General features: G+C 35.1%; 6 protein-coding genes across 6 annotated transcripts in view; all 6 read left to right on the top strand.

Moving 5' to 3' along the window:
- Positions 1–12,412: 12,412 nt before the first annotated feature.
- On the top strand, positions 12,413–13,342 carry OR4A47 (olfactory receptor family 4 subfamily A member 47). The gene is given in 1 exon segment (NM_001388952.1): positions 12,413–13,342. A coding segment is annotated over 1 exon segment (930 nt).
- An 11,752-nt stretch (positions 13,343–25,094) lies between these two features.
- On the top strand, positions 25,095–26,012 carry OR4A2 (olfactory receptor family 4 subfamily A member 2). Its single transcript, NM_001388635.1, has one exon. It carries the CDS (start codon positions 25,095–25,097, stop codon positions 26,010–26,012), a length of 918 nt encoding a protein of 305 aa, NP_001375564.1.
- Positions 26,013–39,223: 13,211 nt separating this feature from the next.
- Positions 39,224–40,168, top strand: OR4A39 (olfactory receptor family 4 subfamily A member 39). Its single transcript, NM_001388950.1, has one exon. It carries the CDS (start codon positions 39,224–39,226, stop codon positions 40,166–40,168), a length of 945 nt encoding a protein of 314 aa, NP_001375879.1.
- A 14,494-nt stretch (positions 40,169–54,662) lies between these two features.
- OR4A15 (olfactory receptor family 4 subfamily A member 15) lies at positions 54,663–55,616 on the top strand. Its single transcript, NM_001388634.1, is given in 1 exon segment — positions 54,663–55,616. A coding segment is annotated over 1 exon segment (954 nt).
- Positions 55,617–64,853: 9,237 nt separating this feature from the next.
- Positions 64,854–65,786, top strand: OR4C136 (olfactory receptor family 4 subfamily C member 136). Its single transcript, NM_001388910.1, has one exon. It carries the CDS (start codon positions 64,854–64,856, stop codon positions 65,784–65,786), a length of 933 nt encoding a protein of 310 aa, NP_001375839.1.
- Positions 65,787–71,920: 6,134 nt separating this feature from the next.
- Positions 71,921–72,089, top strand: part of OR4C1 (olfactory receptor family 4 subfamily C member 1) — a 924-nt gene continuing 755 nt past the window's right edge. The window contains 1 exon segment of the mRNA NM_001388909.1: positions 71,921–72,089. This exon segment is cut by the window's right edge and continues 755 nt beyond it. Within this exon segment, the coding sequence (NP_001375838.1) occupies positions 71,921–72,089 (169 nt within the window).

Here is a 72,089-nt window from a genome sequence, read left to right as displayed (position 1 = left end):
ATGCTCTTGGCTGCATGTTCTTCTCATTTAGGACCCTGAATATATCCTGCCAGCCCTTTTTGGCCTGCCAGGTCTCTGTGGAGAGGTCTGCTGTTAATCCAATATTTCTCTTCATATAAGTTAGGTATTCCTTGTCTCTTGATGCTTTAAGTATTTTCTCTTTATCTTTGGAATTTGCAAGTTTCACTATTAAATGTCGAGATATTGAATGGTTTTTATTGATTTTAGGGGGGAATCTCTCCATCTCCTGGATCTGAATGCCTGTTTCCCTCTCAAAATTAGGGAATTTCTCAGCTATTATTTGTTCAAATATGCTTTCTGTCCTTCTGTCCTTCTCGGTGCTCTCTGGAACCCCAATTATACATAAATTTTTCCTTCTGAGGCTGTTATTTATTTCCCTTAACCTTTCCTCATGGTTTTTTAATTGTTTGTCTCTTTTTTCCTCAGCTTCCTTTCTTGCCGTCAACTTTTCTTCTATGTTGTTCATTCTTTCTTCCACCTCATTAACCCTCGTCATTAGGGCCTCCAGTTTGGATTGCATCTCATTTAATTGACTTCTAATTTTGGCCTGATTAAATCTAAATTCTGCAGTCATGAAGTCTCTTAAATCCTTTATGCTTTTTTCTAGAGTCACCAGTACCTTTATAATTGTGCTTCTGAAATGGCTTTCTGACATCGAATTGTAATCCAAATTCTGTAACTCTGTGGTAGAGAGTACTGTTTCTGGTTCTATCTTTTGTGGTGAGTTGTTCCTTCTAGTAATTTTGCTCAGTCATCCAGCCAGCTGCATCAAGAATATCAATGAGGAACCAAGTAAATTTCACCCTAAATGATTCTGACAAAGTCCAAGACCAGAATTTGAAAACAAAGATCAGAATGAAATAAAACAAAAGGACCACTAAAGTGAAAAGCAAATTTTAAAACAAAGTAGAAAAAAAAAAGGCCAAGAATCCCGAAGAAGAAAGAAAAAGAAAAGAGAAAAAAAGAAGAGAAAAAAGCAAAGTAAAGCAGAAAAAGGAAAGAAAAGTAGTGGAAGAAAAAAGCGGGGGACTGTGAGATGGTGGTGGTGAAAAAATGTAGTGGAGGGAGAATGTAGTCTACTTCAGGGGTCTTAGAGGGTGATCCTCTTGGACACACTGGCAGTGGCCAGGTCTCCAGCTCTGGAGTCAGCTCCGTAGTAACTACTGCAGCTCCCAGTCCTCACTGGCCTAGGTGCTCCCTGGAGGGTGGGGGTGTGGGTGGAAGCGCTGACCTGAACAACTTGGGTGCACCTGGCGGCAGGAGAGTCCTCGCTGTCCTGTGCCCTTCCCGTCTCTGCCCATCCCAGGTGGAGCGCAGGATCCTGGGCTGTGTCCCCTGGCGCCTGGGATCTGGGGCCTATGCTGCCAGAATTGCGCTCCCAGGGCCATGGCTCCCGAAGGCAGCGGGGCGGAGTCCCCTCTGCTCCAAGCCGCACCTGAGTTTTTCCCGAGTCCCCACCGGGCCTGCTCCAGTCCTTTACCAGGATCAGCCCATAGTTTGTGGTATGCTCTCCCCTGGGGCACACTTCCTCTCTTAGTGACTACAGGAGACTGGAGGCATCTCTGTCCTTCCTGCGATCCTGCCCGATTTCCCTGCTAAACGCCTTTCCATCCAGGAAGAATATGGCATGGGTTTTTTAAAGTTCCTGCTTCTTGGGGGCTGGGCTTTCCTGTTCCCGAGGCTTTAGCCTCCCAGCCTTAGCCTGGCTCCTCGCGGGGCCCCTTCCCCACTTGATTCTTTTTTATTTTATTTTTTCCCCCGCCTTCCTACCTTGCTAGAAGCGAAAACCCTTCTCTCTAGCATTCTGGCTGTTTTCTCTTTAAATCTCAGGTCAGATTTATAGGTTTTCAGGATGGTTTGAAATTTATCTAGGTAAGTTGGTGGGGCCAGATGAATTGAGGACCCCTACTTCTCCGTCATCTTGTCCCAACTCTCTACACATTTCTTTTTGAGTGTACATGGGACATTCTCCAAAGTAGATCACATACTGGGTCACAAATCAGGCCTCAACAGGCACAAAATTATTGAGATCATATGATGCATACTTTTTAATCACAACCCTATGAAACTTGAAGTCAACCACAAGAAAAGATTTGGAAAGACCACAAATACCTGGAGATTAACGTATACCCTATTAAAAGAATGAATCAGCTAACCAGGAGATTAAAGATGAAATAAAAAATAAATGGAAACAAATGAAAGTAAAAGCATGTTTTAAACCTTTGGGATGAAGCAAAGGCTGTCATAGGAGGGAAGTATATAGCAATACAGTCCTACCCCAATAGGGAAGAAATATCTCAAAAACACAACCAATCATTACACCTAAAGGAAATAAAATACAAACAGTAAATAAAGCCTAAATCCAGCAGAAGTAGGGAAATAAGAATGTGTATAGGAGAAATAAATGTTACAGAAACAACAACAACAGCAAAATCATTAAAACAGGAGAATGAAACTAGGAGATGGTTCTTTGAAAGAATGAATAAGATTGGTAAGCCCCTAACCAGACTTATCAAAACAAAAGACAGTGGATAGTCTTTCTTCCTTTGTCGAATATTAGTTGACCATAAAGTTGAGGGTCCACTTCTGTATTCTGTATTCTGTTCCATTGATCTATGTGTCTGTTTTTGTGCCAGTACCACACTGTCTTGATGACCAAAGCTTTGTGGTACAACCTGAAATCTGGCATTATGATACCCCCAGCTATGGTTTTCTTTTTTTAAAATCCCCCTGGCTATTTGGGGTCTTTTCTGATTCCACACAAATCTTAAAATAATTTGTTCTAGCTCTCTGAGGAAAGTCCATGATATTTTGATAGGGATTGCATTAAACGTGTAAATTGCCCTGGGTAACATTGACATTTTCACAATATTAATTCTTCCAATCCATGAGCATGGAATATTTTTCCATCTCTTTGTGTCTTCCTCAATTTCTTTCAGAAGTGTCCTGTAGTTTGGGACACTAACCACTTTGGTTAGGTTTATTCCTAGGTATTTTATGCTTTTGGGTGCAATTGTAAATGGGATTGACTATCCACTAGAAAAAAGACAGTCTCTTCAATAAATGGTGCTGGGAAAATTGGACATCCACATGCAGAAGAATGAAACTAGACCACTCTCTCGCACCATACACGAAGATAAACTCAAAATGGATGAAAGATCTAAATGTGAGACAAGATTCCATCAAAATCCTAGAGGAGAACACAGGCAACACCCTTTTTGAACTCGGCCACAGTAACTTCTTGCAAAATACATCCACGAAGGCAAAAGAAACAAAAGCAAAAATGAACTATTGGGACTTCATCAAGATAAGAAGCTTTTGCACAACAAAGGATACAGTCAACAAACTAAAAGACAACCTACAGAATGGGAGAAGATATTTGCAAATGAAGTATCAGATAAAGGGTTAGTTTCCAAGATCTATAAAGAACTTATTAAACTCACCAGCAAAGAAACAAAAATCCAATCATGAAATGGACAAAAGACATGAACAGAAATCTCACAGAGGAAGACATAGACATGGCCAACAACCCCATGAGAAAATGCTCTGCATCACTGGCCATCAGGGAAATACAAATCAAAACCACAATGAGATACCACCTCACACCGGTGAGAATGGGGAAAATTAACAAGATGGGAAGCAACAAATGTTGGAGAGGATGTGGAGAAAAGAGAACCCTCTTGTACTTTTGGTGCGAATGTGAACTGGTGCAGCCACTCTGGGAAACTGTGTGGAGGCTCCTCAAAGATTTAAAAATAGATCTGCCCTACGACCCAGCAATTGCACTGCTGGAGATTTACCCCAAAGATACAGATGCAGTGAAACACCGGGACACCTGCACCCCGATGTTTATAGCAGCAATGTCCACAATAGCCAAACTGTGGAAGGAGCCTCAGTGTCCATCAAAAGATGAATGTATAAAGAAGATGTGGTCTATGTATACAATGGAATATTACTCAGCCATTAGAAATGACAAATACCCACCATTTGCTTCAACGTGGATGGAACTGGAGGGTATTATGGTGAGTGAAATAAGTCAATCAGAGAAGGACAGACATTATATGGTCTCATTCATTTGGGGAATATAAGAAATAGTGAAAGGGAATAAAGGGGAAAGGAGGAAAAATGAGTGGGAAATATCAGAAAGGGAGACAGAACATGAGAGACTCCTAAGTCTGGGAAAAGAACTAGGGGTGGTGGAAGGGAGGTGGGCGGGGGGTGGGGTGACTGGGTGATGGGCACTGAGGGGGGCACTTGATTGGATGAGCATTGGGTGTTATTCCATATGTTGGCAAATTGAACACCAATAAAAATAAATTTATAAATAAAAAAAAACAGAAAAAAAAACGAAACAAAAGATAAAAGATCCAAATAAATAAAATCATGCATGAAATGCAGGGATCACAACCAACACCACATAAATACAAACAATCATAAGAGAGTATCATGAAAAATTATATGCCAACAAATTAGGGAATCTGGAAGAAATGGAAAAATTCCTAGAAACAGGGCAACTACCAAAACTGAAACAGGAAGAAATAGATAATTTGAACAGACCCATACATAGCAAAGAAGTTGAATCAGTAATGAAACATCTCCCAATAAACAAGAGTCCAGGGCCAGATGGCTGCTCAGGGGAATTCCACCAAACATTTAAAGAAGAGTTAATATCCATTCTCTTAAACTGTTTCAAAAAGTAGAAATAAAATGAAAACTTCCGAGCTCATTCTATGGAGGCCAGCATTGCCTTGAATCCAAACCCAGAAAAAGACCCCACTTAAAAGGGGAATTACAGCCAATATGCCTCATGAGCATGGATGCAAAAATTCTCAACAAGATACTAGCAAATTGAATACAACAATACATTATTAGAATTATTCACCATGATCAAGTGGGGTTTATTCCTGGCCTGTAAGGGTGGTTTGACATTCACAAATCAATCAACATAATTTACTACTTTAATAAAAGAAGAATGAGAACCATATGATCTCTCAATAGATTCAGAAAAAGCATTTGACAAAATACAGCATCTGTTCTTAATATAAACCCTCAGTGAACTAGGAATGGGGGAACATACTTCAACATCATAAAGGCAATATATGAAAGAACCACAGCTAATATCATCTTCAATGGGGAAAAACTGCAAATTTTTCCTCCACATTTAGGAACAAGACAGGGATTCCACTCTCATTATTACTATTTAATGCAGTACTGGAAGTCTTAGTCTCAGCAATAGACAACAAAAAGACATAAAAGGCATCCAAAGCCTTCCAACAGGAAGAAGTGATACTTTCACTGTTCACAGATGGCATGATACTCTGTGTTGAAAACCTGAAAGACTCCACCAACGTGAATCAATGTGTAGAAATATGTTGCATTTCTATACATCAGTAATGAAGAAGCAGAAAGAGAAATCAAGAATTGATCTTATTTGCAACTGCACCAAAAACTAAAAGATACTTAGGAATAGGCTCAAGCAAAGGTGTGATAGATATATATATTTTGTAAATATAGAACACTGATGAAAGACATTGAAGATGACAGATGAAATGGAAAGACATTCCATGCTCATGGATTGGAAGAATAAATTTGTTAAAATATCTGTAATATCCATACCAATCTACACATTTGATGCAGTCTCTATGATAATACCACCAACAGTTTTCACAGAGTTAGTAGAAACAATCCTAAAATTTGTATGGAACCCCAAAAGACCCCAAATATACAAAGCAATCTTGAGAAAGAAAAGCAGACCTGGAGGCATTACAATTCTGGACTTCAAGCTTTATTACAAAGCTATTGTCATCAGGACAGTATGATACTGTCACCATATTCAAAAATAAATTCAAAATGGATGAAGGACCTAAATTTGAGACAAGAAATCATCAAAATCCTAGAGGAGAATAGGAAGCAACCTCTTTGACATTGGCCATAGCAGCCTGTTACTACACACATCACCACAGGCAAGGGAAATAAAAACAAAAATGAATTATTGGATCTTCATCAAGGTAACAAGCTTTTACACAGAAAAGGAAACAGTTAACAAAACTAAAAGGTAGCCTACACAATGGGATAAGATATTTTATATGACATATCTGATAAAGGATTAGTATCCAAAATCTATAAAGAACTTATCAAACTAACACTTCAAAGTCAAATAATCCAGGGAAGAAATGGGTAGAAGGCATGAATAGGCCTTTTTCCAAAGAAGACATCCAGATGGCTAACAGACACATGAAAAGATGCTCTACCTCCTTCATCATCAGGGAAATACAAATCAAAATCACAATGAGATACGATCTGACTCTAGTCAGAATGGCTAAGATTAATAAGTCAGGAAATAACAGGTGTTGTTGAGGATTCAGAGAAAAGGGAACCCTGTTACACTGTTGAGAATGCAAACTGGTGCAGCCACTCTGGAAAATTTCCAGTATGTTTGGATGTACTATAGTATTGAAGTCTTCAAAAAGGTAAAAATAGAACTTTCCTAAGACCCAGCAATTGAAATACTAGCTATTTATCCAAATGATACAAAAATACTGATATGAAGGGACACATGCACCCTGATGTTTGTAGCAGCCTCGTCAATAATAGACAAATTATGGAAATTTCTCAAATGTTCATTGAATGATGAATGGATGAATTGTTTTATACACACACACACACAGTGGAATATTAGTCATCAAAATGAATGAAACCTTGCCTTTGCAATGACGTGGATAATGCTCGAATGTATTATGCTAAATGAAACAAGTCAGTCTGAGAATAATAAATACCATATGATTTCACTCATACATATAATTTAAGAAACAAAACAGGTGAACATAGGGAAAGGAGGGAAAATTGAGGGAGGCAAACCAGAAGAGCCTTTTAACTATAAAGAACAAATTGAGGGTTGATGGAATGGTGTGGATAGGTGGGTGGGGATGGGCTAAGTGGATGAAGAGTATTAAGGAGGGTACTTTCATAAGCAATAGGTGTTAAGTGTGAGTCATGAATCATCAAATTCTACTCCTGAAACCAGCATTTACAGTATATGTTAACTCACTGGAATTGAAATAAAAACTTGAAAGAAACGAAAATAAATAAAAATATCTCATTGGCACAAAAATAACTAAAACAAAATTTAGTTTTGTAAATATTTGTAATTATCCATGGAAGGATGTTGCTCATACTTTTCTAAGTTTTTTGTTTTCAGATACTAATGTAAAAGGTGTTTAACTTTTTGTAATTTTTCAATTGTTATGAATACTAGTACATAAAAATGCAATCGTAGATTTCTTTGGACCTTGTGTCCTGAAATCTTGCTAAATTCAATTAGCATTTCTGGTAATCTCTTTAGATTCTTTAGAGTTTTCTATGATACATTCTTGTTGTTTACAAAAAAGGATAGTTCATTTCTTGGAGAGATATAGGAGTACTTTGCTTTTCAAATTATTTTACCCATTTTATGTAAGGTATCATTTTATTACAATGTTTTTCAAAAGAACCACTTGATATCCTTTTAAAGTATGAAATATCAGTTGATTTTATCTATTTTCTAATTACTAATATTGTTAATTTTCTCTTGATCACTCTTTCTAGAAATTTATCAGTTATAGTAAAATAATATTAACTTTTGGCTGTAGTAATTTACTCTATTTTATGTTTTCTATTGGGTTGATTTTTTGATGTGTTTATTAAATCCTTTGTTTTACTTTGGCCTTACTTTAATTATCTTTGTCTAGCTTAAGATAATGCTTAGGTGTTTTTAGAGTTTTTATTTATTTTATTTTTTAATAGATTTTATTTATTTATTCATGAGAGACAATGAGAGAGAGTCAGAGACACAGGCAGAGGGAGAAGTAGACTCCATGCAGGTAGCCCCATGCAGGACTCGATCCAGGGAATCCAGGATCATGCCCTGAGCGGAAGGCAGATGCTCAATGGATGAGCCACCCAGGCGTCTCTAGGGTTTTATTTTTAACAAAAGTATAAACCCATGCATACATTTAGATAAGCTGAAAACAAGTAATTCTTTGTGTAGTTTAGCACATAAAAAAGATCTTCAGCTGGTTCACTCAGGTATTGAATGATTCTATGATCCTTATGACCTAGAAAATGCAACGTACAAACACATGCAGATGAAGATGCTCAGTGGAGCCCATCCTGAGCAATGGGAAAATGATAAGAGTGGAAGCCCTCAGAGATTTGATGTAGAAGCAGGCTCTTGTTGGAAAATAATTTGTTTCCTGTAGAAACAGTTACTCAATTTACACTGGACTGAAATTAAGGGATTGAATTAATGAACTGAAAATCATTATGATGTCAGGTGACATAGGTTTAGGCCTTGGTCAACGGCATCCACTCCAACACAAAACTACATAACTGTGACTTGTTATCTTTTTATGAATTGCAACTTCAACCTCAGTAACTTCCCTCATCCTAAGGCCTCTGCCTCTGAGCCTCAGGGCCTCTTGAGTAGGGATGCTAACAGATAGAGATAGGACCTTCTTTGCTGAGGACATGATTGGATAAGTGAACCTGAGACTGGTTCTTCTTTCACTTTGGCTTAAATAGAATTCGTCTTACTTAAATATTTTCTGATGTGAAACTCACAATTTATTTATTTATTTTTCTGTTTAAATTAGAAAACCAAATACGGCTGTTTGCTACTCTTTCTTGGCAAAAATCTAGTCTTTTTTCTCTAGGGATTGTTCTAGGGGAAAACACTGTCCAGAAGAGGTTACTTTATTTGAATTTGTTCCAAATATTCTAATAAACTAATGTGTAGTGGCCTTACATTCTCTTTCATTGAATACAGTAATGATGTGGAAAGCCATAGGCTATGTCTGCACATATAAATAGAAGGATTATTTTTCTGATACAAAGGCCCAAGAGATTTCTGAGAATTCAAATATCTGCGCAGGCTGGAGTTTCTCTTCATCACCTAGATGCTTTCTTGTATATTTTCCTTTGCATATATATCCTTAGTTGCTTGTCCAAACATGTGGGAAGAACCAATTCTCTGGAATGAAGCTGAGAGAAGGTGGAAACATGCATTCTATTAGGGAAGAAGTGACTTTAGGAATACATTTTGAATGACTGAACAGGTAAATGGTTCTCCTATTACCTGAGAGATTGCTCAGTCACTTATTTTTTCCCAGAAGTTAAATTCCAACTTTTGTCTTATTAGACAAGAGACAGACTCATGTCCAGGGACATGAATGCTATCCTAATGATTTAAGTAAAGGATTTTTTGGTTGCCTAACTGTACTGGCCAAGAAGAGATATATTCAAATAACTAATTTTAGATTTAAAAAATTAGGACAAAGAACAGTTTTGGCCAAGTTAATTTCTACTAACTAGGCTAGTTTTTACATAGTCAAGTAAAGAGGGCTATAGTTACTTTATACAATTGTCCTCATATTTTCTGTGGGACTCTATGAGAAATAAAGTCCATATGAGAAGGATCCCTGATATGACTTTTTCCCCCATTTTCTTAATTGTTGTGTCCTCACTCAGCATGGTTCCTGGCATTAAATAGGTGCCCTACTATAAAACCATAATTAACAATTGAAGTTATTATATCTACATTGGTAAATAAATATTTAACACATCTATTCACACTTTAAAGCAGATAAGAAGATGAGTGTTAAAAGAAATGAACAGAAAACTTGCTATGAATGGTGGGGAAATACATGATAAAAGAATCTTCACTGGAAAAAAATTCCCTGTTACTTATTTTATTCTTGACTGGCAATCATCTCCTAATTGTTCTAAAGCTATTTTTTCCCTTACGTGTTACATCATTTAGACCTTAATTATGTGATTTGGTTTCATAGTACTTTTACATATAAATATTTAACCAAATTTTTGTGAACAATCCCAGTGAATTTAATTAAGCAAGAATCAGTCTTGAACACTTAAAAATTCTGATTTAATGACATACAGTATTTAGAAGTCATGAAATGTCTTGTGATCTTGTTCCCATATTTGGAAGAAGATGATATCTTCTTAAGACCTGAAGAATTTTTAGGAGGCCTTTACTAGGATGAAAGCAACGCCCCCACCCAAATCATGAGAATGTCTCTCTCAAAGTCTAATTGACTGGTGTGGTCATACCAACATGATAGAATGAGAAGGACTAACCAAGTGAATGTTATTTTTCTATTTTGAAGTTAGTAGGAAAGAAGTTCATTGAGCATAATCTCTCCAGGAAATGGCTGGCTGCTGTCTTCTTATATAAAATTGGGTTGCTTATCTTTCAGATAAATTATCCTAAGGTACTAAAGCTTTATTTTCAGTGTAGACCATATAATTCATTTTACATAATCTATAGTGCAATTTCTTTTTTAATTAATTAGTTGATTAATTAATTAAGATAGACACACAGAGAGAGGCAGAGACATAAGTAGAGGTATAAATAGACTCCTCACAGGGAGCCCAGTGTGGGACTTGGTCCCAGAACCCTGGACCATGCTCTGAGGTGAAGGCAGATGCTCAACCACTGAGCCACCCAGGCGTCTCTACAGTGCAATTTCTGAGGCAATTTGTGAATAATCAGAAGACCACATGAAAAAAATGTCCTGATAACTATGAAATAAATATACCCTCAGCAGCATTTTGCTTTCTCCTGTCATACTGTATGAAAGAAAAACTTCAGTCCCAGGAATGAATAAAAAGTCTTCCTTCAGCTTGTGGACAAACTGTCACAAGGTAAGACTAACAGTAAATGTTGGGAACCAGGCTTCAGAGTTGTGTGACTTTTTTTATGTAAAAAGTCAAATTACTTTGAAATAAAGCAGATTCCCATTCCAATTTAATAACTTAAAAATGGGTGGCCTTGGGAAAATGAATATTATGTTCTGAGTCTCAGTTTGTTCAATTATAAAATGGGATTACAGTTCTTCTTATTGTTAATATGAAATGTGATTCATTATGTTGTGAGTGTGTGATTTGAATCCACCAAATGTGTTGTGAACTTTGGGGTCATTAGATCAGAATCAGATTTTATAAACATATCATTTGGGCTGCCTCAGGAGAACAGATTGATGGAGGCCAGAATGAAAGGGGAGAGATGTGGCAGCAAGTTGGTGTAGTGGGCTGGAGAAGTGGTGGTGGGAGGGCAATGATCACATTTGTGATATATTTTATTTTTTATTTTTTTTTAAAGATTTTATTTATTTATTCATGAGAGACACAGAGAGAGACAGAGAGAGGCAGAGACACAGGCAGAGGCAGAAGCAGGCTCCATGCAGGGAGCCTGACTTGGGACTCGATCCCGGGTTTCCAGGATCATGCTCTGGGCTGAAGGCAGCACTAAACTGCTGAGCCACCAAGGCTTCCCTGTGATATATTTTAAAGGGGTTTAATAAGATTTGTTAAAATGTATCCATATGTGATACAAGAGCAAGAAAGGTCTGTGGGCACAGTGATATTTGTCTGAGCAGTGACATGGAAGGTGGTACCATTGAGCCAGATAGAAAACACCTGTGTCTATTCCTGTAGGGTGAAACTATAGTTTTATAAGTCCTGTATTAATATCCAAATGGAGATGTCCAGAGTTAGAGATGTTGCATATGAAAATTTAAAAATTAAGAGAGAGGGACGCCTGGGTGGCTCAGCAGTTAAGCATCTGCTTTGGCTCAGGGCGTGATCCCGGGGTCCTGGATAGAGGGATAGAGTCCCACATTGGGCACTTGCAGAGAGCCTGCTTCTCCCTCTACCTGTGTCTCTGCCTCTCTCTCTCTCAGGCTCTCATGAATAAATAAAGAAAATCTTTTAAAAAATAAAGTAAAATTAAAAATTAAGAGAGAGACACAACATTGAAATGCTTCCACATTACTTGGTCAGGAAAAGGCGGCATATTCAACCACAGATCCTAAGAAAGAGATCCCAGTGAGGAATGAGACAATCCAGGACAGTGAGCCTCCATTCCTAATTTGACCCACTAAATTTGAATATGTCAGTTTCCTTAAATGGGTCTCAAGTACTTCACTTTTGAGACATTAAAAACTGTGCACCTTTTCATGGAATTCCCTTGCCCTCTTTTCTTCTCTTTCCACTTTTTCTCTAAAACTCAGGAAAAGTATTGCTACCTCTGGGAAATCTCTGACTGGTGTTTATTTGACATATTCCTTCTCCTCACCTTCACATTGTACAACTGTTTTTATAATGGCACTTATTACACTGGTGATTATTATGTATGCTATCACTGAGTGTAGTAAACCATGGCTTATTCAACTTAGAATCATATCTATGAAATGTTTCACACAAACAGGTACTCCTGTCACATTTTTAATTGAACTAACTAATAAAAGCGCAATTTTATAATACATTTAAAGGTTTCCCCCCTTGTTTTGTAGATCACCTGCTTCTAATATGAGAAGTCAGCTCCTATCTAGACTAGATGGAACCAAGAAACAATGTAACTTACTTTGTCCTCCTGGGCCTCACACAGGATCCTAAGGAACAGAAGGTCCTTTTTATTATGTTCTTGCTCTTCTATATTTTGACTGTGGTGGGCAACCTGCTCATTGTGGTGACTGTAACTGTCAGTAAGACCCTGGGCTCACCTATGTACTTTTTTCTTGCTAACTTATCTTTTATGGATGTCATTTATTCCTCTTGCATTTCCCCTAGATTGATTTCAGAGTTTTTCTTTCAAAAAAGTACCATATCCTTCCAATCCTGTATGACTCAGCTCTTTATAGATCACCTTTTTGGTGGATCAGAGGTCTTTCTTCTTTTGGTGATGGCCTATGACCGCTATGTGGCCATCTGTAAGCCTTTGCATTATTTGGTTATCATGAGGCAATGGGTATGTGTTGTGCTGCTTGTGGTATCCTGGGTTGGAGGATTTCTGCATTCAGTAATTCAAGTGAGCACTATTTATGGGCTCCCATTCTGTGGCCCCAATGTCATCGATCATTTTTTCTGTGATATGTACCCCTTACTGAAACTGGTCTGTACTGAAACGTATGTTGCTGGCCTCTTAGTTGCTGCCAATGGAGGGGTGATATGCTCTATTGTGTTTGTGCTCTTGCTCATTTCTTATGGTGTCATCTTGCACTCTCTAAAGAACCTTAGTCCAGAGGGGAGGCGGAAAGCCCTCCAGACCTGTGGTTCCCATATCACTGTAGTGGTCTTCTTCTTTGTTCCATGTATTTTCATGTATGCAAGACCTGCTAAGACCTTCCCCATTGACAAATCATTGACTGTGTTTTATACAGTCATAACCCCCATGCTAAACCCACTGATCTACACCCTGAGAAATTCTGAGATGATAAATGCTATGAAGAAGCTTTGGAGGAGAAATGTCATATCAAGTAGTCAATAAATGCATCATCAAGATAGTAATTTAGCATTAGGGCCAATCTCTTCAAATGTTAAGGTCCTTTTTGTGTAAATGCATTTGCAGTAGGAGTCAAATAATATGCAATGAAGCAGTCAATGAAAGTTTTAAAGTTACAAAAATATTATTTATGTTTTTTCATTTAGGTAAAATTAATATATAGTGTTATGGTAGTTTCAGATGCACAGTGTAATCATTTAACCATACTATATATACATAGTAGTCATGATGATAAGTGTAGTCTTAACCCTCATATGTAATGGTAATCGTTCAAATTTTTATAGTTACACTAACTTCTAATTAATTACTATATTGACTTTTATTACTTATATTCTCCTTCTTATTGTTATATTTATTTGAGTTCCTGTTTTTTTAAACATGTAGTGTTTTATTAGCTTCCTATGTGCAATATAGTGATTCAACAATTCTATTTATAGCTGTTGCTCATAACAACAAGTGCACTACTTAATCTCCATCATATATTAACCCACCCCCCCTTCTCCTCTTGTAACCATCAGTTTGTTCTCTATGATTAAGAGTCTCTTATTTGATGCCTCTCTCTTTATTCCCTTTGCTGGTTTATTATTTTTTTCTTATATTCCACCCAAGTGAAGTCATATGATATTTGTCTTTCTCTGACTTGCTTAGCACTATACTCTTTAGCTCCATCCATATCATGGAAAATGGCAAGATTTCCCTAGTTCTCATGACTGAGCCATATTTTATTATATGTATATTATATATAATATATTATATATATTCATTATATATAGCATTATATATATAGCAATATATATATATATATATATATATATATATATATATACACATTTCTTTATCCATTCATTAATTGATGGACACTTGGGCTGCTTCCAAACTTTGGTTTTGTAAATAATGCTGCTACAAACATAGGGATGCATGTATCCTTTTAAATTAGTGTTTTTGTATTCTTTGGGTAAATATCTAGTACTGCAATTGTTAGATTATTAGCTAGTTCTATTTTTAACTCTTTGAGGCACCTCTACACTGTTTTCCAGAGTGGATGGACCAATTAGCATTCCCAGCAACAGTACACAAGTGTTCCTAATTCTGCACATCCTTGCTAAGGCCTGTTGTTGCTTCTGTCGTTGATTTAGCCATTGTGACAATGAAGTGATATGTCATTCTAGTTTTATTTGCATTTCCCTGATGGTAAATAATGATGAACATCTTTTCATGCTGGCTGGCTGTGTGTCTTCTTTGGAGAAATGTGCATTAATTTCATCTACCCATTTTTTATTTAGATTATTGACTTTTTAGGTGTTGAATTTTATAAATTCTTTATATAGCTTGGATACAAGCCCTATAGATTACCATGTTTCATCTTTAATCTTTTTATTGCACTAGTTAACATTCTAAATGCTATGTAGACTATCATCTTTATTCTATTTTGTTTGCACTACATAAGAAATTTTTAGTGAGGTATTTTACTTTTTTTAAAAAATGAAAGGATAGTAGACTGTAATAAATATTAAAAATGGAATCCATACAAATTGAAAATAGTGTAGAATAAATATTATCCATCCCTCACCAGAATCCCAGTTCTTCCATATGCAATTATTATATTGAGATTGTTAGTTTCTAAGATTGTTTAGTGATTTTTGCTAATAAAATATATGTGTTGTATTTATGTCTCTGTGTGTAACTTTAGCATGCACCACTCAGCTTCCTGATGATTTTTCCATACGAATCTGCATAGATGTAACTCATTCTCAGGTTCCTCATATTGCTTAAAGCTTCTTTATGAAGATAAAGTAAAATTTATGTTTCCAATCCTTGTCATTTTTTCTCCAGTGTTTTTGGGATCCATGACTCTGCAATGAAATCTTTTTGAAATTTTGTTAAGTTTTTAAAGAGGAATTGTTGGATCAAAATTTTTTTTATGTATTTAAATGTTGATGTTTGTAGTTATTTCCCAGTTACTATCCACAAGCTTGGGTCTAACTACACTAAACCCTCAGTCTAGAAAATACCTGTTTGTGCACATTCTTAACAGTCTGTGCTTGATAAATATTTATATGATTGGATAATCAAATAAAGAAACTGTGTTTCAGAAAAAAGAAACTGTGTTTCATTTGTTTACATTAATAGAAATTCAGTAAACATATTTAATATGGGTATTCACACTTAAAATGATTTCTTTTTTTGGTGAAATTTTCTATTAATGAGTTTTGTTTTAGCAGACTACTATTTTCCATTGTGGTTATTATGATTTAATAAAACACTAAGATAATTATTCCTTTTACCATTTGAGTGCAAATACTATTTCTCTAGCTTATGATTTATTTTTGATATTTTACAGTGTGCAGGATATCTTTAAAGTCTTTAAGTTTTCGCCTTTATAAGCATTGCTATTACTCTATTATTCCTTAAAGTCTTTGGGCTTATATTACGTTCTGTTTTTCATTTATGATATTTGTAATTTTGTGTTCTCTTTTTTTTCTAGATCAATCTGGCTGGAAGTTTATTAGATTTCTTGAGTTTTTTCAAAGAATCAGCTCTTCATTTCATTTGTGGTTTCTCTATCCTTTTTCTGTTCTCATTTCTATTGATTTGTATTCTACTTTCATTCTTATCCTTTGCTTGAAATTAATTTGTTTCCCTACCCCAAGTTTTTAGGTATGTACTTAGGTAATTGATTTGTGATGTTTCTTCTTTTGTAAAGAATATATCTAAATAATTTACATGTGTTGACTGTGTAATAGCAACTTATGTGGAAGGATGGTTTTAGCTGCATTCCACAAAATTTGAAATGATTTTTCAGGTTTTAATTATTTAAAATATATTTTGAATTTCATTTGGGACTTCTTCTTTGGCCCTTGGGTATATATCTTTTTAATTTTTAAGTATATGATTATTTTTCCTAATAGGTTTTTTATTCTAGCTCAATTCCATTAATATCTAAAAATATTTTATGCATGACTTGAATACTTTTGCATTTATTAAAGTTTGTTTTTATCTATTTATTTATGATAAAATATTTTTAATGGTCCAGAACATAGTTGATCTTGGCAAAGTTTTGTGTTCATGTATGAGAGCATATATTGTTTTTGCCATTTAAGTTTCAAAATATTCAGGAAATTTTAGAGAATTTTTTTGGTGCTGATTTTGAATTTAATTTCTTTTTTTGCTAAGGAATATGGTATGCATGATGAAAATTCATAAGAATCCTTTTTTATCCTAATATATTTCATCTTCTGAGTGTTGAATATTACATATGTATTTGAAGAGAATGTGTATTATGCTGTTTTGTCATGAATTTTAATGTGGTTAATAGTGCTTTTCATTCCTATCCATCTCCTTTCTCATTTTCTGTGTTCTTGATAAATTGACTCCCTTATCATTATGTTATGGTCCTCTTTATTCCTGCTAATGTATAGTTTCCTTTAGTCTGCTTTATCAATATATTTACTCCTGTTTAGTTTTGATCAGGGTTTGCATGGTATATCGTTGTCTATCCTTTCACTTTGCTATAGCTATGTATTTACATTTAAAATAATATTTTTAGACAGCAAGCATACAGTAGTGTATTGTTTTCTTAACCAATACGAACAATCTTTGTCTTTTATTTGTTGTGTTTAGACCATTTATAATCAATAGAATTGTTGACATCATTTTCTCAGAGTGGTCTCTTTCCTGTTGATAGTTCATATCACCATATTAAAAAAATCTGGACCTTGCATTTGTTTGATATTTTCTTAGGTCATTTTATTTTGTAGTATTAATCTCTCCTCACTTTATTTGAATGATGTAACCTCCTTTTAATCCTAGAATTCATTTGATGGTTATTTTAAAGCTATTGCTTTGCTAGGGATACTAGGTCACATGTCTAGGATATTCACAAGTTTGAAATTGTTTCAGTCGAAATGCAAGTACTGTTTAAATTGTTCCTCACTTTTGGTATTTCTGATGAGCATACCTGGAACTAAAGGCTTGAATGGTTTCAGGTTTTGCTTTTTGTAACAAAAGCTTTTATAGGTGATGAGTACTTCCTATTACATCACAGCAGAAGGCACATATTGATGCTAAGCTTGAATTGTAGGTTCAGATTCTGTCAGCCTTGCTTCTCCATTGTAAAGTTTTTCATTAACCTTAAACCAAAAATTTCAGTAAGGACTGGATGTATTGCTTACATTCAGTATATCTTTAGGAGTTTTCAAATGGTGTTATTCTAATTCTAATATTTCTTCTTTTATTAACCAGTATTTTTCTTTAAAAAGGAAGATTGCTCATTTTTAAAATCTTTCCTTGAAAGAAAGTGCATACAAGAAAGGTAAGATGCATTCTTAATTCTTTCACTTATTTAGCAGATTTTGGAGTAATTATTTGGTGCCCTAGTAGTTTCTAGCGGTAACTGAAGTCTTTAGTATTTCATCTATTGGATATATTTTAATTCACTGTACTCATTTATACTTTTATTGCACAACAATTCACCTTAGTCTAGTGAGAACCCTTTCAGGTATATCCTCTGTCCTTTTGATCAGGCTTTTCCAGTGTTTAAGAATTTCCTTGCTTTCTGACACTATAAGATGTTCAAGCCTCATCTTTTGCATTGTCGGCAATGTGCTTGGAATTAAAGTTTTTGTCAAGAGCCCTGATTCCCTTTAGTTATGAATGATTTAATAACTGGAACATTTGTTTCCATATTGGCATTTGATTTTCTTGGTTCAAGACCGGTTCAGTGGGTAGAACTGGAAATTATAATAAAATTTGACTTTTCATAATGATATTATTACTCACAGTTTTTTTTAATTTATTTTTTATTGGTGTTCAATTTACTAACATACAGAATAACCCCCAGTGCCCGTCACCCATTCACTCACAGTCTTTATTTACCATATAGGATTTCCAGTTATCCAAATCTTAATTCATGAATCTATTTCAGTATTACTTATTCGTTTCATACTGTATTATACCTATATAATTTTAAAGTAACAATGATAACATTATTACTAAAACATGATTCCTAGTCAATACTGCTTAATTCATTTGTAGTTCTTTTGCCTTTGGAATATATTCCAGTACAGATTTACAGTGAGATAATTGTGTTTTAAATTCACTTCAATTATCCATTTGTGATGTTGTTATGTCACCAATTTTATATAAGTTATACTCAATAGTTAGTCTTCAAATGTTAGGAATTTTTTTTTCTCTTACTGGTCTTTTCCAGCAGTTATTGTGATGTTTACCCTATTTTTTTCCTTAAATCTATTAATGTGATTATTTACATTACAGGATTTTATTTGTATAGGATCATTATTGTAGCATTTCTGCGTTTATTTTCATAAATTGAAATGGTCTAAAATGGTATTTTTTGTATAATATTCTAGGATTTGATATCAGTTTATAAAGGAAGCCTCACTAGACCATCCTTTAATAATCCCTACCCTGAGCCATTTCTTATCTCTCTGTCAGACTTACCATTTACTTTCATACTTAATGATGGCACTTTTGACCAACTGACATACTATACATTTCACTTTTAAAATTTTATTTCATTATCTATTCTCCCGTTAGGATGTAATTTCATTGCTGGATCCTTAGCATTTAGATTAGTGCTGGACACAGTAAATAATTGAATGAATGCCTTATGGAGATACTTAGGAATTAGACTTTTAAAAATAATGTATTTTCTTAGTTTAAAAAACACTGGGGTGGTATTTTATTTCAAATTTTTTGAGGACCACTTACACTTAGCATTTATTGTCTATCATGTTTTGGGAATTTTTGTAAGCACATTATGTGTGTTTATTCAGTTGTGCCTTAAATGACACTCTGAGATTCATAGTCTAATTGGACCCATTTTATGGTTGTATAGAGGTTCATGGGGTTAAGTAGCTTCTCCACAGCCACCAACCTGAGAGAGTGTCAATGGCAGAATCGATTCCCGAACTCTAGCCAGCATTGTTAACAACAGTTGTATGGGTGGTCTTTGGTGGAATTCTCCAGTGAAGGTATCATGGGCTGGTGTTTCCTTGGTGGTGAGTTTTTTTTCCACTTTATTGATTTCTCTCAAAGACATCAATCCATTGATTTTTCTTTCTCTGGCATTGGTAGTTTGGGTAAATTTTATTTCGTTAGATAATTGTCCATTTCACCCAGATTCTCAACTTTATTTTGTATAAATGGAATAAATAGTGGTCCAATGATTCATTTTTTTGCTGTGCTTGGAGTTATATTTTTCTTTATAATTTTTAAATTTAAAAACATGGTAGGTTTGACATAATTTCATCCCTGTTTATCCCAAAATCTGAATAAGAAGTTTGTAGTGGGTCTAGGATTTTTCAAATTTAGACCACCCAAGTTTCATCTTTCTCTGGTTTCAATTGTTGTTTGCCCCCAAAGAGTCAAATGGCCTCCTGAACACAGTAGAAATAGGACAGGCAGTTGTTTGTACCATGAACTTTGTGTCAGCACTTTTGGTGGACATGTTGGCCAGAGAAGAGACAGGAGGCCTGCAGGCATTCACAATGATCCTCTTTCCTCACCCCTTGTGGAAGCAGACACATATGTTAAAAGTTGGGAGAATTCATCCTATAATTTTGCTTTTTTTGCCTTAAAGATTGTATTTATCTATTTACTTATTTATTTAGAGAGCAGAAGTATGGGGAGGGACAGAGGGAGAGGGAGAGTGAGAGAATCCCAAGCAGACTCCACACTGAGCACAGAGCCTGAGTGAGGCATTGATCCCATGACCTTGAGATCATGACCTGAGCTGAAATCAAGAGTTGGTCATCAGGGGATCCCTGGGTGGTGCAGCGGTTTGGCGCCTGCCTTTGGCCCAGGGCGCGATCCTGGAGACACGGGATCGAATCCCACGTCGGGCTCCCGGTGCATGGAGCCTGCTTCTCCCTCTGCCTATGTCTCTGCCTCTCTCTCTCTCTCTCTCTCTGTGACTATCATAAATAAATAAAAATTAAAAAAAAATTTTAAAAAAAGAGTTGGTCATCATACCAGCTGTGCCATCTTGATGCCCTGATTCTGTTTTTGGCTAGCATTCATGCCTTTTCTTCACTTCCTATTCTTGGAGCACAAGAGTCAGAGATAGCCTTGTACATTATTATCCTCACTTTATATTGTATTACTGTTATGACATAAAGAAGAGGAAAATTCTGATTTTAAAACCACCCTGGAATTAGTATTTTTTAGCACTTCATTATTAAGCATGATATCACTTTTATATTTATGACTTCTACTTATTATATATTAGGAAAAATCCACCTATGTTCATAATATAACAATACATTTTTGGAAAGTATGGTAGAATTAATTATGCTTAAGAGTCTATAAATATGATCTACATTTTTTCATTGACCTATTTTCATGCAATACAGATAAATTTAAAAATATGCAATTATCATTGTACTCATTCAGAACAAGAAGAAGCCCCAGGGTCTAGATTTACCCTTCTGTCTAAAGCATCAAACAAACCAGAGAAATATATGAAAAACTGGTTTTCAAGACTAGACATCAGAAAGAGTTGATAGTGATCACTGGGAAATGGGAAGCAAAGAATTAGATCCTTAAGATTATCCCAGCTTTGCATTCAAAAGTTTCCGTAAAGTGGCACAAACAGAGATATCTAGGAAGATCCTGGCAGACCCCCTGAGCTGAAGACATGGACTGAGAGTCCTATAGCAAACCATCCAAGGGGGCTAGAATTCGGAGGGTGGTGACACACACACACACACACACACACACACACACACACACCCAGAGAGAAAAAGAGAGGAAAGGGATAGAGAGAGAAGAGAGAGAAGGAAGGGAGGGGAGGAAGGGAAGGAGAGAGAGAAGAGGTGAGCAAGTAAGGGGAAAGGAGAGGGGAGTGTTGTGTAGAGAGAAAAGAGAAGTAGGGGGAGAGAGAGGGGAAGAGAGAGGGAGGAGGAGGGATGGGAAGAGGGAGAAGGGGTAAGAGGGAGAGAGAAGAAAGGAGAGGGAAAGAGAAGCACAGGGAGGGAGAGAGGGGGAGAGCATAGGCGGAGTGTGAGAATATATGAGACAATATGAGAGAGAACTTGTGAGATTGAGTGAGAATATCTGAGACAATGAGAGGAGAGAGAAAGAGACACACACACACACACACACACACACACACTCAGAGACAGAGAATCAGCATGCTAGAGAGCTGCTGTTTGTTCATCAAATTTGGGAACAGTATGTGCATGTGAGGAAGCCACCTGAGGCTGGGTGGAGATTTACCTGGATTCATTAGGGAGGAGTGCCAGGTACTTTCTGGGCAAGGCACAGTGCTTTCCCTCCCAGCTGGACCACCTGGGTAGGTTCTGATTCACAGAGCAGGGCACGGGCTGTGTACTTTGGAAGATCTTGCCTCAGTTGTGGGATGTAATTAGTCTCATACTGAGCACTGTTCCAAAACTGACTTATAAAGCATAACAGTAAGAATAAAGAAAAACCCCAAAGGAAAACATCCAAGAGAAACTAATATTGTATTCAGAATTCTGTGTCTCTGCTACTGTGAGAGACTGGTCTGATGATTGTTACTGTGATACTCCTGTTCATCTGGCATAATCATTATGCTGGGTGCATAAAATGAGTCAGGAAGTATTTTAATTTCCCTCCACCCTGGAATGTGCTTATGTAGGATTGGTACTATGTTAGATTAACTGTGAAATAGTATCATTGTTAAAGTAATGTGGGAGTAGAATTTTGTTTAGAAACAGAAAGGATTATAAAGAATTCATTTACCTAAAATTATTAGATTATTCGATGTTTTAATTATTTTTCTGCATCTCTTTAGAAAATTGGATCTTTCAGAGAGAGAGAGATATCCTCTTTTTAAATGGGCAAGTATACCGTCATCAATTCATTTACTATATTCTTTTATTATCTTCTTTAGGTCAATAGATAACATTGATGACCCTCTTTTCATTTTTAATTCTATCATTCTTTCTCTTATTTTTTTTGCAAGGAACATTAATTTTATGAATCTTTCAAAGAACCAATTTGTGGATTTATGTATTTTCTCTATTTTCCATTAAGTTCTATTTCAATGACTTCTGTCTTTTATTTACTACTTTTCTTCTATATTCTCTGGGTTTATTTTGCATTTATATTTTTAGCTTCTAGAATGGAATGTTAATTTGCTTACTATAATCTTTTGTGTCCTAATACTTGCAGTTAAAGCTAGAAATTTCATTCTAAACATGCCTTTAAGTAATTGGGAAATGCTGTTATATTTTTGTTGAATTCCATTGCATATGTTCTGTATGATTTATACACTTTGAAATGCATTGTCACTTGTTTTCTGGCCCAGTTCAGGGTCTATTTTGGCGAATGTTCTCTGAACACTCTGAAATAAGTGGAATCCTCCCACAGAGTTTTCTCCCTTCCCGCTCTCATACTAACACAGGTTCTATCAACTTGCCTATGTGCCTCTATGTGACAAACTCAAGACTCTTCCCTTTAGGGAACAGCTTATTTTACCTACATTTGAGACAAGGTTTAAATGGCTTGTTCTGAAATTTGTTTCATGATCTTCTGGAAGTCAGTTCAGATGTCTGTGGGCAGACATCACTTAAACCTCACTGAAACAGCTTTGGATATTTTGAAATTCATGCTTTAAAGAAGATAGTTTTTTTTTTTTTTTACATATTTTATTCCTATCCACATTGGACGTTTCTCTTTTGGTGATTCAATCTTATGCTGTCCTTTGGGGATTCCATGTCCTTGCCTAACCCCTCAATCCCCCAGAGGACATGTTTCTGCAAGTCCTGTTGTACAAAGTGATTATCCTGGTGGCATCTCTGGAGATGTAGGTCTACCATCAAAATTATGATGAAGGTCCCAATGAATTTAATTAGGGAAGAATCACTCTTGGAAATGCACCTGTTGAATGACTCAACAAATATATGTTGTATCTCACATGCAGACAAAGTGTTTACAGACCTTTGTCTTGACTTCAGAGAGTATTTGGATCAATGTTCACATGATGGGCTTTTTCAAGAATTGAAAGGATGGACTCAGAAAATGGTGAAATCTGTATGTGAAATTATTCTCCATCATTCAGGGCATCCAAAGTTTAATTATGCTTAGTGAATACAGACCAGAATAATTGACTGAGAATTGACTGTTGTGAACTCTATTTCACTATTTGACTTATACTGACTTTAAAAACAAACCATACAATCTTTATTTATTCAAACATCCATAATTTTCTCTCCCACAAGGTTGACTTTTTTAAAAATCAAAATGCTGGTTTAACATTTGTTATTAGAACAAATTCTGCCAACATGAAGATTTTGAATCTCTTTAAGATTTAGATTTGTTTAAGTTAAGGACCTTTGCATTCATTTTGAAAAATGAATTTGAAAAGCCTGAATAATTTAAAAGGAAATTTTTTTTCAAAGACTGAAACAAGTGAGACTTTCTGTAAGCATGGAAAGAATTGTTCACATGAAAACGATTCAAGATTTTGTGATGGTGCCTGTGTTTTCTTGCTATGTGTGCATGCAGAGAGATGGCATCAGTGTACAAAAGAGAAAGGAGAAGGGACTACAACCCAGAGCTTGTATTGAATGCTTGTCTCAGTATTCAGGTACTCCAGGAAGTGAAATTAGATGTAAGATTTCAAAGTAGGCTCTACATTTTACCTTTTGGTGGTGTGGGAATTCACAGTCTTTTAAAAGTTCTGCTATGTGGTTCTGAGAATCAGCCATGTTCGGGATTCTTTATGGTAACCAGAATACATGGGCATTGCTCAGTTCTGTAGTATTCTTTTTGGCTATTTTCATATACAAAGACCCAGAATAAATTTACTTTCTCTAATGTCAAGTTTTTAGAAACTAGTTTCTGGTTTAGGGATATCTTAATGGGCAGATACTTCTATCCCTAATGGTGGTTTCAATTGGTGTTTTCTGAGCATTGTTTGCGATCTGTGAAAGTTTTAATGATGGCATATCGTCCACAGAACTTGAATGAGTGATTTTGAAGAATCCAAATTCACACTTTCATAATGAGGCTGTTACTTCATTTCCTATGTTTCTGTCCACAGGTGAGTTTCAGCATCATAGCATATGTGTGGTGGCCATCCTTTAGTTGCTTGTTTGTATGATTCACTCATGTTGTCATTGGTTTGGTTGTCTTTTATTTAATTGCTTAGATATCTGTGTCTATCTTGATATTAACTCTGTGTATGTCCTCTAAAATGTAAATGTTTTCTTCCATCTAATTTATTGATGATATGGTTTCTTTTTTGGCTCCTTAAGATATTCCAGTATTGTAAAATATATGAATTTCATTTATTAGATAAGAGAATTCTATAAGTTGGAATGTCATCTCTTTTATTACCTGGGAAGTAAATATAAGTCTTGCTTTAATTTTTCATTAAAACAATGCATTTAAAATTTTTTATAAGAATAATTTGTTTTATGTACAATTTTACTAGCTTCCAGGTGGAAAGCTGGTTGTGGCACCCCATTTGTTTGTTAATGTGTCCTTTTCTCAGGATGTCTTTAATAACTTTTCTCTCCCTTAACCTGCAAGATTGGTGAGGGTAGGGAACATGTTTTAATCAAGTCTTGTATTGTAATTTCTCAAAGTCCCGGGACATAAGAAATGATAATGCCTATGTGTTGAATGAATAAACAGATTGTGTTAAGATTTCAGGAAGTTAGCAGGAATAGTTATATTTATAGCTAATTTTGTCTGAACTCTGAAATAAGGACATGCAAAAGAACATATGGAACACAGGAACAATGTGACTGAGTTTGTCCTCTTGGGGCTCACCCAGAGCATCCAAGGTCAGAAAATATTATTTGTTGTGTTCTTGCTCATCTACATCGTGACAATGGTGGGCAACCTACTCATTGTGGTAACTGTGGTGGTCAGCCCAAGCCTGGATGCCCCTATGTACTTCTTTCTTGGTTACTTATCATTTATGGATGCTGTGTATTCTACTACAGTTACTCCAAATATGATCATAGACTTACTCTATGAGAAGAAAACCATTTCCTTCCAAGCTTGCATGTCCCAGCTCTTTATAGGGCACTTATTTGGTGGTGCTGAGATTTTACTCCTGGTGGTCATGGCCTATGACCGCTACGTGGCCATCTGCAAACCCTTGCATTATTTGACGATCATGAATCAACGAGTGTGTGTTCTGTTGCTGTTGTTGGCTTGGTTTGGAGGGTTTTTGCATGCTGTGGTTAAACTTTTCTCCATTTACAACCTTCCTTTCTGTGGTCCCAATGTCATCGACCACTTCATCTGTGACATGTACCCATTACTAAAACTTGCCTGCACTGACACTTATGTTATTGGCCTCACTGTGGTTGCCAATGATGGGACTATCTGTGTCGTTATCTTTTTGGTCCTACTCATCTCCTACGGAGTCATTCTGTACACCCTGAAGGCTCTTAGTCAGGAAGGGAGGCGCAAAGCCTTATCCACCTGTGGGTCCCATATTACAGTGGTGGTCCTCTTCTTTGTCCCCTGCATTTTTATGTATGTGAGACCTCCTTCTACCTTACCCATTGATAAATTCTTGACTGTGTTTTACACAGTTATCACCCCTATGTTAAACCCCCTAATCTATACTCTGAGAAATGGAGAGATGAAAAATGCCATGAAAAAGTTGTGGACCAGAAGAAGAAAATGAAGCAGAAGAGAAATGTGTTGCCTTTTTTCAATGAAGAATTGCTCCTTACAGGAAAGGATTATTTTATTTGTAGTAGATTTCTCCTCAGGTTTAATAAACTTGTACATGATGGAAAGCATGTAAGATGTAAGTAATTCCAATTATCAAAATAGACTTATATGATTTTCATAAATTCTTAGGAAAATAGATGTTTAGCTTTTGGGTATGAAATGTCTACTTTGAAATTATAAACTTAGTTTCTACATGAAGAGTTGTGCTATAGGTAATCCTGTACTTCTGTGACATGTACCCATTACTAAAACTTGCCTGCACTGAAACTTATGTTATTGGCCTCACCGTGGACAATTTTCACATGGAAAATGGAGGGAGTGGACTATTTTCACACATTTCCTCTTACATAATGTTTTTTCAAAGTTAATTGTTTTAATTATATATTTCAGAGAAATAATTTTAAAAATTTCACACAAACACTTGGTTCACTCCTTCCATACAAGACAGTCCATACTAATATTTGAAGTATATATCTTTACTTTGTATCTGCAAGATATTTAAGTTTATAATTTTGTTCATATTGCTTAGCACATGATGTTGAAGAGGAATGCTGCTTCTAAGTTATATTGTTAATCATAAGGAAACTAAGTGTAGAAAAATCTGAATAAAAGATGTAGGTATAAATAAGTAAAATTTACTTATTTTTTCTGAGTGGGGAATCCTATTTTCTCATCAAGTGAAACGGCTTTATTAGGTATTATATTTTTATTGAGATGATCTGTTAATCTCCCTTGATAGTTTAGGATATCTGATAATTTCTCTAACATTTTCCAGTATCCTTATCTCTTCTTTTGCTTAAAGGGTTTCATGCCTCCTTTAGGGGCCTAGGCCCTTCCTTTCACCTATAGAGTTACTTTAATACACAATTTATGAACTTTACATATACAATACAAAACTGGAAACCAGATATTTTGGAAGCTATCATTGGTAAGAAACATGCTGATAATATGGCATGCCTTTCTTACCTCTGGTGTTAACAGAATGCAGGTTATTAGGTAATAAAGAGGTAATAACATATATTGATTTATTTAACTGATACTTCTTTCATAAACCTCTCTGAATGTGGCTTGAAAGAAAATCTCTAATATGAAATCTAATCTAATATGAATAGAAATAGAAATCTAAATAGAAGTAGAAATCTAATATGAAATAATAGAAGAAAATCTTCTTTTTTTTTAATTTTTATTTATTTATGATAGTCAGAGAGAGAGAGAGAGAGAGGCAGAGACACAGGCAGAGGGAGAAGCAGGCTCCATGCACCGGGAGCCCGACGTGGGATCCGATCCCAGGTCTCCAGGATCGCGCCCTGGGCCAAAGGCAGGCGCCAAACCGCTGCGCCACCCAGGGATCCCGAAAATCTTCTATATAATAGAAGTCCCTAATATGGTATGAAGCAGGCAGCCAAAGAAATTCATGGTTCTGCCTTCTTTATTTAGCCTGAAATCATGGGGTGCCCAGGGTATGGGGAATGGAGCCTTTTCACTGGTAGTCACAGTGTATGAGAAATTTTATATTCTGATTTTATCAAAAGAGATATTTATTTATTTATTTATTTATTTATTTATTTATTTATTTGTGTGTGTGTGTGAGAGAGAGAGAGAGATAGCACAAACAGGCAGAGAAAGAGGGAGAAGCAGAGAGCCAGATGTGGGACTTGATCCTAGGACCTTGAGATCATGACCTGAGCTGAAGGCAGACATTTTACCGACTGAGCCACCCAGGCATCTCATATCCTGATTTTTATCCTAGTTATTATTACCTGGAGATTTCTTTTGTCATCTCAAAGTCTTCTCAAACACAACACTATTCATTAAATAATAGTAAACATTTTATTTTACCTGAAGTTATATAATTAAGTCATCAGATGTTGCTATAGATTTTTTTTGTTCTCAAAATTCATGAGTTAACTTCCATATGACATGGTGGTATTTGGAGGTGGGGTGTTTGGGATATAATTAGGTGATGAGGTCCTATGAAGGGGACTAGTGCTTCTTTAAAAAGGGAACCTACAGAATTCACTTGCCTTTTCTGCCATGTGAGGACACAGTGAAAGGACAGTTATCTGTTAACAAAGAAGTATGCTTTCACCAGAGGTGGAATCTGCCAGTGTTGTGATCTTGGACTTCACAGACCCTAGAACTGTGAGAAATAAATGTTGTTGAAGCCACTCAGTCTATGTTATTCTGTTATAGCAGCCCAAATGGATTTAGACATTTAGTAAATTTCCAAATGTATACAGTTTTCAAGCTCTGAGATAAAAATCCTGGTTAATCCTGTTCATTGGTCTGTAAGTTCCCTTACATTAGGGGATGTTATCTTTTAATATTCATTTACTTATTGACTTCTTCTATCACAGCATTCTTGGAAAATTTTATTTACTTTCAGTGAATTTATAAATTTTAACTTCTTTTTAAAAAATAAAAATAACTCTCAAAAAAGTTCTCTTTTTAAAACAATCTAGGATTTACTTTGGTTTGTAATGAAAACATATATAAACCTGTTTTCCTCAAACAGGAAAACTGACCTGCCAAGGTTATTATTAATTTTGGTAATAATTTAAAATTTTTCTACTTAATATGTTACATTTTATGCAACTAGTATGTTTGATTTGAGGCCCATTTCCCCTCCCCTTCTCTTGGTGTCTCCTCTTACTTCTTTTCCTTTGGTGTATTTCCCTACTACTAACATTCTATGTCAGTTATCAAGGATTTTAGTGTGCATTATGCCTCATAGGGATAATCTCCGTTAATCATTCAGCCTTTTCAAGTTTCTTGTGATTTCTAAATATTTATTTTTCCTGATAAGCTTTGGGACTATTTTGTGAAGTTTGAAATCTTCCCATAAAATTATATTTAAAACTTTATAACTTGCCACATTGATTTTTAGGAAAATGGCATGTTTTCATATCTTGTTTTCTTGTCCAGAATGAGACATGTATTGTGAGTGCTTGATCAATGTCTCAGTAAAAATTTTTAATTATCTCCATAGAATGAACATAAATCTTGCCTTTTGGCTTTGTTAATTAAAAATGAGCTTGGCTTATTTATATTTGATTCACATTTTCAATTAGCTGATCAGAAAGGGCTCAGTATCTTTTGCTAGCATGATTCTTAAAGGCATGGACGTATGTATGTATGCGAATGTACATAGGCCTGCATTTGACAATACACAAATATATATTCAACCACAGAGATCTATATCTGACCTCATGTAGCTCTGTATTACCACATATAGGTACATATTCAATGATCTGTAGGTCTGTATCCAACTTCACATAAGTGTCTATATGGGAAGACACAGAGGTCTGTATCTGACAACACATGGGTGAGTATCTGACTACCCATATGAATGCATATGTGTATGTATGTGTACTTGATATGATCACACACAGGCCTGTATCTGTCTAGACACAGGGCTATATGTTGCCATACCCAGGTCTGTATCTGCCTGCATGTGAATTTTGGGAGGACTTGACTGAACAATTCTTCTGTCCCATGTGGCATAGACTGAGGTCCCTCTCTGGTATTCAGCTAATTGCTGGGCTATTAGAAAGTGTGTAAGATGACTTTAGTCATACGAATGGTGTCTTGTCAGGGGAGACTAGAATGACTAGTCTCTTCTGGCTCCTTCTCCTTCTCCAAATGAGTTTGTCAGACTTGCAAAATGGCAGTTCAGGACTTCCAGAGGGAAGACACAAAACAATTATGCCAGTTAAGATGTCATCCCATCCTGATATGAACTTGAAATTCAGGATCTCAAGTTAAAATTCAGACTGCAATTGTACCAAAAGACTTGACTGAACAATTCTTCTGTCCTATGTGGCAGTAAGGACATGAAGTCCTTCTCTGGTATTCAGCTAATTGCTGGGCTTTCAGGGAGTGTTTAAGATGACTTTCCTTGTGTGAGCTGTGCCTTGGCAGGGATATCTAAAAGACTGGGATCTTTAGGCTCTTTCTTCTTCTCCATGTAGCCTGTCTCCCCATTGAGTTATCAGACTTGTAAAATGGTAGTTCAGGACTTTCAGAGGGAGGACAGAGAAGGGATTGGGTCAGTTAAGATCTCTGACATGAGCTTGAAGTTCAGGTTCTCAAGTTCTAAATCCAGATTACTTCTGAACTAAATGAAAAACATACCTACAGAATGGGAGAAAATATTTGCAAGTCATATACCTCATAAAGGTTATTATCCAACATGTACGAGGAACTTATGCAACTAAATAGCACAAAACAAAACAAAATAAAACAAAAAAATGGCCAAAAAATTGGCAAAGCACCTGAAAAGAAATTTTCCAAAGAAGACATAAAAATGGCCAATAGGAACATGGAAGGATGTTCAACATTACTAAGTCATCAGGGATATGCAAATCAAAGCCACAGTGAAATATCACCTCATACCTGTTAGGATGGTAGGGTTATAAAAAAATTAATAGATAACGTGCTGGAGAGGATGTAGATAAAAGGGACCGATAAAAGGGACCCCTAGTTCATTGTTGTTGGGTGTATAAATTTCTTTAGCCACTATGGAAAGCAGTATGGAGATTCCTCAATAAAGTAAAATAAAAGTACCATATGGTCCATAAATGCCACTTCTGTGGGTATATCCCAAAATATGAAATCGGAATCTAGAGGAGATATCTGCACTCCCATGTTTATGGCAGTATTATTCACAATAGCCGATACATGGAAACAACCTAAGCATCCATCAGTGGATGAACAGAAAAAGAAAGTGGAATACGTATACACAAGAGAATATTATTCAACTATTAAAAAAAAGATGATCCTGCCAATTGCAACACCATGAGAGACTTTGAGGGCATATGCTAAGTGAAATAAGTCAGGCAGAGAAAAACCAATAATCTATGATCTCATGTGTGGAATTAAAAAACTTAACTTACAGAAGTCAAGACAATGTGGTTGCCAGGGCCTAGAGGGTTGGGGAGGTGGAGAGATGTTAGTCAAAAGGTACAGATTCTAGTTATAAGATGAATAAGTTTTGGGGAGTTAATATACAGCACAGTACAGTAGTTAACAATAATGTATTACATAGAAATAATTGCTGAGAGAGTGAATCTTAAATGTTCTTACTCCACGTAAAAATTCTAATTGTGAGGTGATATATGTGTTAACTAACCTTATTGTGGGAATAATTTAGCCATATATGGATGTATCAGATCACCATGTTGCACACCTTAAACTTAATACATTACATATCTATTGTATATTATTAAATCAGGGAAAACAAATAAACAAATAAATAGAATTATATGTTATGAAATGAGAAAAGAAATTCTGTATACTAGAAACATGCTGTTTCTTCTATATGCCCTATATACAATTAGGAGGTGTACAACATAACCAAGTAGATACTCCTATCCACAAGGAGGACCATGGTGTTTTCTTTTGTGCCAATCTCTTAAAAATTTTGTGAGCTTTTTCTACATTTTCATTGAGGTTTATACAAGGGCCACACCCACAAATATTTTGAGACAGGTTCCTCTCAGGTTGGGCTGGAAGTTGTTGTGCAGTGGGATAACACCCTTAAGTCTTAGACATATTTTTTTTTCTAGTTAAGAGACTTTATGAGACACACCTTAAATTTCCCTGGAGTCTTCTACTACTTTGAGATGATATTTATTTTGGTGTCATTTCTTTCTTTGAGAGCTTTTTGCTCTTTGGAGAGTGTGGGATGAGAACCAGTTTTATAATTAAACCCAGCAGGTCTTGGCTCCCTTCATGTTTCTCCTGAATTCTGCTTGAGAACTTGTTACTCTTTTAACTCATTTCTCTTTATCCATCTTTTAACATATCATGCCCTGCTGAGGACACAGCTGGCATTTCAGTATTCTATTTGGAAATCTCAGTTGAATACATTCAGGGTGGGATAGCTTCCATTTTCCACACTCCTATAGGTGAGAGATAGCCAAACTTTTCAAGGGTTTGGTAACATGAATCACTTTTTCTTCAGCCTCCAAGGACAATTTCTCCTGTCTTTTAAAGTTTTAATTACAGATTCCTTGACACCCTACCAGCTCCCATCTTCTTACAAAAATGTAAAGCCAACACCACATGCTTTACATTTTTTGTTATGGGAACACCACACTTTCAGGTTCCACTTTTTGGCCTGGTTACCTTTTTCTACATGGCATATGACTCCAAAATTTTGTGACTTAAAACAGCAGCTATTTTAATTTACCTCAAAATTTTGTCAATTAGCGATTCAGGCGGAGGTTGGCTGGGTATTTTTTCCTGCTTCATGTGGCTAGAACTGAAGTCACTCTGTGGTATTCAACTGGTAACTGAGGGACTGCAGGATCCAGGGCAGCTCCATTCATGTTCAAAGTATCTTGGAAATGGTGACTGAAAGGAACCCAAGGGGTCCCTGTCCCTCTCCCACTAGATGGAGGACCACAAGCAGGATAGTCAGACTTTTTACATTATGCTCATGGATCTCAGTTGTAGAAAGTGGAAGGAATCAGGATGATTACAGGTTATCTCCAAAACCAGCACAGTATCACTTTTACCATCTTCTATTGCTCAAAGCAGGCATATAGCATGCCCAGGTTTGAGGTGGTGGAGAACTAGGTGATGACATTTAGTGGGAAGTGAACACTTGATGGCAAAGTTATATTGCAGAGCAGCATGTGGGATGGAAGATATTGTATCTCTTTTTGGGAAATATAACTGTCCACATCTCTTAAAGGGTATGCTGAGAGTTTCGTGTATATTGAATTGAATCTGTAGATCATTTTGGAGTGCATAGCATATTAACAATATTTTATTTTCTGGTTCTGGAGCACAAGGTATCACTTTATTGGGGTGATTAAAAATTGTGTTTTGTTAATATTTATAATTTTTATTTTATTTCATTTTTTAGAAAGCATCTCTACTTTTTAAAAAATATTTTATTTAATTATTCTGACAGATACACAGAGAGAGGCAGAGACATAGACAGAGGGAGAAGCAGGCTCCTTGCAAGCTTGATGCAGGACTTGATTCCCAGATCCCAGGATCATGCCCTGAGTCAAAGGCAGATAGATGTTCAACCGCTAATTCACCCAGGCATCGCAATATTTGTAATTTTTAGTGGAGGAATGTTGTGTTTCCCGAAGTGTTTTTGTTTTTCAGATACTAATGTAAAGGGTGATTAACATTTTGTAATTTTTTAATTGTTATGGATATGTAGAAATGTAATTGAATATTTTATTTGGAACTTGTGTCCTAAAAACTCACTAAATTCACTTATTATTTCTAGTAACCTGTAGGATTCCTTAGAGTTTTCTATGATACAATCATGTTGTTTACAAAAAAGAGGCAGTTCATTTCTCAGAAAGATATGAGTATTTAACTTTTCTATATATCTTTGAGTCTTTTTCAGACAGTTGTGTTTTTTCCTTTATTTTGCCCACTTTAAGGTAACAAATTTATTGCAATGATGTTTTTCTTAAGAACCATTTATTGTCCTTTTAAAATCTGAAGCATATCTGTGATTTTATCTGCTTTTAAATTTCTGATATTGGTAATTTTCTCTTGATTACTTTTGCTAGAAATTTATCAGTTGTAGTATAAAAGTGCCAACTTCTGGTCCTTTTAGTTTATTTTATGTTTTCTATTATATTGATTTTCGATCTTTCCTTCATTACCTCCTCTTTTTTTCTTTACTTTGTCTTTAATTTAGTCCTCTTTTTGTAACTTCTTAAGTTAAAAGCTTAGCTGCCTTTAAAGCTTTATTTTTAACATAAATATGTATTTTAATGGCTCTTTATGTATGATCCTTATCATCTAGAAGACACAATTTACAGCTAAACATATGTAAAGATCAAGTTGCTCAATGGAGCCCATCATAAGCTATTGGAAAATGAGTGAGTTGAAGCCCTTAGAGACTTGATATAGAAGCAGGCTTTTGTTGGAAAATAATTTGTTTCTTGTAGAAACAGTTACTCAGTTGACACTGGACTGAAATTAAGGGATTGAATTAATGCACTGAAAATCATTATGATGTCAGTTGACATAGATTCAGGCCTTGGTCAACGGCATCCATTCCAACACAGAATTAAATAACTGTGACTCGTTCTCTTTTTATGAATTGCAACTTTGACCTCAGTAATTTCCCTCATCCTAAGGCCTTCTCCCTCTGAGCCCCAGGGCCTCTTGATTAGAGATGCTAACAGGTAGAGATAGGACCTCCTTTGTTGCAGACGTGATTGCATAAGTAAATCTGAGACTGGTTCTCCTTTCACTTTGGTATAGATAAGACTTGCCTTACTTAAATGTTCTCCTAAATGAAATTCACAATTTATTATTTGTTTGATATATATATTTTTTCTGTTCAAATTAGAGGCTTTTCACACGTTTGACTGTCTGCTAGTCTTTCTTGGCAAGAACCTAGTTTTTTTCCTCTAAGGATTTTTCTGGGAAGAAAACTGTCCAGAAGGGGTAACTTTATTTGAATTTATTCCAAATATTCTCATGAACTAATGTGTAATGTCCTTACATTCTCTTTCATTGAATACAGTAATGATGTGGAAAGCCATAGGCTGTGTCTGCATATATAAATGGAAAGATTATTTTCCTGATAACAATGGCCCAAGAGATTTCTGAGGATTCAAATATCTGCCCAGGCTGGAGTTTCTCTTCATCACCTATACGTTTCTCTGGTGTGCTTTCCTGTTCATATATATCCCTCATAAGTATGTGGAAGGCCCTAGTTCTTTGGTATGAAACTGGGGAAAGGTAGAAAAATGCTTTCCATTATGGAAGCAGCCTTAGAGATACATTATGAATAACTGAATAGATAGTTTAGTCATTGGTCTTCCAGGAAGCAAATTTCAGAATTTGTTTTGTTAGGCACAGAGACATGTTAATGTTCAGATATATGAATAAAATACTTTTTGGTTGCCTCACCATAACTGCCTAATAAGAGATTCATTCAAGTAACTAATTTAAGGTTATTTTTTAAAATTTGAGTGTTTTTATATTGGTAAATAAGGGCTTGATCAAGCTAATTTCTACTAGTAAGGCCAATTTTTGCATAGTTTTCCCAACATTAGCAGCTTTGTCTTTCTCTGAAGACATTTTCCCAGTGAGTGAGAATGTTCAACTATCTTTGTACAGTTAATATTTGTGTTGTTTTAAGTGTCTTTGTATTTTAGGCATCCACATGGATAGTTCTACACTCATCTGAAAGACTGAGATGATGGGGAGCCTGCATGGAAATGTGGAAAGTGTGACCATTTGGAACTATTTCTAGGTGGACTGATCAGCCACACATTATTATATGTTCTGTTGCAACACATAGTTATGTGAAGTATCTATTGCTATCCACAGTGGTAGAAGCACTATTTTTAACGTCCAGAGAAAAGACCCAAGAAGTAAGTCTTTAAAACAACCAAGGCATATTCAGTAAAAATTCATGTTATTTATTTAAATATAGCTAATGCTTAAATATGATATATTTTCATTGGAAGAGGTCTGAATTAAGCTGGCAAAAATGAATCTAGCCAGTGTATATAAAATATGTTTGGTTTCAGTATTATAGCCTGACATGTTTATTGTCCATTTTGCAAATAACAAAGGGGAATATTAAATGCTTTTTAAAAGGTTTTGTTTATTTATTGAGAGAGAGAGAAAACAGGAGAGTGTGTAAGCAGGGGGAAGAGTAGAGGCAGAGAACCTCAAGCAGACTTTATTTTAGTTTAAAATGAACTAATGGATTGATAAGCAACCTTGGCTCATGGGCTATTACTACAGTTACATAGTATTTATATTATGCCAATTTTATAATTACTGTTAGACATTAAATTAGAAAATTTAAAATCACATATCATATCAAGTCTGTTAGAATATAAAAGAATAAAAGCCTATTTTGTTTTGGAAGCTTGATGTAGGCTGTTATGTGTGAATCTTAAAATTATCATAGAAACCGTGTTTGTGCATATTTCTGAAAAAACTCATGCTAAGGGGGGTAAATTTTGGCCACTAAGATATAAAACTGTAATTGTATAGTACTGTAGTATTTTTGTTACTGTGGGATCTTAATTTATTTTTTTAATAAAATAGAGCCATGTTAACTTAGTGGTTTCAGTTATTAAAGCCTTGTAACATGCTCTCAGTTTTTATAGTTATAAAATCTTTGATGACTTAAACTGTGGAGAATAGTTTGTATACTTAATTTCTACATGTGAATAATTTAACTAATAGATTTATCCTAGTAAAATCCAACACTAGGATTGATAAGATACTCTTTCCTTCAGAAAGTAAGGATTAAAAAATAATAACTGGATATAGACTGCCTTATATCCTTATGTTCTTCAACTGGTATGGCTTTGTCAATCTAGAGCTTCAACAGTGATAGAACTCCTGAACCAAATGGAGTAGTCATGTGAATGAGGCATGTGGACTATTGATCATACCTGGCTTCTAAGGAAACCTCAGTCTTCTGCACTTATCCTCACCCCCTGCAAAAACTATGGGAATGGAATCAACTTGTCTATATTTGGGACTTAGTAATTCTGTAATTCTCCTGAACACTGAATAACCCAAAAGTTTGGGTTTGTATCTGTAGCTGTACAAGTCTTTTCTCATTTAATTTTGTCCTTACTGTTAGATGTAGGGTTTCTGAGGAATCAGGGCTTTTATTCTTTTTGAATTTTCTTTTTTACTGAGATGTGCTCTGTGTTTACTTGTTATGATTTCCTCAAATGCCTCCTCAGTGACCACTGGAAGGCTCACAGGATTTGGCTTCTAGCTCTCTCTCACTAAAGGAGACCTTTCTGAATATGATTTTTCAAAGAAAACTAACATCACTTAATTATCACATTAATATTTTTTTTACCTGTGAATATTCATTTCTTAAACATAATTTCTCCTTCCTGATTTGATACTTCTTTTCTTTCATTTTCTACCTGTCCCCCCCCCAGCTTTCTGCTTGCATCTCGACAAGATACATTTCCTCATAGGTAAATATTACTACTCATATGTAATAAAATAGGCATACAACCTTATTCTATGCACAAAAAGGGGTTCATGAGTTATAGGTGCAATATTCTTTTTTTTTTTAAGATTTTATTTATTTATTCATGATAGTCACAGAGAGAGAGAGAGAGAGGCAGAGACACAGGCAGAGGGAGAAGCAGGCTCCATGCACCGGGAGCCCGCCGTGGGATCCGATCCCAGGATCGCGCCCTGGGCCAAAGGCAGGCGCCAAACCGCTGCGCCACCCAGGGATCCCAAGTGCAATATACTTTTATCCAGAACTTTATCTATAATTCTTGTCAAAATGACAAAGATCCAGATGATTTGTTCTGATGCAATTTAACAGTGAAACATTCAAGAACATTAATAATACTGTAATTTGTTGAGCTTTTACCTAGTGCCAGGCATATTCTAGGTGCTTTATTTATTAATCAAACAACAGGCTTAGGAGGTAGAAACTATTATTATCCTCATTCCAAAATTCATGAAACTGAGTCCCAGAGAGTTTAAGTTGCCCAAGGTCATCTAAATGGTAAGTGTTGGAGCTGGGATTCCAACACAGACAGTCCAGCTCCAGAGTCCACTTTTATTCACTACCATGTTATGCTCTCTCCAAGGATGTTTTGGGTCTTAAATGGGTACACTGAATGAGAAACTTGTAGTCATTATTTGGCCTTTACCATGATCAAATCCCATTTACCACTGGCTAGCATTTTTCAGGGAATAGTGGTTAAGCTTGGAAATTTTTATTTAATTATAAAAATATGAAAAAAAAGAGAAAAATGTCAGCAGAATAGAAGAGACGAGGCTGCATGAAAAGTATTGCAGAGAGTTCGACTGGAAAGGATTCTGCGATCACCTAGTTCAATCATTTTATTTTCCAGCAAACAGACTGAGACAGGATGTAATTATAGTTAGAAGATGACTCAAGCTCATGCCTTCTCACCCTGGCTTAGAGTTTTCCCCTGAGTGTGCTGCTTTTTACAACCTGGGCACTGAAGTTCTATTTTTTTTTCTTAAGATTTTATTTATTTATTTGAAAGAGATAGAACACAAGCAGGGGGATGGGCAAAGGGAGAGGGAGAAACAGACTCCCTGCTGAGCACTGAGCTCTGTGGCCAGGCTGGATCTAAGGACCCTGAGATTATGACCTGAGCTAAAGTTAGATGCTTCCCGGAGCCACCCAGGCACCCGAAAGTTCTATTTTTGAGCACTCTCGGTATCCAAGAAGCACTATAAATAAAACCATGCCCTATTTTCCCCTACCTCTTTTTTCAGGGACTGTTTTTCTTGTCTCACTATGTCGTTTACCCCAAGGGTTTTGAAAAAAAAAAAAAAAACCAAGTTAATGTAACAATTTGTAAAAATTGCAAGTCAGTTCAGTTCCATTCAAATATATTTGCTGAAAATCTAGATAGTGTGTATGGGTTTTTTTTTTAATAGTGTATATGTGTTAAGAGTTGTGCAGTAGGCAAAGATTAAAGGGTGATAAATCTCAACTCTTAAAAAGCTAATAGAGAATCAGACTCCCGTGATAGAGAGTGATATGCTAAATAATTTTGTAGTTGTTTGGTACAGCTCAGTCTAGTCATTATGTCAAAGTCTAGTCTGAACAACTAACAGTGAAATATCATAGTATTAAGTGAATTATTCCAGAAAAGCTGCTATTTTTGGTGCTAGATAAATCACAGTGTAAAGGTACTTACTCACTGCAAATATTACCACTTCAAAGGACTGACTCTATGCTGATTTGTGTAGAGTTTATTGCCACTACCAGAAAGTAAGTTTCTGGAGAGCAGGAATCCTTTCCTTGTTTGTGGCTGCTGACTTCTGTGCCAAGGGCTGACATATTTTAAATAAGGCTATAATAAATATATGACTAGATTTAGGCTTTTGATTGCTCTTTTCTATAAATGATCCACTAAGACTTAGAGAAAGAAATTCTTACTTGTAGGCCAACAAAATCATCTGAAGAGAAATAGAATTGTCAAGGGAAAGTGTAATGGGCTTTTTGGAAGAAGAACTCAATAGGTATCACTAAATGTTTATTGCGTGTAAACTGCTGTAGAAAAAGATATAATGATGAAGACGTATTCTTAACAATGGACATATTTATGGTCATGTTCATGATTTCATTACAGGTCCTGTTCTCATCTCTCAACCTTGAAACAGGCCTTATAGAAAGAGTACATGGGAAATAATAATGTGACAGAATTTGTCCTCCTTGGCCTCACTCAGGATCCTGAGGGGCAGAAAGCATTATTTGTCATGATTTTACTCATCTACATTGTGACAATGGTGGGCAACCTACTCATTGTAGTGACTGTTTTTGGCAGCCCCTCTCTGGGCTCCCCCATGTACTTTTTCCTTGCCTATCTGTCACTTATGGATGCTGTTTATTCCACTGTCATTTCACCCAAATTGATTATAGACTTACTCTGTGACAAAAAGACAATTTCTTTCCCAGCTTGCATGGGTCAGCTCTTTCTAGAACACTTCTTTGGGGGTTCTGAGGTCTTCCTTCTGGTCATGATGGCCTATGATCGCTATGTGGCCATCTGTAGGCCACTGCATTACCTGACTGTTATGAATCGACAGGTTTGCATCCTGCTGATAGTGGTGGCCTGGATTGGAGGTCTTGTGCACTCTATGGTTCAGCTTCTCTTTGTGTACAGCCTCCCATTTTGTGGCCCCAATGTCATTGATCACTTTATCTGTGACATGTACCCATTATTAGAACTTGCCTGCACTGACACCTACTTAATAGGCCTCACTGTGATTGCCAACGGTGGAGCAATCTGTATGGTCATCTTTATCCTTCTACTCATCTCCTATGGAGTCATTCTAAATTCTCTTAAAAGTCACAGTCCAGAAGGGAGGCGCAAAGCCCTGTCTACCTGCAGTTCCCACACCACAGTGGTTGTCCTTTTTTTTGTTCCCTGCATTTTCATGTATGTTAGACCTGTTTCTAACTTGCCCATTGATAAGTCTGTAACTCTGGTTTATACAGTTATCACTCCCATGTTAAATCCTTTAATATATACCTTGAGAAATTCAGAGATGAAAAATGCTATGGAAAAATTCTGGTGTAAAAATTTAACAAAAGGTAGAATAAGAATGTGTCACCTAAACTGAATACACTTATTTTAATTCTAAAGCAAGAAAAAAGGTAAAATTCTAACAATGGATTTAGCCAATTCAATGGATTCTCTAGAGATATTTCTTTTTATTTTATACAAAGTCATCAAAAAATAGAATAAATTATCTTTTGAAGTAAGAATCAATCTGATAGGTAAAAGGATGGATAAAAGGCACAGGTATTTTTCCAATTATAAGTAAAAATAAAATTAATTTCACTGTGTAGCCTTATTTTTCTTGGCTCATATCAAAATGGGTATTTAGAAATGAATTTTTAAGTTTAAAATGTGAAAAGCAATTACCTTTGAAAATTTACTCTCACCTAAATTAATGAGAAAACAATTTGGCTAATACTTAGAATAAGTTACTGGGGCCAAAAGAGTGGTTTCTAGATTTTAATGTTCATTATTCTATCAGTGTGGCAACCTTCTGTACCTGCATTGTGCATCCTGCCTTTAAAATTACTTCCATTCCTCAGGTCAGTGCTTATGCTTCTGCAGTTCAAGACATTTATATGGAGGATGATATAGTGTTTGGTTAGACACTATCAGTGAGCAATTTTGTTAAATGGGATGTTGGATGTTTTCACATGTTGGGATGAAACTGTGTGGGATAGTTAATGATAAAAACAGATTCTAGTTCTCGATCTGAGCACAGAAAACCATACTCATCCAAATTATAAACATATTTTTATCCTTTCCTTCATTAGTTATTAGGTACATTTTTGCAATTCTTCAAAGAATAGATAGAACTGTTTATTTTGTTTTCATGATACTGAAGATATGGGTAAAGAAAGAGGATGAGCACAGGGTGTTATTCTATATGTTGGCAAATTGAACACCAATAAAACATTATTAAAAAAAAGAAATGCATTATTTTGCATAGCAATATGTTTCCTAAAAGTTGTATTCTATTTAAATACTTTGTACTTACAGACTTAGCAATGTTTTCTTTGGTCTAAACAAAATTTGTTTTTCACAGTCATGCAAAAAATACCGATAACAGGTTTTTCTGTCTGCAGTCCATCCTGGAACACTGTAAACTAGGAAGAAGGGGCAGCTTGGGTGGCTCAGTGGTTTACCACTGCCTTCAGCCCAGGGTGTGGTCCTGGAGCCCCGGATTGAGTCCCACATCCGGCTCCCTGCGTGGAGCCTGGTTCTCCCTCTGCCTGTGTTTTTACCTCTCTCTGTGTGTCTCTCATGAATAAATAAATAAAATCTTAAAAAAAAAAAAACTAGGAAGAAAATCAAACTGCTTTCATTGTAACATGGAGTATCATCTATGATTTATAAGAATTTTCTAACTAAAAAAACTGTAGAACTTTTATTTTAAAATTTTATTAAGCATTTTTTCATGCATATTGATAATATATGCAATTAACTTTTAAATATTGTAGTCTCTTAGAAGAGCTAGAAAAAAAGACAAAAACAAAACCCAAGACCAGTAGAAGGGAAGAAATAATAAAGATTAGAGTAGAATAATAAAGATTAGAGTAGAAATATAGTATGATTCAGTCTTTTTAGATTTGTAATATATATTATGTCTCTATTTATGAGATTTAACCAGGGCGTTCTTCAGTACGTACTTGAAGAAAATGTGTATTCTATTTTTCTTGGATGGAATGTGATATCTATATGTATATATCTAAAAGATAATATATATCTTTTAGAACCATGTATTCTGAAATATGCTTCAAGCAAAAAATGTTATTGTTGAAAAAAGAACTTAACTGAGGGTACTCATTTAAAATAAAGATTGTCAGAGAAAAGGTGTTTGGGGAGAATGGGTGAAGGGGATTAAGAGTACATTTATCATGATGAGCACTGAGTAATAACATTTAGAATTGTTGAATCAGTATATAATACAGTGAAACTAATATAACACTATATGTTAACTATAAAAGTAAAAAACAATAATATATCTATATATATCCTGAGCTCATTCTTTGAAAAGATCAACAAATTTGATAAGCCTCTAGCCAGCCTCATCAAACAGAAAAGAGGAAGAGAGGATTCAAATACAATCAGAAATGAAAGACCAAAAAAAAAAAAAAAAAAAGAAAGAGCATAAATAGCAACCAACATGATAGAAAAACACAGGATTATAAGAGAATATTATGAAAAATTATATGCCAACAAATTGGACAATCTAGAAGAAATAGTTACATTCCTAGAAACAAATAACCTTCCATAATTGAATCAGGAAGAAATAGAAAATTTGAACAGGCAAATTACCAGCCATGAAATTGAATCTGTAATTAAAAAAATCCCAACAAATTCCAGAACCAGATGATTTCATAGGTGAGTTCTACCAAACATTTATTATTATTTTTTTTACCAAATATTAAAAGAATTAATACCTATTCTTCTCAAACTATTCCAAATGATAGAAGAAGAAGGAAAACTTCCAAATTCATTCTCTGAGGCTAGCATTACCCTCATACTAAAACCAGATAAAGACACCACACACAAAAAAGAGAACTACAGGCAAACTTGGCTGATGAACATAAATGCCAAAATTCTTAACAAAATATTAGCAAACTGAATCAAACAATACATTAAAAAAATAATTCACCATGATCATTGGGATTTATTTCTGCATTACAAGAGTGGTTCAATATTTACAAATCAATTAATGTGATATATTACATCAACAGAAGAAAAGATAACCATATAATCATTTCAGTAGAAACGGAAAGAACATTTGACAAAGTATAATATCCATCCATGGTAAAGCCCTCAAGAAGGAGGTTTAGAGGGAGCATACCTTTAACATAATGAAGGCCATATATGGAAAACCCATAGTTAACATCATACTCAAACTGAGAGCTTTTTCCCTAAAATCAGAAACAAAATAAGGATGTCCACACTCACCACTTTTATTCAACATATACCGGAAATCCTAGCCACAGCAACTGGACAAGGTAAAGAAATAAAAGGCATCTAATTTGGAAAGGAAGAAGTAAAACTTTCACTATTTGTAGATGACATGGTATTATATATAGGAAATTCTCAAGAATTTCCACCGAAAGCTTCTAGAACTGAAAAATGAATTCAGTAAGGTCACAGGATACAAAATCATTTTACATAAATATGTTGTATTTTATATACTAATAATGAAATAGCAGAGAGAGAAATTAAGAAAACAATTACATATACAATTACACCAATAATAATAAAGTACCTAGGAAAAAACTTAACCAAAAAGATGAAAGACCTGTATTCTGAAAACTATAAAACATTGATAAAAGAAATTCAAGATGACACAAAAAAATGGAAAGACATTCTATGCTTATACATTGTGAGAACAAATATTGTTAAAATGCCAATACTACCCAAAGCAATCTACAGATTTAATGCAATCCCTATCAAAATGCCAACATTTTTTCGTAGCAATGGAGCAAAGAATCCCAAATTTGTAGAGAACCACAAAAGACCTCAAATAGCCAAAGCAATGTTGAAAAACAAAAACAAAACTGGAGGTATCATGATCCTTGAATTTAAGATATACTACAAAGCTGTTGCAATGGAAACAGTATAGTATTGGCACAAAAATAGACACACATCAGTAGAATAGAGAGCCTAGAAATAAACCCATGATTATATGGTCAATTAATCTTTGACAAAGGAGGGAAGAATATACAATAAGAAAAAGACCGTCTCTTCAACAAATTGTGTTGGGAAAACTAGATAGCTACATGCAAAAGAATGACACTGGACCACTTTTTTACACCATACACAAAATAAACTCATCAAAGTAGATTAAAGACCTAGATGTGAGTCCTGAAAAAACAAATACCATATGATTTCATTCATATGTGGAATTTATGGAGAAATCAACAAAATGAGACAAACAAAAAGACAGACTCTCAGAAGTAGAGACCAAACTGATAGTTACCAGCACGGAGGTGCATGTGTGGATGAGTGAAGTAGGTGAAGGGGATTAAGAATACACTTACCATGGTGAGCTGAGTAATGTATAGAATTGTTGAATCACTATATTGTACACCAGAAACCCGTAGAATATGGTATATTAATTTTATTGGAATTTTTAAAAAGCTTTTGGTATTTTTGTGTTGAAATTACATTGATGTCACTGACAACTGAATCTTCATGTTCTGAATATAACAACTCTGCACTCATTTAGGTTTTAATGCTCTTAAAATTTGGAAAAATTTTATAAAATTTTAATATCTCTTTTGATAAATTTATTTATGTTTTTATTGCTTTTTCCCACATACCTACTGAAAATAGATTTTATAAATATTTGTAATTTTTATAATATAAGCCAAATTATATCTCACTGCAAGTCAACAATTTACATTCATTTTGTTAGCAGCACTGTATTTTACCATTGGCACTTCTCTTTTGAAGTGCCTCTTCACGTACTTCAATTTATTTGGCATATTCACAATGTTTTATTGACTTAAAAGCGATTTTTTCATAATGCAAAACTTAAAAGTTTTTCCTAGTGTTTTGGTAGTGTGAGTGGTTGTACTTTTTCTTTCAGTGTTGTCAGAATTGCTGCATTTTTATTTCAAGCTCATATAACAATCCATAAATATTTTCTTCTAGTTTATTTATATTTACAGCTTTGAGTATAAATAAGCTTGCATGTGTGGGAGTTTTAGGGAAAAAAGAATATGTGTGTGTGTGTGTGTGTGTGTATGCACATATATCTTAAGAATTTATCTCCCTTTCTGATATTTCCCACACATTTCTTCTCCCTTCCCTTATTTTCCCTTTCACTATTATTTATATTCCCCAAATGAATGAGAACATATAATGTTTGTCTTTCTCCGACTGACTTACTTCACTCAGCATAATACCCTCCAGTTCCATCCACGTTGAAGCAAATGGTGGGTATTTGTCATTTCTAATAGCTGAGTAATATTCCATTGTATACATAAACCACATCTTCTTTATCCATTCATCTTTCGTTGGACACCGAGGCTCCTTCCACAGTTTGGCTATCGTGGCCATTGCTGCTATTCCTCAAACAGTTAAAAATAGACCTGCCCTACGACCCAGCAATTGCACTGTTGGGGATTTACCCCAAAGATACAAATGCAATGAAACGCCGGGACACCTGCACCCCGATGTTTCTAGCAGCAATGGCCACGATAGCCAAACTGTGGAAGGAGCCTCGGTGTCCAACGAAAGATGAATGGATAAAGAAGATGTGGTTTATGTATACAATGGAATATTACTCAGCTATTAGAAATGACAAATACCCACCATTTGCTTCAACGTGGATGGAACTGGAGGGTATTATGCTGAGTGAAGTAAGTCAGTCGGAGAAGGACAAACATTATATGTTCTCATTCATTTGGGGAATATAAATAATAGTGAAAGGGAAAATAAGGGAAGGGAGAAGAAATGTGTGGGAAATATCAGAAAGGGAGACAGAACGTAAAGACTGCTAACTCTGGGAAACGAACTAGGGGTGGTAGAAGGGGAGGAGGGCGGGGGGTGGGAGTGAATGGGTGACGGGCACTGGGTGTTATTCTGTATGTTAGTAAATTGAACACCAATAAAAAAAAAAAAAAAAAGGAAACATACAATAAACAAGTAAATACATTGGAAAAAAAAAAAAGAATTTAAATCTACTTTCCAAATGGATTTTTGTTGCCTTAAATCCAGTATTTCAAAATGTTAAAAAAGTCCAATGTATTTCCCTAATCTGATATGTCAGGCTTATTATATATCCAAATATCTATGTATCTCCTTTGGTTGGCTGGTTATTTGTAAGCCAATATCTTTTATTTTAGGTCATGTGAGTAGATTTTGATGTCTGATAAGAAGCCTATCACCCAATACTCTTATTAAAAACAACGTTTTCTGTTTTGAACAATTATTACCCACATAAGTATTAGATCAAGTTCAGAGGTCTTAGAAAGAAACCTATTCAGGTTTTGTTTGACAATTTATTCAATGTCCAACTAATTTGGAAAAGCTCTACTATCTTCTTTTTTTTTTGAAAGATTTTATTTATTTATTCATGAGACACACAGAGAGAGGCAGAGACACAGGCAGAGGGAGAAGCAGGCTCCATGCAGGGAGCCTGAGTGGGACTTGACATGGGACTTGATCCTGAGTCTCCAGGACCACACCCTGAATGGAAGGCAGGCACTAAACTGTTGAGCCATCCAGGGATCCCCAAGCCCTGCTATCTTGATCACATTGAATCATTCTATCTGGGAACATGAAAAAAATCTCTGTTTTTATTTAGGTCTTAAGTATATCTATATTTTTCTCATATGGATCTTCCTTTTTTTTTCTAGTTGATTTCCATATATTTTGTTATTTGGGTTGCATTAATGAGAGATACCCTTTCTACATTATATTTTCTAAATAATTATGACTACTATTTACTAAAAGTATTTATCAGTTTAATCTTGAATTCAGCCACTTTACTGATTTATCTCATTTAAAATGATAGATTTCAGTTAATTCTGGATTTGCTACATACATGATGCTAATATTTTAATGATTTTTCTTTCTAATATTTTGTATCATATTATATTATTGTAATAACATAGGAAAAATGGGATAACTGAATAAAGGAAATCTTGACTCATTCTTAGGTTCAATAGGAATGCCTGTGGTATTTTCTAGTTAAAAATTTCTTCATTAGAGGCATCTGGGTGGCTCAGATGGTTTAGCATCTGCCTTCAGTTTGAGTCATGATCTCAGGATCCTGGAATTGAGCCCCATTTTAGGGCTCCCTGCTCCCCACTCAGTGGAGTCTTCTTCTCTCTTTCTGCCTCTCCTCCTGCTTGTGCTCTTTGTCTATCTCTCAAATAAATAAATAAAATATTAAAACAAAATAAAAATATCTTCATTAAAGAGAGGTGGTGACTCCATGCCCTCTTCATTTCTCTCTTTCTCTCTCTTTTTCTTTTAGGAGCCAGATATTGAAGAATAGAACATTCAAAAGGAATCACTTATCCTAAGGAAGTTGGAGACTTCACCATGCACGGTCAGGGGAAGGAACAGGCTCAGAAAAGACCCCAAAACCCTTAAGTTTGCACCTTAGGCTGCTTCTTAGCACAGAGATAATCTATAACAGTAAAAAAAAAAAAAAAAAAAAGAAACCAATATAATAACAAAACCAAACCAAACCAAAAAGAAACCCCCAAAACAGCAAACCTGGGAAAGGGAGGAGAATCTGATCTCCAGAATTACTACATTATTAGATTCAAATGTCTAGTTTTCAGCATAAAATCTGGAAACATAGAAAAAAACCCAGAAAATACAGCTCATTCAAAGGAAAAAAATAAACCGATAGAAATTGTCCCTAAAATCTCTGAGGACTGGACGGGACTTGAACACACTGTTTTAGAGATGCTCAAAGAAGTAAAGGACGTATGACAAAGGCCAAGAAAAGGAAGATAAAGGAAAGGTCAAGGTCATGAATAAAATGGAAATATCAATAAAGAGATAGAAAACTTCCATATCAATAAACCTCAATAAGGAAATAATGTATTTTTCAGATGATGTACACAGAAATTCAGATTTAAAGACCTGAGATTGTTATGTAAAAGACATCTGAATATCAAGTGTCAAATAGTTCTGGATTTAGTTTTTTTTTTTTTCTTATATTACTTCGCAATAGTCTCTTTCAAATCAGATGTCCTGATCACCTGTTTCTGTATTTCTTTTTAAGACAGATTCTCCTCTTTTGGGCAAAACTTCTGGGTTTGAATTTTGTATGTGGGTGTTATCTCCTCCAAATTAAATGAAAGCTTTTAGTGTCTTGATTACCAATAATATTGTGCCATTGTGCATGTCTTTTATATGCAGAGACTTAGGCTTTTTACTTCACTACAGTGCCCTCTCCAACTTGAGAATTTCAGATATATGCTGATTAATTGAAAATAAATAATTCTGGTTCTTGCAACATTATATTTTTGCTATTAATAAATGACGTGCTCCCTGCTGTTAAATTGCTGTTTTTTTCCATTTAATTCTCTTGAAGTGATTGGCCAGGAGAAGCCTCTGAAAATGTGGATCTTGTGGAAGGCCTCCATTCTCGAGAGTATGAATCCTCAGTGAGTTTAATTTTGAACAAACAGCCTTGGAGACACACTATTTTAACAACTCAGTGAAGTAATTTGTTCATTCTTGATTTAGTGCTCCATCATATATTTCCTTACCTGGGAGATTTCTCCTTGGGGATTAATGTTGTTGTCAATATATTAAAAAGAAAGCCATTACATTATTGGTCATGGATCAGATTAAAACAGTCATGTAAATGCTTTCAGAAATATCCCAAACAATCCAAAATATCCATTTCTTTGATTATCCAGATCTCTGCATTATGAACTAAAAATGTTATTAAAGGTTTATTCAATTAATTTGGTTAGTTAAATATAATAATGAAATTTTACATTTGATTTTTGGTACATAATGTCAATGATGGCTTTCAAATTCAATGATTCATCAGTCATATCAGCTGTGTATTCTTGAAGTGAGCTCTGGATAATTCCATAATCCAAACTGTTAAATGTTTATGAAAGTTGAAGATGGTCATGCTTTGTGAAGGCAAAAGGGGAAAAATTGTTATGTGACAAAGCATTTCTGGCTGCATTAACAAAGTGTGTCCTGATATTTTTTCTGCAGTCACACTGGGTTTGATGCTGAGTTATCTTCATCCAATTAAGCCGTCATCTTCCAGAACCAGAGATAGAATTGCAGAAGTGTGGATTTGGAACAAATGACCATAGAGGAAACAGAAAACCCAGGTAACATACTCAGAAAAACTCTTCATATGTTCTCATTCATTTGGGGAATATAAATAATAGTGAAAGGGAATATAAGGGAAGGGAGAAGAAATGTGTAGGAAATATCAGAAAGGGAGACAGAACATAAAGACTCCTAACTCTGGGAAAAAAACTAGGGGTGGTGGAAGGGGAGGAGGGCGGGGGGTGGGGGTGAATGGGTGACGGGCACTGAGGGGGGCACTTGACGGGATGAGCACTGGGTGTTATTCTGTATGTTGGCAAGTTGAACACCAATAAAAAATAAATTTATTATTAAAAAAAAACTCTTCACTGTCATAGGAATAGGACAAAATAAACTTATAATAATCCATCTTTCTTAAGGAACAGGTTTACCATTTGATCTAAAATATCTTATGCCAGATGGTCCAGAAATAAGATAGTAAGTACATGCATTTTCTCTATTGTATAAAATATTATTAGAATAATTACAGTGGCAGTAATTTCTCCAACACTTTATTTTAGATTTACTTAATTATATACTGAGAAAAAGAAAACATAGCATAACATTACAGTACAACCTGATATATATATGGTCTTCAAAATAACTTTTTAAGATTGCTTTATATAATTTAAAGAATCTCATAATTAGATTAGAATTTCCAATAAAAAAATTTAAAGAATCCAACAATTATTTATTTTGTATCAATATATTGGAGATAATAGTAAGGATTACTATAGCTCTTTATAAATTGTTACCTTATACTAGTATCTTTAAATGTTCTGACTCTGTGTAGACATTTTATTTTGTTGTTACTTTTCATTAACGTAATATATACATAGTACATTATTGTGTATTCATTACCACTATCCATCTCCAGAGCTTTTATCATCATCCCAAACTGAAACTCTGCATCCATTAAACAATAACTCCTCATTTCCTTGGCCCCTTGTAAACACTGTTGTACTTTCTGTCTCTGTGAATATGACTATTTACTTATGACTATATTTACCTTATAAAAGGGAGACTATAAGATATTTTCCCTTTTATGTCTGGCTAATTCACCTAGCATAGTGTCTTCAGGCTTTATCCATGTTGTAGCATGCATCAGAATTTCTTTCCTTTCTGGGGATCCCTGGGTGGCTCAGCGGTCCTTTCTAAGGCTAAATAATATTCCATTATTTCTACGTTTTGGCTATTGTGAATAATGCTCCTATGAATGCTAGTGTAGAAATGACAGTTTGAATCTCTGCTTCCTATTGTGTATATTTACCTCTCAAAACAGTTTGATATTTAAATTAATAACTCTTTATTACAAAGGAAAACTCAAAACGAATGTGGAAAGTTGAGGTGAGAGAAATTTAGCTACTTGTTAGATTCATTGACCTGTATTTATTCTTTATTAGAAAGTGAATTTTAGTGTTTGTGGAAATGGAAATCATGAATTTTATTAGATATGAGATCTATAAAATGCCAGTATCTATTTCTGCCTATGGGTTAATTATATGGATATTTTCTCATTTTTAGGGTCTTAAAAATATTGTGATTAACATGGATGCATTGTGTTATGCGTCCAGTTGACTTCTTATTTATAAAATGAGAACGCCTTTGATTAAATTTAGATTTTATGATACATTGCAAAGAGGAGAATGAGATATAGAGAAACACAGACAGAGCACTTGTACACAGTGATGCAAATGGTAAAGAAAGGGGGGTTCTGTAATTGTATATGATAATGACCCAGTCAATCCATCCATCCCTCAGAGAATGTTCCTTTGCATTATGAGAGAAGACAGTGGACTTTGGGGAAGCTCATGTAAAACTAATTATAGAGATGTGGCACTAAAGTGACATGGGAAAACAAATAATGGTAAATAACATCTTGAATTTATTTAGCGCTTATTACTTATTAGACAGTTTTTGGAGAGTTTTATTTGCATTATCATATTTAATCTTTAAAACTACTTTATGTGCTAGATGCCATTATGTTTCATTATGCAGATGATGTGAGTAATTTGCCCAAGGTCACACAGTTGGTAAGTATAGATTCTGAGGCTTAGATGCCAAACCAGAATGGAGAACCTGAGTTCTGATAAAGTACACTGTGGACATCCAGGGACACCCCAGAAAAATTATGAAACAAAACAAAACAAAACCCACAAAGACTATATATGGGATAGCTAATCAACTCTCTCTGATTGTTGTTATTCTGTGTTTGTTCCCAAAGTCTATTCAACCACATTCAGGTTTTAGAGGTAGCATTTTTCCTTTACTATGAAGTAACTGACTTGGGAAAACGTGATAGTTCTTTAAAATGTATCTTTTTACATTTAAAAAATTTTAAAAAAGGTTTTATGTGTTTATTTGAGGGAGAGAAAGAGAGCAAGTGCAGGTGCCTGTAAGCACCTGTGCAGGAGTGAGGAGGGACGGGGGTGGGGGTAAGCAAGATGGAGGGGGAGAAGGAGGAGAAGAGGTAGAAGGAGAGGGGGAAGCAATCTGCTCATTTAGCAGGAAGTCAGGCAGAAGGCTTGATTCTAGGACCCTGGATGGTAAGCTGAGCCAGAGGTGGATGTTTCACTGACTGAGCCATCCAGGTACCCATATATGTATCTTTGTTTATAATTGGATGATCATTGTATACATAAACCACATCTTCTTTATCCATTCATCTTTCGTTGGACACCGAGGCTCCTTCCACAGTTTGGCTATAGTGGCCATTGCTGCTAGAAACATCGGGGTGCAGGTGTCCCACGAAAGATGAATGGATAAAGAAGATGTGGTTTATGTATACAATGGAATATTACTCAGCTATTAGAAATGACAAATACCCACCATTTGCTTCAACGTGGATGGAACTGGAGGGTATTATGCTGAGTGAAGTAAGTCAGTCAGAGAAGGACAAACATTATATGTTCTCATTCTTTTGGGGAATATAAATAATAGTGAAAGGGAAAATAAGGGAAGGGAGAAGAAATGTGTGGGAAATATCAGAAAGGGAGACAGAACGTAAAGACTGCTAACTCTGGGAAACGAACTAGGGGTGGTAGAAGGGGAGGAGGGCGGGGGGTGGAAGTGAATGGGTGACGGGCACTGGGTATTCTGTATGTTAGTAAATTGAACACCAATAAAAAAAAAATAGAAAAAAAAAAAAAAAAAAAAAAGAAAAAAAAAATTGGATGATCAGATTAGGTGTTTATTAAGACCTCAACATTTTTGCTGCATCATTTTTATGGTCACTACTCGATCATTAAAAGAAATGCTTGCTTATGTGGGGAACAGATTTTACTATAGACTGCTAAATAGAAACATATTCATATATGTATTGTGATCATATTTTTCAAAAAGATCTGGACTAGACTCAAAATTTCAGAGTCCATAATTTCCAGTATTTTGCTGATTTGAAATTCTTTCCCAGTATCTTACACTTTGCATACAATAGACATGGGCTGTTTTTCTGCTTTATGTTGAGCTTCACATAGTGTAGATCTTAATTTATGTTACTTCTCATTGTGGGATAGTTATCATAGATTTAAGTTTTTGGATCATTACTCAATGATTTATTTGTTCTCATTGATTGTGTTAAGAAATTTGAAGTATCTCATGAATGTTGGAAGCAGATATATTTATTTTGAATAAAATACTGCATTGGTAAAGTATAGAATTTTGTATCATTTTGAGTCAAATCACTAGTTTTCAATAGCCTAAAGTAATAATTATGTTCATAAGCACATTTTAACAGTCAAATATTTATCAACCCTTAAAATGCATAAGGTACACATATCGATTCTGGTGATATGTGTACCTTTATTAAAAAGATGTGTTTACTCTCTGGGCAGATCTAATAGATGATGGGAAAACACAGCTAGGGAAAACACAGCTATTAACAAATGAGTGCTACAGGACAAGGGGTTGGATTCTCCTAATGGAAGTTACCTCTTGAATGCTCACACAATCCCTATGAATTGTGCCATTATAAATGCAGACACAGCTTTATAACTGTGAGTGAAGATATTTATGTATGCAATGAACTGCTGGAAGCTCCAAAGATGGAACTCCTTTAAGTAGCTAGTCTCTTCTGATATCTTAAAGTTCAGAATTTGGTTTTCTGGAAGTATAAAACTTCTGAAGGGTGAGTCCTGTATTGATGCTGGATCACTCTCCAGTCTAACTCTGGATTGAAAGTTCAGGAAATCTGAAACTCCTCTACTTCCAATTTAGTTCCCCCAAACCAAACTTGATCAATTACAAAGCTTATGTCATTCAGTTCATTTATGGTTTTCGCCGGTTCCTATCTGCCTTTTCTGTTTTCTCTTATTTTCTCTCTTCTATGTTTATATTCTCCCTCTGATTTTGAGTACAAATTAGCTTGTCTAGAAGCATAAAGAATAAAATAATCTCATTTCCTTCACAAATGATAGTCTACAAATATAGATGTTATAATGGAGCACATTTAAAATAATCCTGCCAAAACAAAATTGCACCCATTACATGTACAGTTGGCATTGGATGGCATCTGATAGTCTTCATGGATAATTTATTTTCCTTAGGTAAGAAGGAATGTCTTGTATTCCACATAGACTCAGATAATCAAGAACTAACAGTATGAACAAAATATCTGGTCTAGTCGATTCATCACTTTAATAATCAAATAACCTTTAACACATGCTAATTCACCCTGAGTATTGTAAAGCTGGTCTACCACGAAGTACTAGCATATTCTTTAAGATACAGTTTTTAATGACCAGAATTCAGAAACTTAAACATCTGAGAAGATTATAACCTTTCCAATTAAGAACATGCATTTTCCCAAGATGATTGAGCAAAATCAATTGATGTTTTGAGATTTTTAGTATAGAATGTTTGCTATGATATCATGATTCTGCCTAAAATCTTTATGATTGCATTCTAAATTGAGCTATGGTTAACAATAATCAATTCTAAACAGTTTTGGAAAGTAGGGAAAATGTCTATGTAGTACCTATTTACTTAGATTTACACTATTCATTTTTCTACCCAATAATCTAGCTTGTAATAAATTTCAGTTCAGTTTGTATGCTTATGTGTGTGTATTTTCAAACAAAATGTTGCTTATGTTGTACTTTCTTGAGTGGGAAGAATTTAATATACTGATCTCATTTGGTTTCTTACATGCTTAAAATTCAGCTGAATTAAATAAAGTTAATAAGCCTTTAAGGGGCATTCATGGTATGTCTGGTTCTCTCACTTCTGCAGGTGACTTATTTTTCAATATTTGGAGCTCATAGTGAAGCAACTCAGAAAGGCAGTTATCTAAATTCAAATTATCACTTTATGCTCCATGAACTAGGTATTATTATGTAAATAAGGTTATTAGAGATGAGATTATTTCCATGGTGGATCTCAGAAGGCCAAGAAAGCATTCAAGATAAAAATAAATGACATATAACATGCAGATTGCAGTAATTGTGAACAGGATTCTGGAGAAAGACCTTCTTTGTTGTTTGGTGGGTCATGTCACAGATAAGCCCACTTGAATGTACCTCCCACATAGAAAATTGGTCTCCTCATTGTAGTTGATGCAAGAAATTTGTGGAAATGAAAGCAAAAACTGTGACTGGTGATTCTAAACTCTCATATTCTAGAAAGTCACCCTGTGTGAGGCTCTGTGGGGCAAACATTGTTGAGTCAGGTAGCCATTTTTGACATAAAGCTTGTGATCCTCTCAAATTCATTATGGCTCTTTTGTTTGCAGCTTCTGACACCAGAGTTCAAGGCCTTCCAAAGAACATATGGGAAATAGAAACAATGTGACAGAGTTTGTCCTCCTGGGGCTCACACAGGACCTGGAGGGGCAAAAATTTCTGTTTATCCCATTCTTACTCATCTACATTGTGACAATGGTGGGTAATTTGCTTATCATGGTGACCATTATGGCCAGCCAGTCTCTGGGTTCTCCCATGTATTTCTTTCTGGCTTATTTGTCATTTATAGATGCTACTTATTCTACTGTCATTGCTCCCAAGATGATTGCAGACTTGCTCTATGAGAAGAAGACTATTTCCTTCCAGGCTTGTATGACTCAAGTCTTTCTAGATCACTTATTTGCTGGTGCTGAAGTCATTCTTCTGGTGGTGATGGCCTATGACCGATATGTGGCCATCTGTAAACCACTTCATTATCTAATCATCATGAATCGGAGGACATGTGTTCTTATGCTGCTAGGGGCCTGGACTGGAGGCTTCCTGCACTCATTGGTTCAATTTCTTTTTATTTATCAGCTCCCTTTCTGTGGCCCCAATGTCATTGACAACTTCGTGTGTGATATGTATCCCTTATTGAAACTTGCTTGCACCAATACCTACCTCATTGGAATTTCTATGATAGCTAATGGAGGAGCCATTTGCACTGCCATTTTCTTCATTCTTCTAGTTTCCTATGGGATCATATTATACTCCCTTAAGACTCATAGTTTAGATGGGAAACTCAAAGCCTTCTACACCTGTGCATCCCATATAACTGTGGTTATTTTATTCTTTGTTCCCTGTATCTTCCTGTATGCAAGACCTAATACTACCTTTCCCATCGATAAATTCATGACTGTGTTTTTAACATTCATAACTCCCATGCTGAACCCCTTAATCTATACTCTGAGGAATGCAGAAATAAAAAATGCCATGTGGAAACTTTGGAGTAAAAACGTGACCTTAGTTGATAGAGAGTTGTATTGCTCATGCAAAATATGATACTACTCTTTTACAGAATCAGGACTATTTTCACTATCAGTGATTATATCTCAAAAATTATCTCCTTGGGTTAGTTAAACCTATTTATTCTGAAACAGCTATATAAATTAATCTTTATTGAATTGGAGTATGTTATAACCCTTACAAAGCAAGAGAATTGTGTGAGTTTAATCCCTGACATATGTAATCATGTCGTGTTAAGATTCTTCAATGGGCATCAATTTTTGGTTTTATTTCAAGTTTTTGTTTGTGGGGTATGGTACCTCCATGGAACATAAAAATATAGAACTTATTCTCTTTTAGTTCAACAGAGTGAAATTTTAAAATTAAAAATTCACATTGTTAAAAAAAAGCTTTAACTAACAATAAAAATAAATATCTTGGTCAAATTAATTAATTTGAAATTTCACTGCACATATTCGTAGTTGAGGATAGATCTATGAGAAGTGAACTTTATTAGCTTTATACTGTGATGGTAGCATAAGTTGATTTTGTATATTTGAGTTAAGTTTTAGACAGAAAAATTAAATTATTCAACCCATTGTGTACATCTATATCAAATGGTCTCTTCTGGTAATTGAAACACATATTTAAGTCACTCATGTCAGAGTGGAACCCATGGTCTGCCTACATCAAATTCTATTCTCTGGGTATACTTTTTTAAAAATTGCAATAAATGTTAAACCTTTTGGGAATGTGCTTTGTTTTACATATGAATGCCTTTCTCATTCTCTGTAAACTTTGTGTTCTTGACTTAAGTGAGAAGTCAAAGGTACCATTTCTGTTTACAATTGCTCTACAGAAGTTTTGGAGGTTGATTCCTGTATTATGAAGATCGTTTTTCAAGGCCCTTGCATTACACATTACCTTGTTGAGAGGTCAACCCATAACATGGATTGGACATGAAATTGGTATTTTTTGCCCTCATCCTTCTTTCAATTTATAATTGGATCCCGTTAGTGTACTTAGCAATATTAATGCTTCCATTTGTTTAACATGTATTGAATAAATGCTAGACATGAATTTTCATTTGTTCTTCAATGAAGAAATAAAATGTAATCTAGGTATTTTAATCAGAAAGGAATCCAATATAGTGGAAATGCTTCAAAATTACCAGTATAAAAGGAACTGACACCTGGATACTGGTGTGAACTCTGTTGGGATCAAGGATTCACCACCTAAGCTGTGATGCAGAGATGAAGAAGCCTGATTCAGGATGAAAGATGTGTGCATATACTTCTTAAGTTCTTTCCTTGTACTGATTATATATATAATATATAATATATATATATATATATATATATATATATATATGTTAAAGTTTTGCTTCTTACATTTACATCTTTGACCCATATAGGATATACATTTTCAGGTATGGTGTGAGGTAGAAATATAGTTTCCTTTTTATTCTAAGAATAAATTTTCCCAGCACATTTATTGAATAACCCTTGAATTTCCCACCATGCTGCAACACCTCCACCTTCATATATAAAAAATCCATATATCTATTCTTCTATTTCTTAGCTTTATATATTGTTCAATTAGTTGATCCATGAACAGTAATACAGTACCTAGATTACTGCAATGTTTCAGTTTACTATTGTAACATAAAAAAATCACCCCAAAATTTAGTGGCTGAAAATACCAGCAATCACTTTATTGCTTCAGATAGTTTCAGTGAGTAATGAATTTGGGAGCAGTTCAGAGAGGTACTTCTGTTCAGGGTCTCTCCTGAGATTGCAGGCAGCAATTGGCTGAGCCTGAGGTCATCTGAGAAGTTTCTCCAGTCACATGTCTTGTACCTAAGCCTGCAAGTCTTGAACAGTGGGGACTAGAACAACTGGTATTCCTTGAGATCGTAAGGAGGATGTGGCCCTAATATGATAGGAGATCATATGATAGGATGTGTCCTTGTAAGGAGAGGAAGGAACAGTAGAGTTCACTCCCTCAAATGTGTGCACAGAAGAGAAGCCATATGAGGATAGTGGGAGAAGGTGGACCATCTACAAACCCAGAACAGAGACCTCACTAGAAACCAACCCTGTTGCGACCTAGATCTTGGACTCCAGCCTCCAAGACTTGGGAAAATCAATGTCTGTTTAAGCCTCTCAGTCTGTAGTATTTTGTTATGACAGTAGAAATAGATTCATGATGATGATGATGATAAATAATCTAGATTTGGTGAATAAAGCCTTGAATTGAATTACCATAATTCAATTCAGGAAGATTGTAGCTTCTCATCCAATCACCAGATATGAAAAATTTCTAAAACTAGCACTTTTTAAATGAGTGAATCATCACAAATCTTTGAATAAATACTCCATGATGCCACCAAAATTAAGGGGTGTGTATCTTTCTCTAAGGCATCTGAGACCATTTGCCAGGGTAACTGTGCTCTGGAAAAAGAAAAATACACAAATATTTCTGGAGATACTAGAAATATGTTGCAAACCAATGCACAGAATGCCACTGTGGTCTAGTGGTCAGAAAGCAGATGGAAAGTGAAAGAATATTGACTCAAAGCTATCATAGTGGGCCAGTTCTGCATCCATTATTAGACTACAGACTACATGTATTCTCTAGGAGTACATTTCCATTTTGGATCATTAGTCCCTGGAGTATAGTTTTATGGAATGAAGGACTGAGTAGAACTATTTAGAACTAATTTTCCTCTTCAAAATAGTAAGCAAAAAGCAGTAAGCATATCCTTGGACTACCAAAGAGATTCGATGGACACAGGGAGTGAGACTTAACTACATTCCCATTTAATTTACTTGTTTGGCTTGGGAATAAAATGCAAATTCTAAATATGTGTGGAAAATGGAAGCTTAAATAAATTAGATCAGACTTGAGAGTGCTGAGCAAGAGACATTGGAGGGTCTCTAGCCCTTGTGGAAATATGTGATGCCATTGTACATTCTCTCTGTTAAAACACTTCATTCCAAGATTTATTTTGTTGTTTGTGGCTCACTCCTTTTAAGGCTTTTCGTTCTGTATATATGCCAAGTGTTTTCTCCTATGGTTTCCGATATGGTTTTGGAGCTCCAAAGTGTCCTCTTTGTAACTCCTACTAAATTTTTTAAAATTGAGAACTCTGTTCCATTTACTGTAGATGATTAAACCAATATAAATCCAAAGACATTCAGTGGGTTCCTGAAAAAGAAATAAATTAGGCAAGCCAAAAATGTCTTGTTTGAATTACTCTCAACAAATGAGAATATCAGCTATGCCATGTAGGTAAAAGATAAGTAGGTTGAGTTATAAGAAGACTAAATTTTTATCCTTAATTTGTCACTATCTGAATGTGTAATTTGGGAATATTTCTTTCCATCCCTGGATCTCACTTTCTTCACATGGAAAATAAAAAGTATGGATTAAGTACTTTTCAATAATTAATTCAATCCCCAATGCCTAAGATTACTGACTGACCAAATTCTAGCCCCTCTGTGCTTGAATTTTCAGAAAACTCTCAGAATATAATATGAAATCCAAGATTAGTATTCTTATAGTTACACACAGAAAACACTTTCTAGGGACTTTTGATTGTGGAGAGCTCTAAAATTAGGCAGAGAACATTGTGGAACTGAAATAGTAGAAACTCATTTTGATTCTACCACTTACTAGTTACACCATCCTGGAAAAGTAAAAGAAATCATTCTAAGCCTCAGTTTTTCTATCTATGAGTTGGGAATAATGTATTCATTCTTTAGAGTTATTCTGAGATTGAATATGAGAGATTATAAATAATGTACTTGATACCTTCTTTTGATAGTGAATGTAGAGCAAATTAGAAATGGAAAGGGACAGTAATATGTTATTAACTGACTTGACAAAGTAAATAGGTAATAGTAATTCCAAATTCTCCTAAGAGAATTCTCAAAGGAAGAAGTTGATATATTTCAAATTCCCAAGTGTTTTTTTGAATCTATTTGTTAATGTCTCCACAACTTAGAATGAAAATCAGTCTTCTTAAAGCCTTTGTTGAAAGATGGTTGTTAATGAAGGATCATACTACCTATCTTAGTAAGTTTTCACATGGGAGGTAATGTGGGGCTAACGTAAAAATCAGGACTTGAGGCCAGATGAACTTGAATTATATCTTTAGGTCTGTTCCTCATTAACTATATATCCTAGGGTATGAAGTTTTCCTTTTCCATGTCTCAGTTTTCCTTTCTGTAAAAGGAGGAGCATTTCCACCACATAGAACTCTTTCTAAAAAAATATTAAATGAGATAATTTACATTTTTTCCATAATGCCTAGCACATATGAAAGCACATATGAAATCAATACCAATTTTTGATTATTACTTATAATAATAATGGCCAACCTTCACACAGAACTTTATAATTACCAAATAATTCACATGTCTTAAAAGTAAGCTTAATTTCCTTAGTCCTTAACCATCTCAGAACTTTAATATTTCTGAGACCACAAAAATAAAAATAGAGATGAGGAAAAGCTATTGGGACGTTCAAAATAGTATTAAAATTTCTTTTAAAAGTATCTTCTCTAAAATTAGAATGACACATAATCATGATTAAAAAAATATAAAATACAAATAGGTAAAAAAAGAAAAAAATGTTAGTTTCAGCATTACAATAAACCTATAAAGTAAGACTGCTTTTGTTCTATTTACTTTCTGCATTTTTTATGAATAATTTTAAATAATTGTACCTATACCTTTATAGGTACAATTTATACCTATACTCTTTCTAATAAGAGTATAACATTTAACACTATGGTAACTGAGCGTATTTCTTTGAGTTGAAAGATTTTGGAGAAATGTTTCTTTAATTCCTGAAGGCAAAACGGGGTACCTTATTTAAATGCGCTGAAATGACTTTTAGCTTTTATTCATTGATTGTGTAGTAGACCTTTCCTGTTTTGATTCCTATGTAGTTTGGTTCTTAATAAGGGAGAATACTGCTGGGAGAGGCACTTTTGGTTGTTATATATGTGTTATTTATTGCATGAGAGAGGCTAGTGAAAACCTCATGGTTACTGGTTGAAGATGTGGCTTCTGATATCACATTTGAAAGCAATCAAAGCAAAAGATTTCTCTCCCCAAGAGTTGAGATGATTTTATTTGATAAAATATAGTAAATAACTGGAACCTCATTGTTTCCAAAATTTTAATCTCTACACAAGAAATAATACTCCTTTGCTTCATGAAGTGATAGAAAATAAACAGTTCTTTCAAGATTAGATATTTAGAATTCTATTCCCTACTTTAAGTATTCACTTAATCTTTAGTGCAAAATCTTGAAGTGCCTAACTCTGTGTACTAGTCACAATGACACGATCCAATGCTCCATCTTCCTGGGTATTCACATTTGGTTATATGGCCTGTCTACATTGAAGTGCAGTTCTCTGACCCTTTGAACGTTTTCTCTCTTTTTCATTAGAATGTTGGTTGTCCATATCATAGATGAGGAGCTCTTTCAGAGCAGGCTCATGTCTTTGTATCTCTCCTTGTAGACCCCCTTCAAGCCACATATTAGGGACTTAACGTGAATCAATGAAAATTTGGGTAGTAATTTTTAGATGCTAATGTTTAGGTGCTAATGTTTAGATGATTTAATTGCAAGAGTAAGCCAGGCACCCAAACAACCATGTTTGTGAGAGATAAAACATTGGAGTTTTAAAAGATTGGATTCTCTCTATCTTTGGCCCACACAGATTTACACAGAAAAAAAAATTCCTTCCTTAATTTAACTCAGCTATGGTGATAATATCTGTTATAGATCTTTATTTTTTCAGCCTAGGGGCTGTGAAAAGGAGGCTGGTTAGAGTCTTACAATATAGCCATCCTAGTTTCCATATTATCACTTGCAATATTGATAAGCATAGGTAAGTCTCTTCACATTTCCTGGCCCTCTTGGTACCTATTCTTTTACTGGATTATTCTCACCAGTCCTTTTTCAGAAGGGACTGAAGCAGTACTTTCTGGGATCATAAGGGGATAAATATTATTTGCTCTTTGATTATATACCATTAAAGGTTAAAAGATAAGTCTAGAAAAACAAAATCTGGAGGCATGAAAAGGGGATGAGGAGCAGGGGACAAGTAGAGATCCTTTTTTTTGGGGGGTGGGGAGGGAGAGTGCTGAGATAAAAGGTAGGAAAGAATGAGTTCAAAGGGGAGAGTATCTGTGAATGACAACACTTGCAAGAAATCTATTTCTTTTTGTTGGAATTTGACATTCACTTTCAAACTGTAATTGTGTGACAAACACTGCTTTTAACGCCGAGACTAATGAATCTAATGCATAAGGAGTGTGTGTGTGTGTGTGTGTGTGTGTGTGTGAAATAGCTTACAAGCAGTCACTTTGGTAAAGAAGAAAGATTCATGCTATGTAGTTAAAAACTATGCAAATAATAGACAAATATTCACATTCTTTTTTTAAATAATTCATTGCTTTGGAAGGTATAGATACAACCTCATAGAAAGAACACTATATTAATAGTCATAGTCAAATGTCACCTTTTGTATCTACTTTGTGTCAGTTACTGACCTAGTAGTGCCTCTGCTCTCACAGATATCCTTTAAGTTGTGTATCTTCATTTTATAGTAAACAGTGAAGAATTTTAGAGGTTAAAAGAATTTTATACAATTATCTTTGCTCTTTATTTCAGTGTAAGGCCAGAGTCACAGCCTACTGACTTACATTGAACAGCTTCCTTACCCTTTCTAATTCTTCATTATTTCATCTGTTAAATAAAGATGATAGCAGCGTCTGACCTCACTGTTGATATAAAGATTAAATATGTCTGGCACTTGATAAACACACAAGCAAATGTTACCTGTGTTAGTGGTGACATCTAGACATGACATTGTCTCAGTAAATGACAACACTATCTTTAGATGATGTTGTCCAAAACACTTTGGAGTAATTTTTACTCTTTTCTCTCTTTAAATCTATGTTAAATTCCTCATCAAATTCTACTGTATCTAATTTTATCCCTTTATAATACATTCACCTCTACTACTACCATCCAGGTCCAAATCACCATCACAATTTGGTTGGCTTATTTCAATAACCTTCTAACTAGTCTTCTTCTATACTTGCTCATTTTTTTAAAGGTTTTATTTATTTACTCATGAGAGACACAGAGAGAGAAGCAGAGACATAGCCAGGGGGAGAAGCAGGCTCCACGCAGGGAGCCCAGTGTGGGACTCAATCCCAGGACCCCGGAATCACGACCTGAGCCAAAGGCAGACGATCAACCACTGGGCCACCCAGGTGCCCCTAAAAGAAATACATAGGGTAAGAGAGGGAAAACTAAATGGGAAGTCATCAGAGAGGGAGAAATACCATGAGAGACTCTTAAGTATAGAAAACAGTGGGTTGTTGGAGGGGAGGTGGGTTGGGGGATGGGGTAATTGGGTGATGGGCATTAAGAAGGGCTTGTAATTTGATGAGCACTGGGTGTTATACACAACTGATAAATTATTAAACATTACATCTGAAATTATCTACTTATATGTTGGCTAATTGAATTTAAATAAAAAATGAAATAAATAAAGTTCATTTTTGACAAAAAATATTGTGTAAAACAGAAATGTAACATAAAGATTACTAGACATCTTCAGTGGAAGTCTATGTGTTATCTATGGCACTCTCTGGGATTATATGATTCTATGGGATTTATGTCTTTTATTGCCTTCAGCTATTTTACAACTCTTTAAATGTATAAAACTGATAATAGCACTACAACTCTGGTCCATAAAAATGCAAATGTTGTTTGGTGAAAGGTTGATTAATTTCCCTGACCATTACAGATAAAGTCAGTTTTGCATTTAATTTGTAAATCAATTATACATCCCTGATTGAATAATGTAAGGGTGGCATTTTGGATTTTCCTTTAGGCTGATTATAATCTTACCAGTTTCCTCATTAATTACAGATGCTTTATAAATAAAATAAACTTATATAAAGGGTAAGCTATTTCCTCATTTATTTTTATTTTTATTTTTTGAAAAAGAAAGAACATAAATTTTCTGTGTCCATCGGAGTCCTGAGACAACATACTTAAAATGAGAGCTTTTTTTTTTTTTTAAGATTTTATTTATTTATTCATGAGAGACACACAGGGAGAGGCAGAGACATAGGCAGAGGGAGAAGCAGACTCCCTGCGAGGAGCCTGATGCCAGACTGGATCCTAGGACCCTGGGATCATGACCTGAGCTACCCAGGTACCCCTAAAATGAGAGATTAAAAAGAGTTTAATTATGTATACTTACCAATTTATAGGTTGGGTTAAGGGAACCCAATAAGGGATGATAATGCCATTACCACAGTTGGACCTGAGAGAGCAAGGGGAAAGAGTGATCACAGGAACCCAGAAGGTCCAACCCCAAGAGCTCTGCTAGTTAGTCACCCAGTGATTGACAAACCACCGAGGGAACCAGGACGATAACTATCCTAAGATCCATTTCTTCTCACCTGCCTTCTTACATTCAGCTGGTACCACCTATTGGCCAGAAGGCAAGAAATCTGGCTGAAGTGGACAAGGGAAAGCAGCGCCCAGGGTAGACACTTTGAGTGTAGATCTAAAGGGGTAGAAGGAATATGTCTAGTCATGTTCCATTTTTTCCCCTTAGTAAGAGAATAAACACTGTAATTTTTGGAATTAACTGGAAAAAGGAAAACACAGGAGAAGTAAGGAGTCTTCTAACTTATTTATTCATTTAATACTTACTGAACACCATTATGAGTCAGACACTGAACCAAGGGCTGGAGATAAAGTGGAGAACAGAGACAGGTCTGACTCTGGCTACTTATTTAAAGGACTTTAAATGGAAAAGAGCACGAACTAGACTTAATCTGTGTATCAACCATGTGTGAAACCAAACCAACAGTTGTACAAATAGGTTTCTTTAAAAAAAAAAAGAAGAGTTTTTAACATTTCTTACTGGCTGAGAAGCAATCAGATTTATTATATGTTGAGCTCCCTGTGTCTGGATGTCCTCTAGCAAAGGGTCCAAGACCATTTGTTGAAAGAGAATTTTTTTTGCATCCTTGTAAGAAATGATTTAGCTTCAAAAATTCACCTTTTTATAAAATAGAAAAAGCGTGTTTCTTCCATTTGGCATACCATGAAAAAAATAGCTTATACTATTAAAAAGCTTTGGGCTTATCTAAAAACCCAAAATATAAAGTTCTTATCACCTTGCTCTTGAAAATTGTCTTTACAGGTTAATTCTCCATTCTTGTATTCTTCATCAGCATTGAAATGAAAGAAGAAAGGATGAATGTAACTGTATTCATTCTAATGGGACTTACCCAGAATCCTCAGATGCAGAGAATTCTATTTTTGGTGTTACTTGTCACCTACATTGTCACTGTCTCAGGCAACCTGCTCATTGTGGTTACTATAATCCGCAGCCAGACTTTGGACTCCCCAATGTATTTCTTCCTGGCCTTTTTGTCTCTGATAGATGCATGTTATTCCTCTTCCATAATTCCTAAAATGCTAGCTGATCTGCTCTTTGATTCAAAATCTGTTTCCTTTAGTGGCTGCATGACACAGCTCTTTGTAGAACATTTCTTAGGAGCTTCAGAGATTGTCCTCCTTGTAGTCATGGCCTATGACCGCTATGTGGCCATCTGTAGACCTCTGCACTATGTGACCATCATGAACCATCACACATGCTGCCTCTTCGTGGGGATGTGTTGGGTAGTGGGTTTTCTCCACTCCATTGGACAGATTCTCGTTACTTTCTGGCTCCCCTTCTGTGGTCCCAACATCATGGATCACTTCATGTGTGACATTTTCCCCCTGATACAACTTGCCTGCACTGACACTTTCTTTGTTGGTTTCTTGGTTGCTGCCAATGGTGGAGCAATTTCTGTGATCACCTTTGTGATGTTATTGATATCCTATGTGGTCATCCTGTGCTCCTTGAAGACTCACAGTTCTGTGGGGAAGAAAAAGGCCCTCTCTACCTGTAGCTCTCACATCACAGTTGTTGTCTTGTTCTTTGTGCCCTGTATTTTTATGTATCTGCGACCAGTAGCTACTTTTCCAATGGATAAAGCCATAGCTGTATTCTATACTCTTGTTACCCCCATGTTAAACCCTGTCATCTACACAGTAAGGAATACAGAGGTAAAAAATGCCATGAGAATGTTATTAACCAGGAATGCAATTTCAGATAATAAATGACTTAATACAAAGATTTTATTTCTATCGTGATCTTTACATTTTTAAAAATTTTATTACCTTTTCATTGCCCTTCCCATACCTCTCCAGGGGTGCAACACCTCTGCAAGTTAGGTATTATGATTATTGCTGTTTTACATATGAAGGAAAATGAAATTCAAAAACATTAAATAACTAGCCCAATGCCAAAGCTAGTGTGCAGATCTAGATTTTTCTAAAACCAAATCTGATGCTCTTTCAATTATTTTAAAGAGTACTAGAAAAAAAAAGGCAGCATTTCATCAGAACATTTTCTGTTTTGTAACAAACTTAAAAGTGTGCTTTTCTAATTATAGAGTTGTATGATGGCTTTTGTGTATAAGCAGTTGGTACTCAGAAAGCTGTATTGCCTACTGACATATAGGACAGTGTGGAATATAATTTAGAAAGAAGATACTTGTCAATACCCTTTTGCACACATTTGATATACTTAATATTTAAAATCATATTGGATTTCTTCTGTTGAATAAAAGTTGTCAGGAATTATAAAAATTAATTGTATTTAAGCTGATGTGAAATTTTTGAAGTGTCTTCATGTGTTTACAACTTATAAAATTGAATTCTAGTGTTTTTATTTTACAGAAAAAAAAAAGTGAAAATAAGAAGGGTTAAATAACTAAATCCTAGAACATGTAAGTCAGCCGTGTGTCCAGGATGTGATCTTTTCACAGGATGGAGAGTAAGAAAGGCTCAGGATGGAGAATAAGAAGGGGGCTGAAACTGGTATTTGATTATAGTTTGGTCTATAAAAATACTTTTTATTATATGCCGTATGGTGTGACACTTCATTAGAATAACAATTATTAGTACAATCAAAGGCAAGTGTTTTTCAAAAACACAGTAAAACATATTTGTGAAAAAATTTTACTATTAAAAAGGTGGCTTTTTTTTTTTTTAAAGTGGCTTTACTTTTAGCTCCTTGAATCTAGAATCTCTTTGGAAATTGCTTTAGAAGATCATTTATAAGGGATATGAAAAAAACAGGAATCATTACAGTTGACAGAGAAAGTATTGCTCAGCTATACAGTTAACTTATATCACCTTATTGTGAATCAATTCTGGCTCTTTTCAAAAGTAAAGTTTGTTTAAAAAAAATGAAGTCTGTTACCAAAATACAAATGTATATGTATGTCATAGATATGCTGAAAGCTTCCTCTTTTGACAGAAAAATCCAGGCTCCCGCCTCATGAGTACCATATATTTTATTGAAAAAAATCAATTGATTCCATGATGTAACAATATTTAACAAGCATATTATGCTTATAAAAATGTAGAGTAGAAACATCAGCTTCAGGATCAGAAGACATGGTCTTATTTCTTACTGTACCATCATTCCATTCCATGACACAAAACAACTCTCCCATTTCTACCAGTAGTTTACCTGAGTCAATTAAGAAGGTATTTCCAAGTTCTGTGATTCTGCCCATGCCAGTATTTTATTATTATAAATACTGTTATATTCACTTCTATCTCAATTAGAGGAAGTAAGATTGGAAGAGTTATGAGACCACAGCTCATGTCCCACAATTTTTCCATTTCTAGTAAACAACTTAGAAGATGTCCTTCTGGGCTGAAAAGGTCTATGGGTTGGTCTAAGGTAATATGAGTTCTGCTAATTTGAGAGCATATTCCTTCCCCTACTGAAATGTATGAAAATGCCCATAAAAAGAACATATTGGCAAGGTATCTGATTTTTGTGAAATTAGTCCATGAACCCATCAAACAAACCATACCTCAACTAGTTTTTGACCAACCGTGATATGATCTATATTTAATTTCTTCTTTCATTCCAGTTTACCTTTCTAGTTTGAAATTCTGTGTTGCTGTCTTTCTAGGATTTTCAGCCACTCTGTCTTTGGATTTATATTCTGGAAACAGATGTCCTGGTATATAGCTCCAGGAACTTCTCTTTGAAAAATTACTTTCATAGACAATCCTCAGTGATTTAGATTTAACTCGGTTCTTATTTTATTTCATGGTACTCTAGGCCTTAGGGAGCTAGACTAAATAGATACAGGGATTCTAATACAATTTCTCTACCAACCACTGTAGCTAAGTAGAGGCTGGATGACCACTTAATGGACAAAGTGATTGGGTTGCAATCTTCCATGATGCTGGACATTATGAGCTTTTAAGTACATTTTAATTCTCTTATCTGACTCTGGCTTTCATTCAAGAGTTGAAAGATAAGTTGAGGACATTTTCACAGATGACACTTCAGGAAAATTCATGTTTCATATAGCTCTTTAGTTTCAGATCCTCATTCAAATTTTCTTTGGCATCTGCCATCACAAATATCATCATGGCACTATGACACTCAGTGTCTATCAAACCAGGATTAGTTAGTCTTAGTCATCTTAAACTGTTTTCCCTCATGACACATGTTACTCACAGTGATCACATTCTCTTGGGTCAATGCAGAGTTATGTACAATTTCTTTTCCTTCTTAATAAAGAAAGCATGTTTGAATATGACTGAGTGTGGTTTTATATGGGAATATTTCAGAATTGAATTAAATTTGTTTAAAAATCATTTCAAAAATTGATACTTATTTCTTTTAATAGATAATTGGAATATGCCTCACAGTTGGTGGCAGCATATAAAAGTGTCATGACACTTTAGTTGTAAAACAATAATTTAGGGATAAGGATTCTGGCCCAGGATTTAGAGGCCTGGCTTATTTTTTTGCCCTGGAAAATGGCATTCTCAATTCCTGTCTTATATTTCCTTGTTATAAATTGTGAATACGGATGCATAGTCCTTTTCTATTTCATAGGTATATTATGAGATTAAATTTAAATGACTGAAATAAATGCATTTTACTATCTCTGAATGTATTTCAAGAATGGAATTATTTTCATTATTATCATGTTAATCTAATTTCAGAATTAACACAAGAAACAACCACTTTGAAGAAGTACAGTAAGCTTTAGCGGTGTGCAGTGCCAATGTTATAATAGGGTTAATAACTATCACTTAATGTACATCTTTAAGTAATATTTAGAAATTTTCACCATGAATGGTAGATCAATCAAAGAAACAGAATATTATAATGAAAAATAAAAAAAATTAAAAAACATCAAAGAAAGAAAAGAAAAATAAAAAAAATCAGATAGTTATCCCCCTAAATATTTAACTTATACAATACCAAATATCCAGACTCTGTATTAAACTCATTTTTATCAAGTATACAAATTCAGATTAAAAGAAGGAATTAAAATTTAAGATAGATGCTATAAAACTCCTCTGATGTTCAGTTAAGTTATGTGAAATAATTGGGTTGTTGGCAAAATCTAGTAATGAAGGTGACATATCCCTGAGGCCTCATTAGTCACAGCTAATAAACTTCCCCGAATGTGCCTACAAATAGGGTATGTGGTCGTGCCTGTGAGGATGAAGAGAAAGGTGCCATTTATAAATCAACAAAGACACTTGACGGAGCTGGGCCAGTTGGTATTTTCAATCTTACAGCCTTACTTACTCCTCAGTGAACTAACAGGTGCCTGGGACCCTGGCATGAAGCTGTGTTAGACAAGTTCATAGGTGAGATCATTTTTTTCTCCCAGAAAATCATATAATTATAGAATCTCAGGTTTAAATGGGTCTTACAAATCACTGTAATCACCTCTCACACTCTACCAATCTGAGGTTTAAATCTCTTTAGCAAGTCAAGCATCACAAAAGACAGAAGCAACTAAAATACTGCCAATTTAGAAGTAAAAATATTTTGGGGGTATTTTTCCTTATTGATATATATTTAAATTAGACTCCTATTATGTATTCAAATTTGCATCCGAATTTTCCCCCACCTATTATTACAACATGATATTCTTTGCTTTGGTATTGTGCAATTTTTAAAGACATCTCTGTTAAAAATGACACATTATCCAAAGAGGTGCACTATATTTTACTTATCCATTTCTCTAATGTTGGACATTGTATGCAGTTTCTAATTTTCCACAGCTCTTAATAATTGTGTTGAAGATATTTGTACACAATGAATTTTCTCTTTTAAAAATAGTTTTCTTTGGATTCGATGCCTAGAAAGAATATAGTGGAGTCAAATAAAAGAAAAATAATTTCTATTTCTTTGTAGCTATTTCTAAATCACTCATTAATTACATCTTATTCTTATTCTTACCTTATGTACACTATACTCTTTTCTGGATCTGTTGGGGAAGCGCACCTCAGAATAAGTGAATGTAATGAAGCTGCTGCACTTGGTTTTCACACGAGTAAAATTTTCATTTTGGATAATTGACAAAACTCTTTGCAAAGAAAAGAAATATTTTCTTGAAGAATACATTTCATATATTTATATTTTCTTCTTTGCTTCCTTTAAAGGGAAATATGTATGTCCTCAAATTTCCTCATTCTGCTAGTAATGCAATACCCTGCAACCAGGAATGGTGGGTGATGGATGCGATGGGAGGTTGGGAAAAGAAAGCATGAGAATGCATATAGGAAAAACATAAAGGAGTGGCGGGACCTCATGAATAAATGCACTGCTGCTGGTAATAAAGCGTTAGGGAAAGGATTATTATTATTTTTTTATTTTTTTTTAATTTTTATTTATTTATGATAGTCACAGAGAGAGAGAGAGAGGCAGAGACACAGGCAGAGGGAGAAGCAGGCTCCATGCACCGGGAGCCCGACGTGGGATTCGATCCCGCGTCTCCAGGATCGTGCCCCGGGCCAAAGGCAGGCGCCAAACCGCTGCGCCACCCAGGGATCCCAGGGAAAGGATTATTAAAGGCATTTAAACAGGAACATTTTTTGTGACTTTATGCAGACAAACATACATTTATATACATAGGAAATGTTCAGGGTTTCAGGGTTAAGGGTTTGTATTAGGCACTTATAATAAGTAGAGATTTTATGTATTTGTGTGTATATATGTATGTGTACATATATATATATATATATATATAGTACGTTATCTATCTTAACTAACAGACTATTTCTTTCTGTTCTCCACATTAAATTTCTATTTTTAAAACTTTTAAAATAAGGGTGTCCTTTGCTTGATATATGTTTATGTATTGAACATCCATCCAGGAGTTTTTATCCTGTTCTACTGAAGCTGTCGATTTACTGAATGTGGTTATGTTAAACTGTATGCGGAACAGAATGTTGAAGAATAAAAAATATTAATTAGCAAACACCATAATAATCTTGAAAGTGAAATGATCAGTAACATAGTGTTTCCTAGAAGGAATTAATATTTTCATACTCATCCTATAAACCGTGTCAGAAACTATTAAACTAGAATGCAGCTTTCTTTTTTCAGAAGTCTATTTATGTTTCCCATAAACTAGAGAGTAAAAACAGAGTGAAAGGACAAGAGTGTTTGGCTTCTCAGGTTTACGGGCTTGGGAAATGAGTGTTTTTTTACCTGTGGAGATGCAGGAAGCATGGCAATTCACCAAGCATTTGTTCATTACCTAACAGGCACTAGACATGGCAGACATTGTGTCAGACACTGTGGTAGACACAGTGAAGAAACACAGGAACAGCATGTATATATTATGGTAGGTACCAGGGAGGGTGTGCCCCCAATGGCTTATACATTTCCTGTTTTAAACCACCTGCTTATGATAGATCCTTATTGACCATGTCTTACTTTCCACAGTTAGAGCTGAGGGTTAAATGTAAATTCTCCTGGAAGAGGGAATAACTCTTACTTTACAAATTTCGTATGAGAGTTAACAGTAAGTAAGCTCCCAGACACAAAGGAGGGGTTAGAAGCATGGTATGCTGACATGACTTAGCAAAGTCACATAGAGCAGGAACCAGGAAAATCCCAATCTTGTGTTGGTAGTCCAGTGTTTTCTCAGTAAATTTACACACCACAGGTTGCCCTATGGGTGTTTACATGTGATAGGTACAAGGTTTCCGAGGAGATGGAAAGCACTGTGAAGGAAGGTAAAGAAGAATGAAAACAAATGTTGAGGCAAGGAGTGCCCAGGACATGCTCCACAGTTATGGTGACTGTTTTTGTACTTTGAAATTCAGACTACAATCCTTTCATGGGTAATAGGTATCTCTCTTTATCCCTTTGTAGGGAATTCAGGCCCCAAGAGGGTGTTACTTCCTGAATGGATCACTTCACACCTCCCAACAATGTGACTGAATTTATTCTCTTGGGACTCACTCAGAATCCACACTTGCAGAAAATATTCTTTGTGGTCTTCTTGTTCATTTTTCTATTTACTGTGCTGGCCAATCTGCTCATTGTCCTAACCATCTCCCTCAGCTCCACACTTT

This window comes from Canis lupus, chromosome 18 (assembly GCF_011100685.1).
Source record: "Canis lupus familiaris isolate Mischka breed German Shepherd chromosome 18, alternate assembly UU_Cfam_GSD_1.0, whole genome shotgun sequence".
NCBI classification, from domain to species: Eukaryota; Metazoa; Chordata; class Mammalia; order Carnivora; family Canidae; genus Canis; species Canis lupus.
The sequence above is the reverse complement of the archived record's forward strand: the minus strand, read 5'-3'. Positions and strand labels throughout refer to the sequence as shown.

Excerpts from the sequence above, each read along its gene's own strand:
- OR4A2 (NM_001388635.1), top strand. The coding sequence starts at position 25,095 with ATGGAACACAGGAACAATGTGACTGAGTTTGTCCTCTTGGGGCTCACC.
- OR4A39 (NM_001388950.1), top strand. The coding sequence starts at position 39,224 with ATGGGAAATAATAATGTGACAGAATTTGTCCTCCTTGGCCTCACTCAG.
- OR4C136 (NM_001388910.1), top strand. The coding sequence starts at position 64,854 with ATGAAAGAAGAAAGGATGAATGTAACTGTATTCATTCTAATGGGACTT.